Source organism: Marmota flaviventris, chromosome 8 (assembly GCF_047511675.1).
Source record: "Marmota flaviventris isolate mMarFla1 chromosome 8, mMarFla1.hap1, whole genome shotgun sequence".
NCBI lineage: Eukaryota > Metazoa > Chordata > Mammalia > Rodentia > Sciuridae > Marmota > Marmota flaviventris.
Genome location: NC_092505.1, coordinates 66,343,997 through 66,416,085, shown reverse-complemented (window position 1 = coordinate 66,416,085; position 72,089 = coordinate 66,343,997). Strand labels below are relative to the sequence as shown.

The window sequence follows — 72,089 nt, the reverse complement described above, 5'->3', positions numbered from 1 at the left end:
CCTAAGGCTCATTTTATCTACCTTCCTAAGTTTAGAAATGGAGAAACTGAGCTCTGAGTATGAATTTGAAAACCCAAGTTTAAATAAGTACCAAAGCAGAACCAGCACTGGGACCAAGGTTCTGAGCAGTGGAATTACAAAGGAAATGTTTACTCAACTGAAAGAAGGTTAGAGTGCCCTCGTGTGTCCCTATATAGAAATTCTTCCAGTCTTTACAAAATTTAAATAGCTTTAGTCAATTTTCTCTGTATTGGGATGAAGGCCAGGCATTTAGCTCTAAAGAAAAACCTTGGGATGTTATCAAAAGTAGATGAGCATGTATTTGACTTACTTAATCAGCAAGGATATAGAAGAAATTATGTCATCCCTAGAGAATCTTTATGTGGATTTGAGTCTGACAGACCCAGATATCTATCCTAGGTGGCCACTTGGAATCTTTGCAACCCTGAGCTAATCCCAGACTCTGTTTCCTCATCTATAAAATGCAGGCATGTAACCACTGCCTTGCAGGATTGTGGGAGAGATCAGATGAGATGATGTAAATAAAATGCCCAGTCTGGCATGTGTTAAAAACATTCAATAAACTGAAGTCGTTTTAGTTAGTTTCAGACAAGAGCCCCTGCCAGGGGTCACCAGCAAGATAATGTAGAAATCTGGGGTACAAACATTGGGGAGGGAAACCGAGTGCCTTTTAGTTCTTAGGTGGAAAAGCTTCCATGGGCACTGGAGGCAAGGAAAAGAAGAGACCATTTTTGAAGAAATGCATGCTGAATATGTGGTTCCTCCAAAACAATTTCTCTTTCAAACAGGGAAGTTTCAGTGGTACTTGGCCATATGGTATTCCCACAGATAGAAACTCTTTCAGAGGTAACACCTAATCTCTAGCACAAAAGGTCTAGCAGTTAAAAAAAGAAAAAAAAACACCATATATGAAGGAAAATTTTTGAAAACTAGGTCCTATTTATGTCATTGTTCCAGTTCTTTTAGGAATCTTAATTTATTGTGAAGCAAACCGTATTATAATCGATAAAAATAGAGGTACAAAACAATAGCTGGATGGATTCATCCTTTAATTTTCTTCAACTCTTTATGACATAAGCTATCACAGGTAAAGCATTCGGCAAAATTGCAGTAAATCAAATCTTTTTAGCCCAGTGAACTTTCAAAGGTTTCCCCACCACCACCCCCGCCCCAGTAGCTCTCAGAGCTATCCCTTTCGTACATGTGGGAGGAAAATATCATTATTTATGATACAAGGAGACTTGACCTTTAAATGTCAGTGCAAGTGTAGAGTCTGGCCATTCCATCTGTATCTTCCACCCCCTTATTGGAGAATTGCAGGAAATAGTCCGATGGTGTATAAATGGTAGGGAGGGAGGGGTAAGAGAAACACAACAAGGGGGCCACCATCTTTTTGTTACACAACCGGGAAAAGTAAAGAAAGAAATGGGCTGGCTTCTGTTATCCAAATACATGTTCAGGTACAGCAGTCCCAGAGAGGTTTGTGTAGATTATTGTCCTTCCAGAGCAGATTTTAAAAGACTGCTCAGAGTTTGCAGGCCTCACTTCTGAGTCCCAGTAGCTCGCTCTCCCTTTCTGGTAATCTGTTACCTTGAAATAAGGCACACACAGTACATGAGATGAGGCATGCATTATTTATAAAAAGCTCCTCATCAGAGTCATCTATAGCTGTGGAGTCACAGAGCTGGAGCCCCTGGTCTTGGTGGTGCAGATCTGCCTCATTCTAGCCACCAAAGTGCTCCTCTGGGCAGAGTAAAGCTCCAGCTGGGCTCCTTTTGTGGTGGTGAATGGTGAGTCAACTAATGAAAAGACATTCCCTGCCTCATTTTTGAAGATCTCCTATATGTGCAGATTAACTGAACAATGCATTTTCTGGCCATGGCTGTAGTATTCGTGAAATGCCATTCCTGTTGTTCATCTCATTTTCTACTGTGCTCTTTTGTTCCTTTATTTTGTACATCTGATTTCTCCTTAGAATGCCCTTAACTCTGTACATCTTGCTTACCTGTGTTTATACTTCTGGACCCTGTGAGAGGGTTCTAATACCAGTACACCCAAATAAATAAACAAATAAGGGCTTTCCCTTACACTTTCCTACCTTCTTCTCCCCTTTGGGTAGCACAACCCTCTTCCCCAGCTAGATTGGCCTCTGCCTGTGGACTTTTGTCCAGGTACCAGGTGAGACAATGCCAGGAGGGAAGATCTGAGAAAGCAGAGCTCCTGGTGGGATGGGGCCTCAAAACAGAGTTGGATTGAGACACCTGCGTTCTTCAGACAGCTTAATAACAGGGCACCCTTTTAAATTGTCACTTTAAAAATATTCATCCAGGGGCTGGGGATGTGGCTCAAGCGGTAGCGCGCTCGCCTGGCATGCATGCGGCCCGGGTTCGATCCTCAGCACCACATACAAAGATGTTGTGCCCGCCGATAACTAAAAGAAAATAAATATTAAAAAATTCTCTCTTTCCTCTCTGTCTCTCACTCTCTCTTAAAAAAAAACATTCATCCATCTTTTAGTGAGAAACACAGAAGTGAAATTGCACTGCATCTATGAGAACTCTGCATTCGGTTTGTCTCCTCTTGGGACTGTTTCCTTAGTCCTACATCCCCCTATCAGACCCCCTTTCTTTGCCCCACTTCCAGTCTCAGTTTCCGCAGCCTTTACTCCTAGTGGGTGGGCTTCTCTCCCCTTCCTCCCCAGAGCTGCTTAGGTGTTTCCAAGCTTCTGTCTCCAAACTTGTGTGCACTACCCAGTTATTAATACTGGTTCAAGTGTGTCAAAAGCTCTTAATGCCAGAGATGAATATTTCGCTTGTGCTTAGCAAACAGAAGATACTACAGTTACCAGGATTCACTCTGCTTAGAGGAGAATGGGGATTAGAAATGGCTTGTTTTCTCTTATCACATATTCTTGTTCCAGATAAGGCATTTACTATGCACATTCAAGAGAGCATTTTTGTTTTTTAACATGCCCATTTTGTAAGAAGTCATGGGTAAAAATCTTCATTAACTGGCCCCAGATTTGTGGTTTGTTCCAGCAGTTTTTTTACATCCCTGCTACACTGATTCCCTCTGTCCCTGCTCTGCTTGTGTGCCCCTTCACAAGGACATATGAAAGCCCCCAGTCCAACAGAGCGGGCCCCTGTCCTGAGTCAGGAAAACCCTGGAAGGGAGGGCCTCCACTGGGGGTCAGGGCCTGACCACCAGCAACCTGGAGCCCAGCTGGACCAGTGCTCTCTGAAGGGCCTCAGATGTGGCCCCACATAGTTCTTGTCACCACCTAATCTGAGTGCACACTCATGCAGAGAGAGTGAGCTGTGCCCAAATGAGTGAGAAATGCCTGAATTGCACTTCTTCCAGAAACCTTGCCTTGCTGACTGACACATATTGAGACATTTGGAGTCATTTGTAAATTTAGTCATTTTTCAACAACGATCTCTCCAAACCTTGGGAAAATTGCCAGATTTTTTAATCACATGATTTTGAGTGGGAAGGTTTGACTGCTTTCATTTTAGTACATTTGGTTTTTGTTTTTCAACTTCTAAAAAAAATTATACATTACTAAAATGCAAGCACTTTTAGTGAGATAACGTTGAAGACTAAATCTCATTTTGCAGTCCATTTTCTAAAAAATAATGTTGAGAGATTATTTTAATAGAAAGTCTATGAAGACAGAATCTTCTGTTCTCTGTATAAATCAAAGCATAAATTCCTTTTATTCTCTCAGGAAAAAAAAAAAAAAAAAAACTTTAAAATTGCTTAATAAGCAACCAGGCCATCATCTCTGAAACTCAAAAGTTGGACTGACAATATGAGGTAGAGCCATTATCCTACCTAGCCTCTCAGTTTCTGATTCTAATTCCATTTGGGGTGTGTTCTCCTTTCTTTACCTCCTTAAGAGATAGGAGCAAATTACTCTCTTTCTTGGACTTACACACTTAATACCTTTTCTTTCTATAGCACAGTGTAGCCTTCTCTTCTGCTGTCTGCACTGATCATCTTCCAGGCCACTTGAGCCTTTGCTATTGCCCAGACACCTCCTGGTAGCCAGCATCATATGAATGACCCAGCTTTACTAAAGCGTGAGCAAGTTTTCAGTCTTTGGCCTGTTTTTGTTGTTGTTGTTGTTGTTTTTGCACTGGACAGGGTCTTTGCAACTAAAATCTTAATTTGCCCACAATATAGAATTTGTACTTACTGTGTGTATTTTACATTAATTTAGAAGAAATAAATTTAACATTCAGTGCAGTTTTGTGCAGCATCAGCTTCAGTGGGTAACTGAAAAATCTACTGTACCAAGTGATTTTTTTTTTTTCCCCAAACTGCCTGTATTACTCTGGCCTCCCATAACACATATGGTGTAGGCTAACAGCCAGGGAAAGAATATGCAAATTATAAATTAGGAAACCTAAAATTCAGACTGATAAAATAGAGAAACCCTAATGGAACTCTCTATTTCTAATAGAAAATATATACATATCAAGTACATGTTTTTAGCCCAAACTTGTAATGGAACATACCATCTTAATTTCTACAAAAATAATATGATTAAATCCTGATAAAAATATGGGGTTTATGTGGTGCTTAGGGGACCCTATCAAAAATGGTCCTAGAATAATATTTGCCTCTAAAATGTTTTTAGAGAAAAATTAATAATATCTATTAGAAGTTCTATCAAATATTTTAGAGAACTAGATTTGTTCATTTCTCTTAAAGATACTTTTTCAAATAAATAAAAAGTGGTATTTTTCCCTTAAATAATAGGGTTTTTTGGGGGTATTTCATTTCAGATGGCCCAGTTTTATACATATACATATAGACATGCACATAAATACTTTAATTGAGAGAACATTAGTTCTAACAGCTCTATAGATATCCCTGACTATCCAAACTCTACCTATCTAAACATTTGCTATAACACTTATGTTTTTCTGGGAATTCACTGTCTAAATTTTTTTTTAAAAAATCTCATTGCAGTCAGTTCACATGCATGAGCTAACTAAAACATTTAAGTTGCAGGTGCATCCAGGCCAGAAGGTGGAATAAAAAATGCGTTGCATCCTTATTCTGCTGTTTTCCCAGTAGGCTAGAGTTCTGCATTAGTGCTCTCAACTTGTCACATTATTAAGTGAAAATGTCTTCCAAAAAAAGCAAAAAGACTGTGAATAAAATGGGCAAAGTCAAGAAGCCTCAAAAACCCATACTTGCAAAGAAAAACAGGAAGTGATAAAGCATGTTGAGAAAATACAGAAAAGTTGTTCAAAATAAATCCAGAAGAGATGTTTGAGTGTTTTAATGATATTTGTGAAAACTGTTAGGGTGCTTTTTTCCTCCCATAAGCTGGAAAGACATTACTGGGTTTTTTTGTTTGTTTGTTTCCATTTTAAATAATGGATTATGTAGACTTTTACTCTCCAAAAATCTTCTATCCAACATGTTTTTTTAATAGGTTAGATTTGTTTTTCTATTTTTTAAAATATTTAAATCCCTTGCAGATGTCTGATTCTATCGTTAAAAAAAAAAAAAAGGTTCAAGAACATTCTTGGAACTCTTTTTCCTACACTCTCAAATCATGATTATTTCCAATTATGGACCTAGGAACAGACTGGACATCATTTATAAGTTTTGTTTTAGTGCTAATAGAAACTTTAATTGTATAATACTGTGATCTGAAGTTGCTTCCTTTGATATTGATTTTAACCTAAAATAAATCACTTAAACTTCAGACTTCTTTTTCCCAGCTGTAAATGTTAATTGTCATGGCAGTATCTAAATATAAATATTTACTGAAGTTTCAATTATTTATTTCTCTGATAGTATCATCCAGGTAGAAGATGACAAATTCTTTAATAATAGGTTATGTTTGAGCCCATTCTGTTGGCCAGGGAATCTTCCAAGTGCTTTCCTGACTTGATTCATTTAGTCTTCACAATAAACCAATGAAGTTAGTACTGATGTTATCCCTATTTCGCAGATGAGGAAACAAAACACAGTATTTCAGTTATGTAGCTAGTCAATAGGTTAGGAATTCAAGCAGCCTGGTACCAGACCCTATGCTCTTAACCACTGTGAGAACTCTCCACTTAGCTTCTTCTGAGCTGAGGTAGTTCACTAAATTAGTCTCAGGGCTCATCATTTGTAAATTTCTGCTTCCTAAGCTGATATATATAGACTGCTAGTCTGGGTCCTTTGGGGCTGAGAAATGACTTCTTGGTCCCAGAGATGACAACTGGGAATACCTTAGAGATAACTAGAAAAGGGAAGAACTGAAAGGTTCCCAGCCTACTAGTGTTCTGGGGCAGGAAATGAGAATAGAACTTCTTGGTAATTGGTCACCTATGGATGGAGGTCCAGCGGGAAACAGTTGCTGGAGGGATTTGAGAAACATGCCAATAAGGACAAAAAGAGGCACAGTCTCAGAGGTGAGGCCAGACAAGCCAGGGGCTCAGTCTAGGGAACTGTTTCTCAGCCTTTTGTTTATTATCACTCTGCTCAGCAGTCTTTTTAAACATCCCTATCCTGATGGCAACCCCCAAGTGAAATTTTAATACTGCAGATGTACTATGTATCTATTTATGTACCTTATGCATATCTGGGCATCAGAGTAAGATATTTTTTCTCCCCACAAGAACTAATTTTTGTGATGTCAATGTTAATAAGCCAGATACCCTGAATGGTGAGAGGCACCCAGTCAAGGAAGGGGTCAGTGAGCCAGCCTGGAAAGGTGAATGGACTTCGAAGTTGAAGGCTCAGCAAAGCAGAGCAGTACTAGAGGAAGATGGAGACAGAGAGATGCTTAAACATGTCATGTGATGAGTTCTTTGACATGGGATCACCACCCCCACCTCCCTGGATGCCTCCCAAAGATGTGGTAAAGAAGTTTCCCTGAACTCCCGCCCCAGTCCTCCCTTCATGGCTTTGAGTATGATTACCACATGTTCTGATGTGCCACTGTGTTGTAATGCAGTGGATCATTTTAGGTACAGAGTGTGTGATTTGAATTCTTTTCATTTTATTTAGAAATCAGGTTCCCAAGAAGCGTACCTTAAGTTCTTTCTAATTGCATTCAGAAAATGGCTACTCTTCCAATTTGTGAGAAATGGGTAATGAAAGTGTTTTAACTAAAAACTGCTATATGCTCAATTGAGATTTCTAATCCCCAAATAACAAACCTGAGAAAGAATTAAGCAGCAATGTGTGCTCCAGATAAAGAGCAAACTGATTGTCCCTGCAACTCACAGGGCCACCTTCTTTCTTGCTGTTGACCTCTTAGATTTTCTTGTGCCCCAGTGGTGTCCAGGAAGAAATAATTGTAGCTCCAAACAAAGATCCTGGAGCCTCTTTCCACAATAACTCTCTTTCCTCAGGGCTTTGCTGCCCCAGTGACTTTCTTCTGAACTCTCCAACCAAACACACATCCCAAAGGCCCCTATTAATCTCAAGCAACCTCTTCTAATCACTTCCTAGAAGATACAGTAAGGAAAGCCAGGTCTCCCAATATCTTTTTTCTGCATTTAAAAGCTGTGATTATTCATTGAATGTGGCATTCCTAGGCAAAGGGATGGCGAAGAGAGCATCTATCTCAATATAGGAAAAGCAATCTTGTTATTTGGAGAATTGAAATCACTAGATAAGCAACCTAAGAAAGCCATATACAGAAGCCAATGAACTTGTTAGGAAAGATAAGCTTGTATTATGGCCATGGATGTCAAGCCTGGGAATGCAAGAGAATCATCTGGGGAGCTCCCACTCCAGAGAGATTCCAGATGGGATCGTGGTGGGGTTGTGTTTTTTGAAAACTCCCTCTGGATGATTCTAACATCTAAGGTTATGGATCACTGCTTTCTTTTACAAAGTGTCTTTACATACATTATCCAGAGGTTGGTATGCATAGAGAGGAAGAAGAAAATTTATTAATGGCTATTGATGGTCCAAGAAAATAGGAAGGAAAAAGAATAATAACTGTGTAAATAAAAAGACAGAAAACTAAATTTCCAGAAAATGGAGGGGAGAAAAAGAAACCTTTACTTTTCTATAGCTAAAAGTGGTCCTAGGATTATAGAGTATTAAGGAAGGACTTATGTCCATATATCTTACTACTTATACAATTAGTCTTCAGATGACAGCAAAAATCCCTGAGGAGAAAAGTCTGAATGAAAATAGTGATCTAATAATATCTGATGCTTATTGTTTCCTAAAACTTACAGAAGAGGAGAAAAACATTTGCTGCTAATCAAAAAATTTGTTAGGGGCTGGGGCTGTAGCTCAGTGGTAGAGCGCTTGCCTTGCACGCGTGAGGCACTGGGTTCGATCCTCAGCACCACATAAAAATAAACAAACAAAAATAAAGTTTCTTTAAAAAAGACCCTTCTCCTTTCCCTTCCTTCTTTAAAAAAATGTTGTTAGAAAATGTCATGTTAATATTTCCATGTGCATCTTAGGGCTGTGCACATGATTTATGTGAAGATAATAACGTGATTTAGCAGTGATCCTAACGGCTTTCAGATAGTTATAATTACTAACCCTGCAGGTGACAATGGCAACTGAATGGCCTCAGAAAAAGCTGAAGGATGAAGAAAATCCAGTACTGGGCTCTGGGATTGGTGGGAAATGTAAAATTGCAGTTGCAATGAGGCAGAGGAAAAGTAATTGTGATCAGAAAGTAGAAAAATCGAATGATAAGATTTTAGAAGTGGGTGGTGACTAGAGCTTAGTCTGTGACTAGAGAATGTTAGCTGTGTTCAATAAAATGCAGGCTAATCTGTCCTCTGCATATCAACCAATAAGACGGTGAGGAACAATGAGTCAAGCACAGAAAAAAAGACCACCTTCCAGAACTTCAGTATTGAGGATAAGGAGCTTCAGTTTATAAGTCCTTTGCCCTCTAGTTTCTAACAAATAAAGACTGGTTGATAATGCACATCATGATAGTCCAGCACTTCCTGCGTGTCAGTGTGTACCTAAGAACTTGGCATGTATTAGAATATTCACAATTCTATGACAACAGGTACTGTTGTGCCCATTTTACAGATCAGAAAAGAGATATGGAGTAAGCAATTTAATATGGGCTGTAAATTCTGGGGAGGAGATATGGACAGATTTGGGATGAGAGAATATTTTACAAAGGGTGGCAGCAAATGAGAGTAAACAGAGTCCAGAAAGAGATCTGTCTTTCTAGGTATACTGCACTCCAAGGATGCCAGGCTACATAGCGAGGTCTGGGGAAGGATGAGGCCATGAGGCACTGGAGCCATATTGGAGAAAGTCCTAACTCCCAGTTTCAGATTTTTGAACCTGATTTGGGAGACAGGAAGAAAGTGTCATAATCATAGCTGTGCCTTAAAATCACTACCTTTTGATATGAACAAATTAAGAGAGCTGCTGGAGTAAAAGGATTAGGGTCCTTTTAGTCCTGATTATTCGACAGGGAATGAGTCTATTAATGAGGAGCAGCAGTCAAAGGTTGCGGGAAGAGACACGTTTGATATTTGTTGCAAAGGTCAAGTGTAAAATTTCGATAACTAGTTGGAAGAAGAGAGCTGGGGTGTGAGAAGAATTCAAATAGAATCCAAGACCTCAAGTGTGACTGGGTGATTTATTGGCCAAAATTCAGGAAAGGCACTTTGCAGGGGTGACAAGAACAGTGTGAATTGCTGACTTAAGAAATATGTAATTTGTCTTGTGTGCAAGCTGCCAGGTGGAGGACCACACTTACAGGAGTCTGAGCTAGAAAGGAAGCTTCTGGTGTCACCTACTTACAGGTGCTGTGGTCAACTGGGAGGTGTGTAATCTCTGAAGTGGGAAAAGGGAGAAAATAGAGAACATATCCTTGGAAAACATTTAAATTTGGAAATAAGAGAGAGGAAGAGGAGCAAGCAAAAGATATAGGACAGAGATGAAGGAAGAATAAGAAGCCCAGAAATATTCAGCCCTATCACTGAGTTCAAGGCAATGGAAGGCTCCAGAAAAGAGCTAGGTTGGCAAGACCTCAAAGAAGCCAAGAAGAATAAAACTATTTGGTTGATTAGAAGTTGTCAGGATCAACAATAAAAGGGTGGAAGGAAGACTTAGATGGTGAGGAGTGAATAATAGGTCAGAGCAGGAAAAGGCAGCAAGCCTGGTTGGCAGGGTTAATAAGATTTTTGACCACAAGAGGGAAAGGGAAGACAGCAGTGTTGAGGGCAAGCCAGAAGAGGGAAAGTGCTTTGTGTTAATTAAAAGAGCACCATTTAAGTCTATTTTAGACAGAGATAAGCAGACATAGAGGGTCGAGTAAAGATGACAGTCAGTGTGCTGGGTAGTAGCAGTGGAAAAGCTTTCATCAGCAGGAATTCACAGAGGATGATCCCCTAAACTGTTTTCTGGCCTTGTCATTAAACAAACCAGAATGCATGGAACTGCTGTCCGTAGCAATGCCCATGCAGCCATTCTCTTAAAGAAGAAGTCAAGGACTAATGAGCAGAGTCATATTTCTCCTTTTCTGGGGAGTACATGAATTTGATTCATGTATCCCAGGGCAAGTGGGGGAATCGCTCTTGTTGTAGACTGTTTTTAAAGAGTAAAATAACTTCCTTGGAAAGAGAAGAAGGGAAGAAATTTTGATAATGAATTTGGAATGTAATGAATTTACACTGTAAAATGTAAGGATTTTTATAAGTACTGTTTGCAGATTGCTTTACATTGTAAATACTGTCTGCACAACACGGAGGTCATTTTGAGCCTGTTTTTTCACAAAGTAGTTAAGTGCATGACATTGCTGGAATGTTATGTAACTCACTCTGTAATAGGCAAAAGCTGTCTAGAAAAAAAAATAAATAGAAAGACAAAAATATTGATGGTAGCTATTGAGTGATGGTTGCTTTTGACTGCTGTCAGCCTAGGTAGGGCAGCCACTATAAAACATTCAGCAAACAACCTGTCCATCATCTTATCCTATCAGGGTGGGGAGTAGGTACCAAGCACAGGATGTCAGAAAGTATGAGATGAACCAGAGAAATGATAAAGGAACAGAGTTAAGAGAGACTCAGTGTTCAAGGGGACTGTGCCTGTTCTCTCTTCTGTGGGATGAGCTGGGTACCCTGCATGTTCAGAAACGGCCCCTAGGGTCCCTTCGTTGTCACATTTCTGCACAGTCCTCAGACATGGAGAAGAGTGTTGGAGGTTGTTAGCACATCTCCCTCTGGAGTTGAAACTGGGCTCAGCATCAACAAACGAACCCCAGCGGGGATGTGTCTCTCCTCCGTGCTTGGATAATGGCTATTCCCAGATGCCCAGGGAAGAATTAAGTTCAATATGTGCCTTGTGCTGTATTACACACTGCATCCTGAACAGCTGGGCTTTTAATACAATTTAGAAAGAAGAGAACTGGCTGTTCACCACCCATATATAAGGTGTTTGTAATAAATCTCTCAATGAGGAGATATAAAAATTTCTTGTTTCTGTATAGCCAAAGGAAGCAGAGCATTAGGCAAGTATCCAGTGAGTCTTATTAACAGTGATAACCAATGCGGAAGATCCAAAGGGACTTGCTCCACATTTCTATCAGTAATGGTAATTTTTTTATCTGAAATATGCTGGTAATTTTCTCACTTGCAAAATTCAATTTGCTTAAGGATTAATAAATATGATTTTTCTTAATACTTATTGAATCCCCTCCATGTTCTAGATGCTGCATAAAAATAGAGCATCTTCTGTCACCTGATTTTCTTTTGTTCACTTTATCTCTGAGATGATAAAATAGTAAAGCCAATGTGAAATGATTTCTATTCAAGAGAATGCAAATAATATAAAACAGTGGAATTTTATTTAAAAAATTCATATTATATATGAAGTTCCTACTCTAAAATTTAGTAAAATGGAAAGCATATGACAATGAACAAGAATTTTGGTTCTCATGTGAGTGGTTTTGGTAGGGACATGGTTAGTAATGTCAGAACGAGGACGTTTTCCTCCTAGATTTGCACACAGCTACTTCTGTGTTGTCCCCAGCCTCAAAGCCAGGAACAGCCCTAAACAAATTAGCCTGCCACATGAGTTAATAGATAATAAATAGCATCAAGACTGACAATGGATAAAAAGGAATGACAAATTAAAAATAATTGTTAAAGAAAATTTCACCTAAAATATTTACTAGTAAAATAATTTCTCACCATAGTCAAAAGTACACAGATCACAGTCACTTATACTTTATACCAAAATAATTTCAGTGTTCAAGAGGATTCCTACCCTCTTGTTCTTAAGGCAGAGGAATATAATATGTAGTGGAACCATTGAATAGCAATTTCAACTATCAAGATATCAGTTTTTAAAAAAGAGTACAAGATCACTAATTTGTGTTCAGTGCATCAGATTATTTGATCTGTCAAGAAATCATCCCTACTGACTCAGATTTTTACAATAGTAAAATGGCACATATACATAAAATTAAAATTTATTTATTTTTATATTCTAAAAGCACAAAAAGGGGACCAATTCTTTAAATTCTACATTTCCTAAAATTAAAATGCCTGTCCCAGCGTTATTTAGAGACAGTGTTTTCCTGCCGTTGGTTTCAGTGACAGTGTAAATAAAGTGTATGTGCCACCATGAAGCATTTTTCTCTGAGGGGCACTTAAGCAACCTCCAGTTTCTGTGTTTGGATATTCTTTAGCAACCATCTTTGTATTTCCTAATATTTGAGTTTCTTCCCTCCACACAGCTTTCCTGAAATGAAATTACTGGATTAGGGAAATGAATATTTTAAAGCTACTGTTTCTCAACATATTTCTAAATGGCTTTCCAGTAGAGTATTTATTAATTTACCTCACACTAGCAATATGTGAGAATTATAGTGTTACCCTGGACTTAACAAGCTGCTAATAAGACTGCATTGCTTTTATTTGCGTTTATTTCATCCTCAGCAAGCTTGGAGAATCTTGCAAGTATCCATTTACAATGTTTTCATACAATGCGTTCTTCATTTTTGTTGCGGTCGTTTTCTTATCGGTCGGCTCCATGCTCCCAGCTCCCACCTCATGTCTTCTTCCCTTTTATTGCCTTGTCCAGGTTCCCATGATTCATTCAGCTACTGGGTGGATGAAAAGTCCCCTGTGGGGCCTGACCAAACTCAGGCTATCAAACGCCTCGCCAGGATCTCCTTGGTGAAGAAGCTCATGAAGAAGTGGTCTGTGACTCAGAACCTGACCTTCCGGGAACAGCTGGAAGCTGGGATCCGCTACTTTGACCTGCGTGTGTCTTCCAAGCCAGGGGACACTGACCAGGAGATCTACTTCATCCATGGGCTTTTTGGCATCAAGGTCTGGGATGGGCTGATGGAGATTGACTCCTTCCTTACACAACACCCCCAAGAGATTGTCTTCCTCGATTTTAACCACTTCTATGCCATGGATGAGGCGCATCACAAATGCCTGGTTCTCCGGATCCAGGAGGCCTTTGAAAACAAGTTGTGTCCAGCCTGCAGTGTGGAAAGCATGACGCTGCAAACCCTGTGGGAGAAGAAGCGCCAGGTAGGAGGGAAGGAGGGACAGGAGGGACGAGCGGTCAAGGGCACGAAGGCAGCTCTTTCTGCTTTTCCTGTGTATTCATCTGTAAAACAGCTCAACCCTGGGCTCAAAGGCTGGAAAGTGTGGGATTGTTTGGTACACTGATTCCTGAGCTCTAGGATAATTGCAAAGCTTCCCTGAGCTCTATTTCACTGGGTTAACCCCTGCCAAATATTTAAAGTTTGGCAATCTGCTTGGCATGTAAATTGACAGAAAGGCCTGCTCAGAACTAGCCCGAGGCAAAATTGTGAAATGGGCCACTAGGTCCTTACCATTCTATCTTCCCAGAGGTCTGCTTTAAACCCACACTCTCAGGTCTCCGCAGATCACCCTTGCCAAGGTATTGAGTGAAAAGGAACAGTATTAGCTGACAAAGGTGTATGAAGTCATTCATCACAGGAATATGACTATTTTACAGGCCCTCCTCATAGAATTTGGGTCACAGACAGAGTTAAGAAAGGAAGACCTGTTGAACACACCTGCTGAGAGTGTGTTTCCAGAAGAGCCTCCAAACCTAGACCATGAGGGACACGATCAGGCAAAGGAAGTGGGACTCAGATACATTCCACTCTGGTTTCATGGATGGTAGCAGCAGGGAAGAGCTTCAGGGAAAGAACAATGTTTTAATGAGCTTTTTCATCACTGTGACCAAGGCCTGATAGTTAAAGAGAAGGAAAAGTTTATTTGGGGCTCCCAGTTTCAGAGATTCCGGTGCACTCTATACCTCTGGGGCCAAGATGAAACAGAGCATCATGGGAAAAAGGAGTGATAGGGGAAAAGCAGCTTAGAATATGGCAATGGGAAGCAGAGAGAGCTCCATTCACTAGGGACAAAAACTCCAAAGGTACATCCCCAGAAACCTGCCTTCAGCCCACACCCTACCTGTCTACAGTTACCACCCAGGTAATCCCTATCAATGTTTTTATCCATTGGTTAGGTTATAACTCTCACCATACAACCATTCCACCTTAAAATGGAATGGTCTCAAATAGTCTCACACATGAATTTTGGGGGGAGCACCTCATATCTAAGTCACATCAAGCAACCAATAATATAGTCTCTTAAAAAAAAAAAAAAGCAAGTACCTTAAAGCAAAGTTGCTTATTTGCCTAATAGATGCAAAAAGCAAAACATCCTTAAGAGAGGCAGATGTTTTTGAATTCAGGGAGAGACTTAGTTAAAAATAAGTTAAAGATTATGTATTTGTAAATTTTTTTGAGAGAGAGAGAGAATTTTTAATATTTTTATTTTTTAGTTTTCGGTGGACACAACATCTTTATTTTAGTTTTATGTGGTGCTGAGGATCAAACCCAGCGCCCCGTGCATGCCAGGCAAGCACGCTACCACTTGAGCCACATCCCCAGCCCCTGTATTTGTAAATATTTATTGAATACCAGTATGTACCAGGTACCATTCTTATCAGTGAGTAAGCAGACAGTGATCCTTGCCCTAGTGGAGCTTTCATTCAAGTGGGTAGAGATAGGTCGTAGAATAAAGGTAATAAATATGTGTTGGTGAAAAGTGGTAAGAACTGTGGAAAAGGAGAAGCTCAGCATGGTATTAGAACTGTGGAAAAGGAGAAGCTCAGCATGGTATCCGGGATCCAGGACTGTGTGGTGGGTTGGTTGAGTTTTGCATAGGATGAGCAGGGCAATCTATGTGAAGATTTATGGAAAAGGTTGCATTCAAAGGAGTAAAACATGAGGGTCTTTGGAGGCAGAGGAAGCAGCCAGCACAGAGGCCTCGAAGCAGGAGTGTCCCTGATATCTTTGAGGAAAAACAGGGACAGAAGCTAATAAGCAGGTAATGAAGAGCAGGAAGAGGTCAGAGAGATAGTCGGTGGTCCCACAGGGGAGAGTTCTGAGCACAGCTTTGCCCTGATGCAGGTCTTAATGGGATCCCTACGATTCTTGTGCTAGGACAACATCTGGGGCAGGGGGGAGAGGGCAGAAGTGGGGAAACCAATGAGAAGACTTGACGGCAAGTGCTAAATGTTTTGACTCCACAGAGGCTGATTGAGGTAAATCTTAGTATTTGTTAAAATATGTCTAAGTCATTTTTCCTCACTAAAACTTTTGTGATATTTTGCCAAATATTTATCACATCTCTCCCCCAAACCCAAGTTTATATATATTGAAAGTCACAGATCCAACCAACCTGGAGAGATTTTGATCCCCGGAGAGTTTCTCTTTCACATCACTAGATAATAGTAATAATAGCAGTAACACCTAAGCCTTTATTATGTGCTAGGCAGATGGATTAACTCACATGATCCTCCTAACAACACTATGAGATAGGTATTTTATTAGTATTCTATTTTACAGATGAGGAAACTGAGGCATAGGGATATTGAGCAACTTGCTGGAGGAAACATTGTGGGTGAGTGAAGAGCCAGGATTCCATCACAGGTTCTTTCTGCTCCAGACTTCCCATGGCTTCTGCTGCTCTCTGAGGGCTGTTCATGCTCCCTGATCATTTCACAACTGCTCTCATCTGTTTTGCTAATAAAATGCTTTTTCTTTATCAATAAGCCCCTAATTTCAGAGGGTCCCAGAGTAGAATAGAAAAAAGGAAAGGTTTTGATATGGGGTTTCAGGTAAGGTTAATTTGAGTTCAAATAAAAGTTCATGATTTTGTACCCTGCTCATATTCTGAATGGCTGATGTATTGCAAACTAAATTGACTACAAACCTGCAGGAGTTAGAAGTATCTTCAGGAATAACAAATAGTGTGAACAGTGAATTTCTAGCAGCAGAAGGAAAGTCCATCGTGGTTTTTAAGAATGGGATAAATTAACTGTGTCATCCAACCTCAAATACCCCTAAAGTTATGCAGAGTCTATGATGACATATCAGAAAGGGGGAGAGTGTCACCAGTCTAAATCCCAGGATCCCCCTATGCTCCTTCCTTCCCCATGTGACCGGTGCCGAGTCTTTAAAAGTTAAAACAATAAGTCTCAAGGAGGATTACCAGTCTTTTCCCTGTGCTGGGTTGGGCTCCCACTTTAAATATGGTCAGACTCTAAATATTCATTATGTAATGACCTACCTTGTGTTTAACCCTGAGTATTTTATTATGCAATTTAATATCAAAAAGTGTACTACGATCTAGTCAAATTTCATACATTCAACATGCAGGTATGTCACAGCTCACAGGCATGCATATGGGGTCGGAGGGTACAATGAATCAGAAGATTGAATGTACATCTCCAAAGTATTTATGATCTCATGGAGAAGGTAGGAATAGGCAACTCTAGTAAATACAAAACAATTAATATGCAAACACAAGATAAGACTACCTTGAATGCTCTGTAGCATAGGAAGGGATTTTTTAAAAATAAATCAGATGAAAAGTAGAACATAGCATAAATCTGCCTCCCAAGGCCCCCAGTAAAGAAATGCTCAGAGTAAGAGGCGGTCAATCAAGGAATAGTTCTTAAAGGAAATGAGGTTTTTAAAACTGTCTCAAGAGGAAAACCGAACATGAGCTGCTGAGCTGTAGGGTAAAGTGTTTCAGAGAAAACTGCAGCAGAATGAGGTGGGGAAGAGGATGCAAAGTACAGGCGAGAGACTCCACCCCTGAAATCTTGTAGAATGAGAGTTGATTTGCTAGGCTGGCCTCCACTGTGGGCAGAAATTCCCCTGAAACCTTCAGGGTCAGATTGTTCAACAGGGCACTTGAGGAAAAGCATGAAGCCCCCTTGCAAAATTTGTACTGTTTGTACCTTTTCAAGGCAGAACAAAGGATAGCACTGTCCTTTTGGGATGCTTAGCTCAGGGGCCAGGTGTCAAGGGGAGACCCTGTGGCAGGCCTGACACAAGCCTGCACAGCTTCCTCCCCCTCCTACAGTCCACTGCCCAGGGCAGCTCTTCTGGGAGTCCCCAGCCTTCCAAACTTGCCAATTATACCACTGCCAGGAGGAAATCCTCCACGATCTCTCAGGCAATCTGCTTACCGTGAGCCTGTGATTAACCTCATTAATGCGTGTTTACCACAGACATCATTTACAGCCAGTCAGCATTATTCAAAACCATTAAAAACAGCAAGCCATGACCCTGCTTAGTGCATGCAGCCTGGCACTCGCTGGCTCTGGGCCTCTGGGACAGTCAGTCAACACCTTAGTCACCAGCTGAATGTACACTGGAAACATGATGGACTGCAAAGCCCTTGTTCTTGGGTGCCTGGAGGATTGGGCTCCAGGCCAGCTATCTGAGGACTGCAGTCCAGGGACCCTGCATGCCCAGAACTTTCCTTTAGCAGATCATGGGAGCTCAAAATGGGAAGAAATATATTACTTCTAGAAACCTACACAGAGATCCGAATTGGGACAATTGAAATAGCAATTCCCTGTCCCACAGCTGCCTCCCAGAAACTAATTAATGCTGTGGATGTAGCTGGCTAATTATTTTCAAAATTACCACCATCGTGAGCCGTCCCACTGGAGGCCCATTGCCTCTGGGAAGTCATCCCTGTCTCGAGTGGCACATTCCCTTCCTCCACTGGGAGGCATGATTTCATTCAGAGTCAGGGCACACAGTTAAAAATCTACAGACTCACAAATCAGTTCAATGTGTTTATCGAAACTCCAAGAGCTCGGTGTCAATTTCATGAACACAGGAAACATAACTTCTAGACCACATGAGCTAACCCAACCTGAGAGTTTTCAAGCTTGAAGTCCATAGATTTCCCAAGGGGATGTGGGTGGATATAATTTAACAAGACTGAATTTGGATGGTAAAATATTACACATTTGTTTTTACTAAACTTTAACTGAAAATTCATTTATAAGTACAGGCAGTGGCCCACAATGGTGTTGGCTTTATTATTTTATCCCCATAGAAGTCCATCTCACATTTCAGTTATTACAGCTATCTTAAAACCTCACTTGTGCTCATCACTAACTCAAATTGTGAGACTTACTAGACTCACAATAAAATATTTTATTCAATGAATTTATCAGGAGGGGTATGCATTTATTTATTACAAATGTATTTAATGTATTCATAGGTCTATTTTCTTATCATTGGTTTCCTTTGTCATCTTGTCTATTTTATTTTCCTTTGTGATCTTGTTTATTTTGTTTTATATTCATTTATAATTCTGAGAAGGTGGCAGTGATTTTTACCAGACTTCCAAAGTTGTTCATGACAAAAAATAAAAGAATCTTTGAGTCAGTCATATAGAAGTGCTCAGTAAATCTTTGCTCATTGATTTTTTAAAGTATGTACATAACAATTTTTTCATTCCCACATATATTTGTCTTTCCTCCCAGTAAATCCCAGGGGTTAGTTAGCATTCGGCTTTTTCATGAGTTGCCTCTCTTGGTTTTGAACATTTCAGGTTCTTATCTTCTACCACTGTCCCTTCTACAAGCAGTACTCCTTCTTGTGGCCAGGAAAGAAGATTCCAGCACCTTGGGCAAATACCACAAGTGTGAGAAAACTAATCCTCTTCTTGGAGACCACCCTGAGTGAGCGTGCCCCCCAGGGCTCCTTCCATGTCTCCCAGGCAATTCTTACCCCTAGAGTGAAGACCATCGCCCGAGGCCTTGTGGGGGGCCTCAAGAACACCCTGGTTCATAGGTAAGAGTTTGCTTCTACCCCATGTGTTAGGTTTTTAAAGAATATTTACCTTGATTCTCTTCTGAATACATGGAAGTAAAACTTCAGAGATTAAAAAAAAATTTTTAAAACACCAAGTGTTGGAAATAAGGTGTGAATTTGAAGGGGATTGCATTAATAGTGCCCAAAAGAACCCTAAACATTTCATTAAAATGTACACATTATTCCACAAATACTCTCTACATTTTGATACTAAAGCAACCCACTTTGAGTCAACGCCACTGTCTGATCTCTTCTGACATCTGGCCTCATCATGTCCCTGCCCCTGCCCTGTTAGCCCAGGTACTCACTCATTTAAGTGGTATGAATCACAAACCACTCTGCTGAGTGCTAGGAATTCAGGTGTGGCCCATCAAGAATTTGTTCTTCTCCCTCCCTTACATATAAATGTATTTTATATATATTATATAATATATATAAAATACATTTATATTTATAATAATATTATTTATAATAATATAATAATATTATTTATAATATATATAATTATTTATATATATATATAAATAATACATATGTAATATGTAAATAATACATTTGAACAATAGGGTATCCCTCACAATTCCAGCTAATATGTTTGGGTAACAAAAGATATTCACAAGAATCAGTTTGGTTCCTGAGTTCCGTATGGTGAGTTCAGATTTCAAATAGAGAAATATTCATTCAACACTTGTCCCTATTTGTTTGTTTCTGAGCTTGGAGAGCATGAGTTCAGATAACAGTAAATCAGGAATTTAGAGAGTAAGAAGTACCTGCAGTTTTCTTTCTTGGTGAAAGCTCCTGATTTTGTAGACTATGGACAGAACCAGAAACCCCTTTCGGTGTGACTATAACTCTTAACTTAGAATTTATGTACTTGGCTCGAACCAAACAATCCAGTGTGATATCTCTTTGGAGGATTCAGAATTATAAATTTTAAAAAATAACATATATCATGAACTTGCACCATTTTCCTCATATCTTTAGTAAACTTGTAGATTAACATTATTTACTTATTCATACAACAAACTGAGTACCTAAGAGGAAGTAGGTGTGAATGTACAAGATGAATAACAGTCTCTGCCTTGTGGAATTAATTCTCAGTCTCACAGAAAACACTAGTATGAACATTTCTACTTAGAAATGTGAAAAATCAGTATAATAAAAATCTGTACAGAAAGCTGTACTAGTAAGAGAGGAAGGACTATTTAAAAATCAGCGTAAGTTAGATCTTTTTACTGTTTCCTGAGTATGAAATGCCTTTTTTGCATGTGACTTCATTTGGTTTTTAAACCCAAGCCAGGCTCCAGAGGACACATTCTCTAAAGCACTTCATCATCCCCACTTAAGGTGGAATCCAGTGGCTCTAGGTGACCCACACATCTTGTACTCTGGTCATTGCACCACCACCCTCTCCAGTGTGCCACACTGCCATGGATATAGCACATTTTATTGCCCTGTTCTTTTCTGATCCACAGGCTTTTTGTCTTCTTAGTACCTGAATCTGGTCAGATCTCCTTGTTTACAACCGTTAACCCTCAATTTCACCATGATTTTTATATTTGTTAATTCTTAGCACTTTAGTATGCCTGCAAATGAATCCCAAGCTCCTTGTTTGGTGGTAATGATAGTGGCATGTGCCCAAGGCCAAGATCTTTCAGTGTGCCAGAGCTCTTGTCCAACTGGTAGCAGGCTGAGATCCCTGATCTTGGAAAGATACTTTGGCATCTTAATCCCTGTTCATCACAAGAATATCATGGGTGTGATCATGCATTCCTATGCCTGCTCATCAACCAAAGGAAGAAATGCAGGTCTGGTCAGGAATGTGTTCCCAGATGCCAGCACAGCATGTGGTTGTCATCTCCTCTAAATTACTGAGCAAACATCTGTCCCTCCCCTGAGCATCAGCACTCAGAGTGTCTATCCTAAGGTATAAAAGAATAGGGGTGCTTCAGCTGACCCTAAGCACGGGTTATCATCTCAAACCAGGGGGAAGAAGACAAGCTGCATTATTCTACACATGCAGAGGTGGTTTTCTTGGCAGGGAGATAACCCCCACCCATGGGACCCCAATAAAGCCTTCAGCAAGCTTTGGACATGAGATCTTATACACCTTGGTTCATCACCCTAGAAGGAATCCACAAAAACTGAATTTTTATGGTACTTTCCACCAGACTCATAGAAATCTAAAATTCAGATTCCTAGCACTCCCCCTGAAATCAGAAAAAAAAATGAGTTTTGCCTAAGCTTGAAGATAGAGCAGCCATGGAACTCAAGAAGGTGACATGGACTGAAATCAGAGGGCCTGAGACTGGAGCCTACATTGGTCCCTGCTGTGGGCTGAATTATGCCCTTAACCCCCAAATTTATATATTGAAGCTGTCACCATGCTTCCTTAGAATGTGACTATATTGGGAGAAGGGCCTTTTATAGAGATAATTAGGACAGGCCCTAATCCAATCTCACTGTTGTCATTAAAGGAAGAGAAAATGTAGACACCAGGGATGTGTTCAGGCATAGGAAATGTGAAAAGGTGGTCATCTACAAACCAAGCAGAGAGGCCTCAGAAGAGACCAGACCTGCTGGCTCCTTGATCTTGGACTTCCAACTTCTGGAATAAAAGAAAATATGCTCTAGTTGTTGAAGCCACCTAGCATAGATTTTATTAGGGAAACCTTAGCAAACTCATGCCGTCCCTTGGCAATAATAGTGTGGCCTTGTACAAGTTCTCTGGGCTGTGGTTTATCTCACCATTTAAAAGGGATTAATAGAACCCCACAAGATTATTATCCTAACCTGGAAATGCCTACCACAGTGCCTGGCATAGAATAGGTATGCCATCCCTGGTTGTAAAGAAACCCAGGAAGGCAGTGTGAACCAGCCTTGTCCTAGAGTGAGCCCCAAAGCCAAGGGCAAGTTTTAAGCTTACTGTTTTGCACCTTGAGGGGATTGTAGCCTGAGGGGCTGTCAGCAATATCTGTCAGCCTTGTTCATGGCCCTCTCATCCTGGGAAGTGCCAGGAGTTAAGAAAATAAAGTGGCTCCTCTTTCCAGTGGATTCTACATGTCCTTTTCTCTACACATAATCCCAATTATTTTATCGGTGCCTTAGGGAAGACTGACCCGCAATGGACGCAGAGCTCTTTTTTCCTGGAGACCAGATTCACACCCTCCCCACATTTCTCTGCTCAGACTAACAGGGATCCCTCAAGGTTTGGCTCTGGCTGCTATTGGCTGGGGTTGCATCCAGGCCTTCAATTCTGTTCATTCCCAAGACAGCCAGCAGATGGCACTTGCACCTCATACTTTAACAGACTAGGGGTTTTTGTTTTGTTTTGTTTTGTTCTTTTGTTTTGAAAAGAAGTCTGAATGCCTCTTACCATGAGTACTAGCAGGTTTTTCACGTGGGCCACTAGATATTTGTGAACTCTGTCTCCAAAAGAGGTCAGTATTTGCAGCCCCTAACACTCAGATCATAACATTTTGTTGCCTAAACAACAAAAGATGACTTTTTGAAGGCTTTTTTTTTATTTCCAGCTCCCAAATATCTCTACCTTATACTCTTATTCATGATTCTTTTTCTTTTGCCAGTTGCTTACATGCTACTTAATGTATCCCAGGTACTGCACTAAACACTTTATATGTATTATTTTACTTAATCTCTATCCCCAAATCTGTCTGAGAGCATTATTACCACTGCTTTACAAGGAAGAGGCTGAAGGACAGCAAAATTCAACAAGTTAAGGTCATATTGAGATTATGAAGTTCTCAAGAATCCCAGCTAAAACTGGGAGCATTCTTGGGAGGGTAGTCTATTAAGTCATAATCTGCTACAAAATATAAAATGTAAATTGATTTGAGTTGATAGTAGAGTCCACTGATTAAGAGAAGAGATCCAGGACTGATTATAGGCATTATGGTAAGAGGAAAAGCAAGAGGGGAAGGGGAAAAAAAATCTACCAAGGCTGTAATAACATTGTCTTTCTAGAAGACTGAGAAGTTAGATGTATTCCTAAAGGAGGGAGGGTGGCTTTAGATGTATTCTGAAAGAAATGGAAGGGAAAAATTGACAACCAAAGAGTGTGACCAAAAGAAGAGAAAGAGATGAGTTAATATAATACTTCACTTATTCTCAATTTTTGACCTAAAGCAAATCTTCCTAAAAAATTTCTGGTCCCTTCACCAAAGGTACACACCAGTTTCTATCTCCCTCTAGTCATTTTCAACCCATTGAGGATTTAGTGGAGCTGTTTTTATCATGATGAAAAATTACGAGTGCACTCTACGGCTTTCTCCTCTATAGTGCCCATGGTAGTTCACATTTACTACTAATGTAGAAACCATCACACTGAATTTTGTTTTAAATGTCACTAAATTGAGCTCTGGGCAAAACTTCAGGGTGTAATATAGGAAGCCTTCGGTCTCGAAAATGGCACCAGCAGACTGTTCATGAGGCAACTGATTAGATATCAGTCTATCAGGAAGCCACATGTAGTGACAGGATAACTGTCTATCTGTGTGGAAAAAGTGAACTTTGACTCCTACTTTATGCTATACACAAAAATTAACCTGAGATGGACCTTAGACCTGAACTCATAAAGCTTTTAGAAGAAAACATAGGATATCTTTTTGAATGAGGAGTAAGTGAAGATTTCTTAGATCTCAGAAATTATAAAAGAACAAATTGGTAAGTTTGATTCTATCAAAATTAAGGAATTCCACTCATCCGAATGTGTCATTGAGACAAAAGCAAGCTACAGGATGGGAGAAAATAAACAAATATATGAAATAATGTTTATCATCTCTAGCAATTAGAGAAATGCAAATAAAAACTACTCTAAGATTTCATCTCACTCCAGTCAGAATGGCAGTTATTATGAAGACAAGCAACATTTTTTTATTATCAACATTTTTTATTATGTTGGTGAGGATGTAGGGAAAAAGGTACACTCATACGTTGCTGGTAAGACTGAAAACTGGTGCAGCCAATATGGAAAGCATGGAGATTTCTTGGAAAATTGGGAATGGAATCACCATTTGACCCAGCTATCCCTCTCCTCAGTCTATACCCAAAAGGCTTAAAAACAGCATACTACAGAGACACAGTCACATCCTCTCTTCTCACAGCACTTTCCTCTGAAAACTGGAAACACATGGAGACTCCTATTTATAGCAGCACAATTCACAATAGCTAAACTGTGGAACCAACCTAGATGCCCTTCAATAGATGAATGGATAAAAAAAAAAAAAGTGGCAATGGAATATTACTCAACAATAAAAGAGAATAAAGTCATGGCATGTGCAGGCAAATGGATGGAGTTAGAGAAGATAATGCTAAGTGAAATTAGCCAATCCCCCCAAAACAAATGCCAAATGTTTTCTTTGATACAAGGAGGCTGATTCATAGTGGGATAGGGAGAGGGAGCATGGGAGGAATAGACAAACTCTAGATAGGGCAGAGGGGTTGGAGGAGAAGGCGGTGGGGCATGGGGTTATAAATGATGGTGGAATGTGATTTACATTATTATCCAAAGTACATGTATGAAGACACGAATTGGTGTGAATATACTGTGTATACAACTAGAGATATGAAAAGTTGTGCTCTATATGTGTAATAAGAATTATAATGCATTCCGCTGTCATATATAAATTTTTTTAAAAAGCAAAAAAAAAAAAGAATGAAATATAATAGAGATTGGTTGAAAGCATTTTAAGATATTTTGTTGATAATAAAAAAAAAATCTAACAGACTAGAACCTAGGACATATAAGTAATTTCAGTAGCTGAACATGTTCAAAAAGTGAAAAATGTTAGTAAAAGAATCGAATAGCTACTTCATGAATGGTCAATAAGCACATGACAAACTGCTCAATACCATTATTCATCAGAAAGATGCAAATTATAACACTGTGAGATGTCACTACATATTCACTAGAATGACTAAAATTAAAAGATAGCACCAAATTTGAGGAAGGATATGAGGCAGCATCCACATGCACAATCTCTTAGGAACAAGTCTTATAGTTTCTCATAATGCTAAATGTAAACAAGCCTTATAATACAGTAATCCCATGCCTTGGTATTTAACTGAGAGAAATGAAAACAAATGTCCATAAAAAGCCTTATAGAAGAATTCCCATAACAGTTTTATTCATAACAACTAAAAATTGGAAACAGCTCGTGTATTCATCAATAGAAAAATGGACAAACTGTGTTATGTTCATTATGTGAAATAGTATGCAGTATTTAAGAAATAAAAAATACAGATCCCTCCACGCATGGTGGCGCATGCCTGTAATCCCAGCAGCTCAGGAGGCTGAGGCAGGAGGATCGTGGGTTCAAAGTCAGCCTCAGCAACAGTGAGGTGCTAAGCAACTTAGTGAGACCCTGTCTCTGAATAAAATACAGAATAGGGCTTGGGATGTGGATGTGGCTCAGTGGTTGAGTGCCCTGAGTTCAATCCCTGGTGAAAAAAAAAAAAAACCCACAAAATAAAAAAAAATAGAGATCCATGCAATGCCATGGATGAGTTTGAATACCATTATGCTGAATAAAAGAAGCTCATACAAAAGAATACACATTGTATGGTTAACATGAAGTTTAGAATAGGTAAATATCATCTATCATGGAAAAAAATCAATACAAGTTGTTGCCTCTGAGGGAATGAAGCAGGAATTGACTGGGAAAGGGCATGTGAGAACTTTCTGGAGTGTTGGTAATGCTCTATAGAGTTATGAGTTTGGGTCATTTATATATGGTTGTCAAAACTCAGCAAGTGCACACTTAAGATGTGCACATTTTATTGGATGTAATCTTTATTTCAAGAAAACTAGAAACACATGGAGACTCCTATTTAATCATATTTTTGCTGAAACATTTAGGGGATGTGTATAAATGTTTGCATTCAATTATGTGAAAAACAGCTGGATTGATGGAAGGATAGTGTTGGTTGATGAATAGATAGGTGGCAGGCAAGTATAGAAAAATTTTAGTGGTAAATTATGGGTGGTGGATATATTTACTTACTGTAAAATTCTTTCAATGTTGCATATGTTTGAAATTTTTGTTATAATAAAAAATCAAAGAACCCAGCAATAATTAGACTCTTGAGCTTAATGTTTCAAGGTCCTATTGACATGGGTATCCCTTTGATGCTTGGGACAAATAATCTCCTCTTCTATCAAAGAAACCCTGGAAAATTTAATTTTCTGATGGATTAGAGACAGCTTCATCCTTGCTGGAGATATAAGCTTAAATGGACTTAGCCCTGGGGGCTTGTGCTTTATTAACATACTTTTGTTATATTGATGGAAATGTTGTGTTTCCTTTTCTAGAGAAGTCCTTCTAAACTCTCGGGTCTTTCCTCTCTTCTCCCAACACTTTCCTCTATGTAGGAATCTTCCTGCCATCCTGGACTGGGTGAAAACTCAGAAGCCTGGTGCCATGGGTGTCAACATCATCACGTCTGACTTCGTGGACCTGGTGGACTTTGCCACAACCGTCATTGAGTTGAATGACCTTCTGCAGGAGGACAGAGCTTTGGCTAAATGCTGATTTGTTTATTTAACCTAGGGTTGAAGTTGTTGATCCAGGGTAGAATTCTTTGAAGAATTTCCTGTTGGGATGGCCCCTGGGCAGTGGTAGTGAAGAGAGTAAGAGGAGGAGGGCTTCTTTTTTTCTTTTCCTTCCTCACAGGGCCATTGGGATAACATTACAGGGCCTTCAGTTGCATTTTTCCCAAATGAGACTTTTAAAAAGCTTAAGTCCAAGGGAAGAAAGCATGTTTCATGTGCTTAAGGTCAGAATCTCCCCAGTGACTTGTGGTAGTGAATGGAATATGGAAATAGGGTCTCCAGTCCATTGGAATATGGAGTATCCCTCAATTGATCCAGTTCTCTATTGGTTTCCAGGGTCTTGTGTTTGAGCCAGTGAGAAGGCTAAGCCAGAAAGGTATTCCTGGTCCAAAGGATGACTCATTGCAGGTTTGGACTGCCCTGTGGCTGGCTCTAACTTCAACTTGAGGTTCTGTTCTGGGAGGACAGGAAGCCAAGCATCAGTTCTCTCCAGGGTTGTCGAATGTCTCTACTACTTCCCTGGGGGAATAAGACCTGTTTGTCACCAAGGTGTCTCATCTACATGCTGTTTATGCATACCTTGTGTTGGTAACTGGTCACCTGAATTCTTCAGTTAAACAGTGCATACTGCCCTTGATATCAGAAATGTTTTCTAGTTTCAAAGCATTGATTCCTTTCTATTAGGTGGGGGGGGGGGCTTCTTAAAAGGGAAGGAACAACAATGGGAGATCTTTTCGGTACAGGGCCCACCAAGAGATAGACATGCATGTTTGCTGCATGCCATCTTTCTTTGATTTAATTCTCTAGTAGTTTTCTAAAATAACTGCCGAGTGAACACCTGCATCATTTTGGCAAAGTCCTCTTTGGATTGGGGTCTTCAAGCCAGACCTTGGAATTGCATTTCATTGTTGTCTGCTTATGACTGAGACCTGCACAGTGGCATACAGTGCCAAGTAGAAGGCACTTTGTCCATGACACCATGGAGGCTGACGCAGGATGCATGGGAGAGTGCAATGGCATTAAAGGAGGAAGCTCCAAGTGGGTTTGGAGCCATTCTAAAACTCCTGGAAAACAAGACTACCTCGGGGACCTTTAGGATGACTTGTGTGTCATCAAGTGAGAAATACCCAGTGTTGGGACTTTTCCAGTGCTTGTCTGGATTGCTCTACTTTCTGCAGGTTGTTCTGAGCCTACTTATCACTACTGCATGAGGGCTTTGAAACTCAAGAGGGGATTTTTTTTTAACTGATAAGAGGTGCTTATCTCTAAAGAGCCCTCTTGTGTTTTGGTTTGTTTATTTATTTATTTATTTATTTATTTATTTATTTATTCATTCATTATTTATTTATAGAGTAAGTATCTGCAGTGCTTCTGACCTCAAGAGCACTCACACAGGAGATAACTGACCTTTCCTTGCCCAGAACAGACGCTGCCACAGCCTTCCTCCCCTTACCAGGACTGTGCATCTCAGGTCTGTGAGTGAACTTGGATTCTGCGGCAGGTGTCCTGGCTCCTCCAAACCTGCTGAGAACAATGTGGATGTGTAGATGTGATCCAGATCCAAGAACCACTGTGGAACCACACACAGGGATAGAAGATGGAATGGGTCATGAAGAACTCTCAGTCCTTGAGTAGACCCTCCAGCAGAAAGCTGGAAAGAAAGAAGCCAGAAATAAAACTGGGCCTCAGGATGCACTCACTTTGATGTCCCTCAGCCCTGTTATATTGATGAGATCCCTAAGGAAGTGTCAGTTTTTGGATTTTTAAAGAGAAAATATAAACCTGGAATCCCGAATGGATGTGGGCATTTATAAAGATTGCTGGACTCTTCTTCCAGCAGTTTCCCATTTCTGTCCTTTGATTTCACAGACAGATTTTTTGCACATTGCCTGTATTGGGGGATAGCTTAGGTGAGCTACCAACAGCACCTACGTCCCCCCATCTATTGGTCTTCCAGCCTTCACTTTCTGTAAAGCAGCTTAAGCCCTGACCTTTTGCATCCTCAGCTCAAGAAGATCACAACAGGAATGCCTATGGGAAAATCTGGTTTAACTTTCCCTGTTCTTGTATTTGAACTCTTCCCTGAAGAGGTTTCTGGGATAGTATTGTCAAATTCTGTAGGGCCTAAGAAGGTGGGTGTCCTCACTTTCTAAATTTTCCCTCAGTTCTGCTGTTGAAGTCTAATGACTGGCTCTGAAATCCCTAGCTTAACCTCAGGGTTTTATTTTTGTTTTTATTGCTCCATTTTGGTTTGGTTTTTAATTCTTGGTCATTTGCTAAGGACCCGATCATTTTTCCTCTCTTAACCCTGTGGTACTTGACAAAGAGATAAGGAGGCAAGAGGAGAATTATTCTGCTCTGTTTTATTTGAGCCTCAGCTTTGTCCAGGTGCTTGGTGCTATGAGGCCAGGTGTTTTGACAGGTATCTGCACAGGAGGTGAGCAACACCCAATGGCTGCTGACTGTCCAGTAAAATGTTTACTTGATGTTCTTTCTTCATTTTTAAATATATAGTTGCACTTCTCTTGAATTGTGACATTTAAATGCATCTTGGTGTTTGCATGCTAAGAGAAAAATCATGGAGCATGACACAGAAGAACAGAAAAATCCTAAGGTTTCATGTACAAAGCCTAGCTCTGCATGAGCCCCTGCTGGCTTTTGCTCCTCCATGCTGCTCTGGGTTGCCAGCCTTGCTTGAATTTTGCAACTCTGCACTAGAGTTCTGGGAGGAAGGAGGATTTTCTCTTAGTAAATACTCGAATCTCTGCCCCCAGAAAAAGGCACACTTTATTGCAAAAAAAAAAAAAAAAAAATGTGTGCATTCTGTTCCTTGATCATGAGGTTACGCAGGAGAACTCCGGCACATGGCACAGAGAGAAAGTAGACTTTAGGTCAATGACTTATTCTGCAACCATAAAAATGGTGATCCATCCCCATCACTTGTTCTCACAAGTTCTGAGTGATCAAAACAAGATCAAACAAAGACTCTCACACTTGCTCAGACTTAACTTCAAGATCAGCTAAACAGCTACTTGATTAAGCCAATGAGGAATTAATCTCACAAAATTTGGGGTCCTGTTTACTCAGAAATATAACTGTTTTTTTCATGAGCTCCATCAACCATTCCAACACCATCACATTTCCATGATTTTGTGGCAAAGGGACCATCACAGATTTCAAATCAGTGAAAATAGTGTTTTAAAGGCTTGGACTTTCAGCTTATTAGAGGTACCATGTGGTGTCATGGAAAGAGAAGATATTCTGAAGACTGGAGAGAGAGGTCAAGATACGATTGATGGAATAAAATGATAAGTTATTGAGGATTAAAGTTTTTTGTTAATGGCAGATGAAAGAGGGTCATGCAAGATTTTTTTATATCTGCTGCATTTGACTCAATAATAACTGTTTAGTCATTTTCCTTAGTGCTGAGTCCAGACCCCTGAATTTTTGAGGTTAAGCCACAGTTCAAATCCAAGTTTTAAATAAATGCAAAGAAAAGCACAAGATCTGAGCCCAGGTGATGATATATCTTAACTATTTTATAGTTTCTTCTTGCATGACCTCATATTCACATAAAAAATTACGTTTCTGTCCAAGAGGACAATGTACTAGAGCACCTTTCTTAGGAAGAAAAAGGGCTTACACAAAATCAGGCTATTGCAGATTGCATTCCTGCCAGAGAGGAAGTTTTGTAGTGTTCTTCATTGTCTGTTAGGTTCTGGGAAACAGAAGTGGCTAATGAATGGGACACTGCCATAAGACTCCACTCCCTTAGCTGAGCAAGCAACCCTGTGCAAAATTGTCCCTAGTTCTTTCATCTGTAATAAAGATGCAGTCTGCTACCTAGTGATGAGTGTTTGGAAAACCTTGGTTACTGGTTCTTGAAAATATAAGATCCCTATGTTTAGATCAAATGCCTTATACTCAGGGGATGTACAGTTGTTGTAATTCTTTTTTCTATGCATGTGTATAAAGAATCCAACGTGGGCTCACTTCCTAAAAAAAAGTGTGGTGTAGGTTGACAGAACTTGATCAGGAATGGCACCTTCTGTATTAGGTGTAATGAAATATGTAGGGCTCAAAAAACCTTCCAACATGCTTATGGGTTTCCGAGAGGTGGACTTTCTCAATATATTTCTATTTCTCTAAATAGTCTTGTTAGGCCAAGAGGAAATTTGATATGGCAGAGAAGAATATGGTTACCCATTGAAATTCCACTCACTTTCCAGTATATTTTGATTCTCTGTTGCAGGCTGGATCCTATTTGCCACCATAGCTTTGTCACTCAAAAATGTTGCCCTGGGAAACACAGGAGTGAAATGATTAAATGATAAGAGGTTTACCTGGAAACTTTACCCTTAATTCCAGAGGATTCTGATCAGCTCTTTACTGCCCCCAAGAGACACCTTACCTCCTTAACCTTTGGATTCCAGCTTCCTGCTAGAAACAGCACACCAACAGCACTGTATTTCTGAACTAGCCCTAGCTTGGAAGTACACACTACAAAATGCTATTGATTTTCTTAAAATAGCACAGTCTTAGATATTGTAAAAAAATACTCTGAGATAATGCTATCCTGTTTTAGATATAGTGTTTTAGCATCTTCAACAAAACTTGTTCTACTTAGGACTTTTCAAACTCATTTCTAAATCAAATGATTTAGATAAAATATTTCCCTTCCCTTTTCTGGTAGTTCAATTCCACAGTCTGTTGAGGCAATTTCATCAGCAGGCTGGAGGCACTTTTCTGTGTGATACCTTCCTCTCTTCTTCATAGAATACCACTTTGTCCTCTTGTCTTCTGGGCATCCTCCATCACCTGCCAATCACTCTTCATTACAGGATGCTGGCAAAAGGCACATACATATATACAGTGATGACCAGCACACTCTATCACAGTGGGGTTTTTCTTCTTAATTATTTTCAGTGCATAATTTTGTCCCCCAGCCCTAGCCAGTCATTAGAATGATACTTGATTTCAGTCTAGAACTTGGGACCAACACTTAGTTCAAATAGCACAGGCTTGCTCACAAGCTTTAAGCTTAATAAGAAGCACAGCACTTTGAAAAGGCAAATATAGATCTTTGGTAGTTCTGTACATTTGAAATTTTACATTGTTATTAGTTTATAGCACTAATAACACTTCAGTTATGAATCTGTAGTACCAACATGACAAATCTTAGAACCTATTCTAGAAAGATTCCTTGCTGCTATTATACTTACTAATTTACACCCCAATATTAGTGTTAAACACAGATTGTGTATGCATTATTTGTATTGTGTATATGCCAACTATAATACTTAACCTCACTGAATCAGCAATTAAAAAATACAGAAATTGTCAAGGTGAAAATAAGTCTTGATCAATTCAGATAATTTATGGATCTGATAAATGCTCTAATAGATATTATATTTTCTCCTCTATTGTTTTACACTACAGTGCATGTTAAGTTAAAAATAATAATAAATTGTACCAATTTTAAGGCTTTAGGATTAAAAATTTTGCATATATGCTCCTTGATACTCTGAAATGTGTTTTATGGCTTAATTATCTTATTCGTACACATTCACTTGGCTTTTTTCCCTCTAGGAAATAATTGTTCAAATATATCTCTTCTTGTTACCTTGATTAAACTGTGTAATTCAACCTAGAACATTGTAAAGCCAAAATACCTCATTTTAACTGTGAAAAAAAAAATGTCAAGGCGTATTATGACATGATGTGTTTCCTTGTACTTGGTTTGAATGACATAAATAGGCTTATAACTAATAATAAATATTAAAACATCGAAACTTTGACAGTCACGTTTCCTTTGTTTTAATGAACATTGTATTATTGGATCCACTCCTAATTTTGTTTTAAAGAACTACAGACTCAGTGTCAGTAAAATAGCTTATTATGCAAATATTAGATGAACATCCTTTCAGCTCTGCCTAGAATTTATTGGGATTAGCTAAATATGCCCACAATTCCCAAGATGAGCAGTGTGTGAAATATGTACATAACCACATCATCCATGCTTTTCCAAGCTTTGTCCTTAAAGCACTTCAGTTACTTGTACTAGTTTAGACCAGTTCTTATTGACATCCATATTATCATGCTACTGCCTTCTCTGTTGCACATTAAACTGAGTGATTCCTGGATGCCCAGAAGTAGAGCAATTCAGAGATGATTTGTGCACACGATGAGTAAATAAAAGTGGACCTTCAATTTATGTTGCAATGTCCCACAGTTTTCTCATTCCTAATTACTTTTTACAGAATATCTAAATGCACTAAATTTCAGTGATTTTTTTTTATTTTGCCTTATCTCTTACAAAAAATACTGGATTATTGTGAATGTCCTTTCTATGGATTTAACAGAGATTCAATTAATTCTAAGTAATCATTTATTTGATATGGTTGAATGTTGGAACAGGTAATTAGGAGTAATGATACATGTGTTTAAGTTCATAGCAATTTAGAACATAGTCACAGTCAGAATTTTCTGCCTGTATTTATTGTTTAGTAACTCTACCTCAATGTCCTCTGGTTGGTTTTAATAAGCACCACATTCAGTGATTCCAATTTAGTTTTTAGTAGTAAGCCACTAAAATAGTATATATTTTGATGTAGATATGGTTGGGTCCAAACATAAGCAAAGTAGGTATAACCTGTGTGGTGTAATTGCAGAGATATTGCTGTCCTACCTCAATTTCTCAACATACACTGTGATTGATACATTGCTGCTATGATAATGGAGCTCTTGCATTATGTAGGAAGTCTTCAATATCTAATCACAGATTGATTTATCAGATTACTACAAAGTTATAAACATGCACCAGACCCAGATTCCTATTCCAACTGTATCACATTCTAACCTTTGTGTTCATTGAATGATTTAGCAGGAACTAATCAATGAGAGATAAAGTAGCTAGATTTGGATGGTGGAAGAGAAATGTATTGAAAATTCTTTGTGTGGCATATTTACAGGGGCTGTGTAGCAGAAGGTCAAGGCAACTAGAGGATGCTAGGTGCTTAGACTGGGTCATATTCTCTCTCTCTCTCTCTCTCTCTCTCTCTCTCTCTGTCTATCTATCTCTCAATAGGTGAGAAAGGGTGGTAGTCAGGGGCAAAAAGCTGGACCATATATAAGGAAGTCTCTGGAGACAATGTCTTATGATGTATCTATTGGGGGTTCCCACTTCTGGAAGCTTCCTAATCTGAAATGCTCATAATAGACAAGTCTAGACCCAATCCCTAGAGTTCTAATTTCTTAGGATATTATCTCAGGAGGAGTCAATGAAAAAAATATACTTTGGTTTTCAGTTAGGCAGGACATTTCTGGACTAAATACGCATTGCTCAGAAAGTGGAATTCATGCCACTGGTGATATTTATGAGGTGGAAATGGCCACATCTTTAACATTAGGCATCAAGATCACTAATCATTTAATCAATCCTGATTAGTTAGGAAGGAAGTCTTAATTTAGTGATGAAACTTGTCTATCCTACTTATCATTCCACAGAGAAAGGTAATAATACCTAACATTTAGTATTATTTGTTTATATTGTATTTATTTTGTGGTTATCTTCTCTTTGTAGCAAGTGGTCCTGGGTTTTCAGTAGTGATATAAAATTCCCTTTCAAAATGAATTTAAGATTTTTAATGAGTGCACTATGAAGAAGCTATAGGAATGGCCTAAATTTGTGATCCTTCTCATTTTGCGGGGGAGGGGTACCCTTGGTTCAGCCACACATTTTTGCCTACAACTGGGTTTGGTTGTTGTCTTTCTAAACATCTGTACTCACTAAATATACAAATAGGCTAGTACTTGAGATAGAAAGTCATCTCTGTCTTTCATAAGGGAACTTTCTTCATGTTTTTGGCAGAAGTCCATGCTCAGATAATCTCCATGTCCTATGGAGGAATTTAAACTAGAGAAATCAAGTTCTTGGAGACTATCCACAGACGGCTATTCTGGGTAAACATGGAATACCAGAGAGCAAACTCCAGTTCTTCAGCTTAGAAAGTGATTCCTTTTCTGTGAATCCCTGATGTTAGGATGCCTGAATGTCCTAGATTTTGTTGTGGTTTTTTTTTCCTCCAAAGGAATTCTTCCTGATCAGCAGTATGTTTTTGTTTACCCCTCTGCAAATCTGCTCACTATGACCAAAGGAGTGTTATTATTTTTAAGACATGAAGCCTTTCATTTTCAGAGAGGGTGGGAGGTTGCAAGGGAGGGACAGTGGACAAAGATCATGTGCCTCAAACCTCACCCAGGAAGGCTTGGACAAGTGTCAAAAAACAAAAGCACAAGTCAGACCAGGGTGTTTTCACAGCTGGGCAGTGTTTGGGGATAGCATGGGGTGGTTGGGAGGACACAGAAGTGTCAGCCTCTGTCCAGTAGCATCATGTGATTGAGAGAAGTCTTAGGCAGTCAGACGGCTTTAATCTAAGGGGCCAAGCATCTAAAGAACAGGATTTATCCTGCAGAGAAAGGTCCTAAGAAGCAAAGCTCTTAGTGTAGAAGGAGGCCACTGAAAGCTGTTCTTTGTTTAACCTAAGAACTTAGCTGCTTTTTGGCCTAAAGACGTTCCTGCCCTGATTCTTACTGGGAGTTCATTCAATCCAGGCCCAGTAAGTCTCGTTTTTAGGACCTCCATGAAGTGTAAGAAGAAAGTGTTAGACTGATTTTTGAAAAGCTTCCACTAAGCAACAACCTTGTGAGTGTAGAATGCACAGAGTAGTGCTTCAGGTCAGCTAGCATGCCTTGAAATGACGCAGAAAATCTTATATAGTGTACACTCAAAAAACGTGTGTATAGCTTTCTATAGTTTTCATTGAATTTCTTAGAGAAATTTGTGATCCTAAATTGTTTTAAACCACTCTCTTTCATGTGTCTATGAATTATCATTTAAGCAAGAAACAATGGTTAATTTAAGGTATGCTGGATAGACTTGGTCCTCCCGACTTAAAAAAAAAAATTAAGACATATGGATTTGTTCACTATAGGTGCTCTCTTTTAAGAGGTAAGTCCAGGCAAGACAAGATAAGAAGAAAAGACTAAGCCAAATCCAAATACTCCCAAGGAATAGTTAGGTGGAATCTTATAAGAGAGTGTGTGCAAAGAGCAAAGGAAGCAAGAATGGCTCAGGAATGACATCAAAAGCAGATCTGAGCACCAAATTTCGAAGTGAAATGGAGCTTTCCCAGAGGAGAGCAACTGAGGGAGGTAAGGGTCCAGAGGTCATGTTACATGAGAAATGGGGGGTGTTGGAACAGGAAAATGTGGGAGAAAAGTGACAAGAATATCTTCAAATATATTCAAATTGTTACATGACTACAATTTTAAAGTTTTATGACTTTAGATGTAGAGAGGATCAAAGAACATTTGTGCTAGGCACTACCATTAAAGGAGAAAAATCTGAAAGCCCATAAAGAACTGACTGGCTAAGTGTTGTGATGGGCAAAAGGTGCCACTTACGCAGTTGAGGGGGGAGAAATAAAAATGTCCACACGCTTCTGCCCTTTTCAATGCTTTATTCACTCAAATCACTCAATACAATTTCACTCTATAGGTTCTTAATCAATAAAATGACAATCCTTAATGCTAGGCACTGCAATAGACATAATCAATTCACAGCAAACGATTCTAGATTAATTCTAAACACGGTAAACACACTTAATCACGACAGGTTCATGACAGACATTTCCTCTGCATGATAAGCTCAAAGGTCAGATCAAAATTCTCAAGCCTTAGGCTCTAAATCTAGCAGATGCACACTCACTCAGACCATGGGGATCAGGTCAGGAACCAAGGCAGGCTTCTCCTGGGGTGGAGCTGACAGCTGACTGAGAACAGGGTCATAGGGAGAAGTCCTTTTCTCACCAGAGTCAAGAGGCTGCTGTAGAGTTTGAGAGCCTGAGAACAACACAGAGGATTGGGCAGATGAGAAGAGTTGGGATGTCATTCTGGGTCCTCATCAGGCTCTCAGGCTTGTGTGCATCAGTGTCGGCTGGCTGAATATCTGTTCATTTGCTCTAACATTTATACTAACTTTTGGGGCTTCTGACCACCCTTTCAATCACTATCAGCTGCCACTGGATTTCTCAGTGATGTCATTTGCCCTGGGGTTAAAACATAAGGTCTGATGGTTCCTAACCTGATTTCCTTGCCTTTCCCCCTTATTGGGCAAGGACAACATGACAGAGACTTTACTGTGAGCTTGTCAGGATGGGGAGAAGTGACTTGTTTGTGCCTAAGGGCCATACTGGAGGGCTCTGTAGGTGTGCCTGGTGAGACTTCAGGTTTCAAACTAGAGTTTTAAAATGGAGTTGCTTAGGCTAAGGCATAAGGCCATCCTACACTAAGGCAGAGCTGAGACTAGAATCTAGAATCTAGACTCTGAGTTCCTGTTCAGTGTCATTCCCCACCATTTCCAACTGCCTCCCTAAGTGCATTATGTGCAGTGAAGAAGTAGGGCAACAAGTTGCCATTTCAGTAATGTGGAGCTTGGCTTAATATGAGCATCTTTATGTGGAATGAATACTAAGTGAGATAGTGTGTTTACCACCATGAAGACTATTTCTGAGAGAGTGTGTATTAGTTACCTATTGTTGCTGTAACAAACCACTACAAACTTGATAACTCACAACAGCAGAAATCAATTACCTTGCAGTCTGGAGTCAGAAATCTAAAATGAGTCATCAGAGCTTGCTCCTTCTGAAAGTCCTAGACAATCCATTTCCTTGATTTTTCAGCATCTAGAGTCTATTGGCATTCTTTGTCTTGTGGTCTTATGGTCCCTTCTTCCATCTTCCAAGCTAGCACTGAAGCATTTTCAATCTCTGACTCAGCTTTTGTCACCACATTGTCTCTGATTCTTACCCTCTTATAAGGACAAAACTGAATAATCCAGGATAATCTCCCATCTCAAAATCCTTAACTTAATCACATCTACAAAGTCACTTCTACCATGTAAAGTAACATTCACAGGTTCTGGAAGTCATCTTGATCATGCTCATCTTTGGGTAGCTATTATTCAACCTACCACTGAACATGCTCGAAAGTTCACTGTTGCAGGCACTGGTGTTAAAGCAGCCCTGAGTTCTAGCCCACTGTCAGTATCTAGTAGTTGTATGACCATCACCCCTTTGAGTCCCTGTTCCCTCAATCAAAAAATAAGAATAAAAGCCCAAGGTTATCCTGAGGATTTGTGGTCCTATATATGAAATATGTAATATATAATCTACTCAATAAATGCAACCGTATTTAGTCAAAGAACTGCTAAGTGGTTCTCATCAGATATGAATTAAACCAAAGAAACTTTATTATTAAATGGGAGATTTGATAAAGTGACCTCCAAATTCCCTTCTGAGACTGCTAAAATATAAGGGAATAAAATTTTCATCTCTTGTGTAAATTATTGTTAGGGCTTCTTGTCCAGTTGACAGATCTAGTTTCAAGGCAACCACTTTGCTGGATAGTCAGTCAGTAGCTATCAGTCTCTGCTTCCTGCCCTGATTAGTCCTGCTCTCTGATTGTGACTCTCAGCTTTCTGGTCAGATTTGAGCAGGACTAGGAACTTGGCTGGTGTGTAATGATTGGCTGGGCCGGCAGCTGAAACCAGCGCAGACTCCCTCCTTCACATCTGTCAACATACCTGACTGCAAGCAAGCTGCTGCCTGTGGCCACTGCCTGCAGGAGCCAGACAGAGCGAGAAGTAAGTGGTGGTGAGCGCCTTGCTTGGGGAAGAGTCCAAGGCTGTGTTGATGTTTCTTCCTAAGGTCCCATACTCTCCAGGTTGGAATAGCTGTGGATCACCACTGCTGAGTCAAGAGGAAAGCTAGAGGAGAATCTGGATTGAAAAGCAGCAACCAAGGTAGGTGATTTGTCTGCTCATTTACAAAAGAAGTACCTTGTTTAGCCTTGTAACTGGAGAGTCTCTGACAATGATCTACTGAAGGAGATAGGCTGGCTGAGCTTGTGTATCAGGAGAATTTAATCATCTGTCTGTCAGCAGATTCTGGAAATTAGGCTATATTTCTTTCCATCTTCTCTCTCCCCTGAATGTGGTTGGTGTTCTACAAATTTCAAAAAGTTGGGAGGTTACTTTTTATCTTTCGATATACAAAATCATATTTAGGATATATTGAAATTTTTCCATGGATGGTGGATCCACAGAAATGGCTCTCTTCCAGAATTCTGATTGCATGAATTCTTTCTACTTACAAGATATACCAGTGAGGACAGTGTGCATGTATTTCTGAGGAACATACTGTCTGTTCAGAAGTCTGTTGGACTCAAGTGATAAAATCTCCAGGAAAGCCATGTGCATTTTTCTGCTTTGGAACCTAGGGAGTTAAAAGTCCTGAAATTACTGGAGCAGAATCAAGCCTGTTTACCTAAGCTTATCACATGCAGGCAGCCACGTCAATGATTTACTGACACAAAGCTATTTCCTACCTTTAGTGGAGGACCACTGAGGTCCTTGTCCAAGTCCCTAAACAGACTAGACATATGTAGCAGAAGACAGCTTTCTTCAAACATGTGATCCATATTCTCTTCTGACCAGGTAAGTTTTTATCCTACCTAGAGTAGTAAGCACCACAAAGACCCTCCCAGCTCAATGATTAATAAACATGAGCAAGGTTCATGCACAAATCTGATACCTGATATCACCTCAAGCACAAGAGCTTGTGGCTTTGGAGAGAGCATCCCCCCATTACTGGAGGTCTGTACTACATGGAACAGGGTAGTAAGTGATTCTTGAGGGAGAAGAAGGTTATGAAGTAATCATAAAAAATGGAAATTTCCCTTTCAACCCTATACATTCTGGAAATAGTGTTTTTAATGAACACAAAAATAATATTCTTCAGGTCTGAATATAACTCCTCTAATTGCAGAAATGTGGTCATATTGTCACCACATTGACTTGTCAGGTCCGTGGAATGGTTTTCTGGTTCTTATTACTTAGGAGCCCAGTGATAGGAGGCCCTATTTTTCTAAACTCCTTTTAGGGAATGGGGTGGGCCATGAATGAGACAAGGTATCGTTTGACAGCAGTTTGGTCAATCATTTGTGGAACTGAAGTGAATTCACTTGGGAGAGGTTCCTAGAAATTTTAGTGGTTGTAGCAGTTACATTAGATTCAGGAACTGAAGCCATTGCAGACACAAACCTCACATGCGATCTGGGGTACATCCGGACTATCTCCCAGGAATGTTGTAGAGAATTTTGGAAAACTGTGAATTCCATGAAAATATTAAGCCCTGTAAAATGTTAAATGTGTGTGTGTGGGTGTTACCTAGCACGTGCTCCACGATAACAGAATTGATGGAGGCAGATTTAAAGAAGGTGAAGGGTCTCAGAACATTTGAATGCTTTGGGCAGATTTTCTCCTGGTGCTGTAGGTTGCCTCAGGGACAGACACACAGTACTGACCTCTCCTTTCTATGCAGCATCTGGCTCATAGCCAAAAATACCTTGGAAGACCCTGAGAATATATCCAACTTTTCTTTCCACTTAATATGTGTTGGATATTAGAAAGAGGGAGATTATTCTTGAGACTGACTGGATCTGATAGACATTGTTATTCCTTTTATATGTTGGGAAGTTAGAACACAGAAGTCAATTAATTTGCTCAAGATCGTGCAGTTAGCTGGGCACGGTGGTGCACACCTGTAATCCAAGCAGCTTGGGAGGCTGAGGCAGATGGATCAAATGTTTGACATCAGCCTCAGCTACTTAGCCAGGCTGTAAAGCAACCCATTGAGACCCGGTCTCAAAATAAAAAATAAAAAAGTCTGGGGAGGTGGTTCAGTGGTTAAGCGCCCTTAGGTTCAATCACTGGTACAACAAAAAATAAATAAATAAATAAACATTGTGCAGTTAGAGGCTTAACCAGAATTCTACTCAGCTCTGCCTTGTTTCCAACAGATTGCCTGTCCTATAGGGTCATAGAATTTAACACATGGAGGAGCAAAAATGGGAGGGTCACTAAGGTAAACAAAGCTGATTAACAGGTTCTGCACTGGGCCTTGCCTGAGGATACCATGCCTGAGGCCAGTTTGCTGCCACTATAACCAAAAGGCCAGGGTTAAACTAGACTGGACCTTCCATGAGGGGAGGTACCAGGAGGTACAGGTAGAGAGAAAAAGGAAGTGTTTCTAACAGCTGCAGTCACTATAGTCTTCCCGATCCTGGATATTTCCTAAATAAATCCAGCTAATATTCAGGCTAGACCTCTGTTCCTTTCTATTGCATGGACTCAAACCCATAAGCCCCCACTGAAGTACAACACCAGAAACATTTCCAGAGAAATAAATGAACCCATCCCAGTCCTTCTCTGGTAACTCAAGAATTTACTATCTCATGCACCTCAACTAAGATCCACTAATCTAAATACAACAGATTTGACTTAAAAGCAAGAGGAACCATCAATAGTCCATCATATCAAGTCTCTAGGTATCTGCAACACAAACAGACCCACATTGTTTGGGAGTTCAATGTGTCGGTATCATTTAAGCTGTAAATGGGTAATCTGCGGCAACAGGCCCTTCCCACCCCCATCCTCAGGCTCCTTTGTGTTCAGATATAGCCTAAAAATTTCAATAGCCACCTGGTAGAAATTCCAAAGTAGCTACAATCCCTAGGCATTTACAAGAGCAAGATAAAGAAATGCCACAGTGAGATATGGTCGGCTGAACATCTTTGAACAGAGTTTTTTTCTTTTTACTGACCTGCTTCACACATACCTCAGCAATGTGATAGCAAAGGCCTTCCAAATGGGAATTGCATCACCACATTCACCAGTACCCTTCCTAATCAACTGACCCTACATGAACTGTACTCATGTGCCGTCATTCTATCACTAAACCCCCAGGAGAAGAGAAAGTGCTGAAGCTGGAACTTAAGGACCCATATCAACATTCCGCCTTGATCATGGGCTTATTATAACCCGGAACTGATCTGCTGCCTGTGTATCTACACATTTTTATTTGAGTCCCATTTTTAAAAAACTATATAATTTATCCAGGTCACAGAGTTAGTAAGGTAAGGTGAAATCTGAGTTGGTATCTGGCTCATGAGACAGCCCACGTTCTTTAGTGCTCTGCTCTGGAAAATATGCTCAATCCAGTGTTTACACTGTCTGCATTCTGAGTATAAAACATAAGGAGTCCTTCCTAAAGTATTTGCTTAGATACTCAGAGTATACGTTTCCTTCTCCTTTCCATCTCCACCAGATGTTCCTGACCCTGTACAGTTATAAAACTTAGTACCATGGTGTTTTCCTCTCCTCTAGGAAAGTAACCACAAAACACCCACACATGTGCACACCCCCGCACCCCATAACAATTGCCCATGGGTCCACGTTTTCATCCCTTTCTGAAGCTCTAGAGATAATTGTTCTTATCTCCTGGTTCATAAACATTGTTGGATTGATTGTAATATAAAGGAAACATTTTTTTTCATTTATTTCACAATATTTTTAAAAGTTGATTTCAGTAGTGAAATTTGCCTGGGAGAAAGCCAAATCTTTCGAAACTTTCTAGTACATTCATTGCTTTATTTAATCTTCTTGACAGCGCTGTGAGATGAGTACATTTCTAAGTGATATCCTTTCAGATAAGAAACCTGAGACAACAGCTCTGAGAGCCTCTCTGTTTCACTCAGCTTACAAATTCTGTAGGTCTAGGGCACTTGTAATTCTTTGCTCTTTTTTTCTAATACACAAGAAGTTCTCTGGATTCTTAAGGCCTACAAATGGCAAAAATGGAGCCCAGAAGCTGTTTGCATAAATTAAAAATACCAAATGACTACACAGCCTGTTCTCAGGCTTTAGAGACCTACTCAAACAGCAATTTCTTTGCTTTTGGCTAGAATTCTATCAGGTCAGGGTGGTAATGCTGTTACTCTCAATTAGATTTTCTCAGAGTAATAAAAATGAAGACGTTCATTGTTACTTAATAAAATCTGCCTTAAAGGCCAAAATCCTTGAAGCCCATGTACCCATGGGCAAAATATCAAAGGAGTTCATGTTAGGAGAAAGGTAAGAAGCCACTGTCCTCTGATCTGTTGTGTGCATATAGGATAGTATTCATGGGAAGGGGTCAGAGCCTCCCCGTGCACATACATGCTCTGTTTGGTTAACACAATAATCAGATGAATGTCTCATGGGTCAAACAGTTGGGAACCTAAGAAAGTCTTGCACCAAGTAAGAATCTGTTATGAGGTGGAGAACCAGCTATAGTTAAGGAGGGATTCCTGTGCCCTATAAATTCTATTTAGGTCCTAAGATGTTCTGAGGCTCTTGGGAGTCCTGTGTCACCTGTGCATCTGGAGATCAAGTGTTTCCTTATTCCTAAAACTTCATGAGGAATTGTTCCTGACCGTCTGCCTGAGTCTCCATCCCGTGTTTTCTTGTCCATGCCCTTGCTTGGGATTAACGTGTATCTTTATTATATATTTTGCCCTCATTTCTGGGACCTTGGTGGTTCTATAGATTGTGGTATAGGAGAACCCAGATTTGGGGGGAATGAACAAACAGAGAACGAAACTTCTGCCCTACATCCACTTAAACAGGGTTTCCTCCTCTCCACAGTCCCAAGGTCAATTTTCCTATGGGAGCAGTAAAGGGGACTGGAGGTCACAGAAAGCTGGCAATTCACCATGCTTTGGAGGGGTTCCCAGAAAGGAAAATGAAAATGAGATTGTTTTCACATTAGACCTCTGTATTTGGAGAATAGGACTCAAATCTTTTGAATTACAGTTTCACTATGCACTGAGGTAACCCCCACATAGTCCATTTTTTTCCCCTTGCAAAGCCAAAACATTATCAAATATATTTCCTGCAGAGAACTCTAACGAGGCAGAATTCTTTTTTGTCATCACCAGGCTGATGTTTTCAAGGATGCATTTCTCTAAAATAAACCTTGTAGTGTGCATTTGGCCAGGGCTCATGTGTACTTCTGTGGGTGACAGCCCATTTTTATGGTGATCTCATTAGGATTCCCAAGGTAAGCTGCTGAAAACTTGTGATCAGTACATAAGCAGGCTTTAAGAGGAGAGAAAACCCAGAGGCCAATGAGAAAATTTTGCAATAAATAAGTACATGGCAGGTTTCTTTATGGCCCAAAGACAACCAGCACCCCAATCTGATTATACCAATTCCAAGGAGAAGCATCCTCAATTTCAAATATGTATTTTACAAAATTTAACTCTACTTCCTAGCTAGGAATTCTGAACATAGGCAGACCAGTCCCCACACTTTCCAGAATCTAACCTTTCTCTACCAAAATTCATCTTATCTTGCTTCTCCATGAGAGTCTATTGTTATAGAATATGCTTGTGTTGGTAACTTGCTGTCCAACCAAAAGAATATAAAGCAGCTCAACAGAGGCATCTTCATGCCAACTCTACAATTGTCTTTCTCTGTGGGTTTGTGCCAATGTTTTGGGTTTGTGCCAATGTTTAGGCTTTATGCCAACGGCTGACTTTCAGTTGTGTACTCATCTGCATCCTCAAAGTGAATAATCACACTTTATGGAAGGGTCATTCTCAATTTGGTAACAATATCCTATACACATTCTACAGATGTGTGAGAGACACTGTGAAAACAGTGCTAAATAATATATCCACTCATCAGAGATAACATTTTTCACTTACAAAACAGGCCAAACCCCAATCTTCTTAAGTCTTATGTGTGTGCAAGAGGGTATGTGTGTGAGCTTGTAACCATGAATACAGTACCCTGGATATTATGGAGTCCCGCTAAATATTTATAGGTAGTAATGGATTGATAATCAACTGTGAATTTAGCAGAGAAAATGATTTTTATAAAATACTTTGGACTGGATGTATTAGCCAGAGGTGTGGAGGGAACATTAAGAGTCTGTCTGCTCTTCTGCTCTCCTGCAACAGAATAGCTCCATAGTTGGAGACCTTGGGGTTTTTGTTGTTGTTGTTTGTTTGTTTTTGTTTTTGTTTGATTCTGCCACTACTACAGGTTAATCACAAAACAACAAGCAAGTCAATTCCATTCTATCAACCTCTATTTTTCTCATTTTCAATACTGAGGCAAGGAGTTGGGAGTATACCATCTATAAGGTCTCCTCCAGTTTTGATATTTGGTATTCCATGAAAAACTAGGGAAACGGAGGTCAGAAAGTGCTTTTTAATATGCTTAGACAATTAACCCTATCTTCTAGTTAAGGGCAGAGGGAAATGAAAAATTACTCAAGAAATCCCAGGTATTTAACCTTGAGATATCCTACATTGGAGAGGCTAGGAAACATCTATCTTTGTAGAGAAGGAGCCACTCAGCCAGGAGAATGCAGGACCACATCTGGCTTCCTTTGTCCAGCTGCAACCTGGCATCGGTACTCAGCTTTGCCACACGTGTGTGCCACTAACAAGAGCTCCAGCAAGCAGGCAGTCATGAGTGTTATCCTGCTTTTATAAATAAACAGAAGCTCTTAGAGGTGATGTGGCTTGCCCAAGGTTATAGAAACATGGCAGTGAGTCAGATGGAACTGTGTGTGTTTGGGGAAGGGAGAGCAGATGACATTATAAGCAGAAGGCAGAAGAATGAGAGACAGATCCATGCTTTCCCTAAGTACAAAACAGTGGACAAGCACTGTGGAAGAGCTTTAAGTCAGCTCTGGATCCTGAGGCTATCCCTGCCCACCTGCCCCTCCCTGAGCCAGCTGCCCTGCCCAGGGTTACTCACTGGGCTGTTGTTAACTGGGTGCCTGTGCTCTTGCCTTTTCTTGTAAGCTCCTTGAAAGACTATTTATAATGACACAAAGACACATCAAGGAAGTGAGACAGCATCAAAGATCTTCCCTGAGGCTCTGAACTGAAAGGGCAGTTTTCTTTGGAAAGACTGAATTCTCTCTTACAATCTGCAGAAATTAATGGTCATCAGAATGATGGGCAGAATTATAACATTCCATTCCAAGCACTGATACTTTTTTATTTTTATTTTTACCTCTGGGGCTAGTTACCTCCTCTCTGCTCTACTTCCCCACATAAAAAAGAAAGAATTATGCTTGCTCACTGTGACATTGTGTAGAAGAAGGCAGCCCAGGGCAGTACTGTTCAAAGAAAATTGTTAATTGCACTGAACACCAAAGCAGGCTAGAAACTTTGATGAAGACAATGAATTAGCATCCAGGCCCACACTGGTTCACTTTTTCACCCCAAACCTATGACCAGGGAGCTGTAAGATGCTGAGGATCCACACTCCCAAGTGATGGCAAAGGACCTCCATTCAAGAAAGCACTGAAAGAAGCCAGGCATGAGTGGTCTTTTGTCTCATTTCCAGGTTATTTACCTCACAGTTTACTTTGGTCCCTTTTTGAAGAATAAAACAAGAAGAACATTAATTGTTGGCATTGGGAGATATCTGATAATTTTCTGGGGAAGGGACATAATGTGAATTCAGTAAGAATTGACTGGTTTCCTCAAGTGAGTTTCTGTAGTGCTCACCAGCAATCTTACTAAATCTTCCCACTCTTCAGCTTTCATTCTACTCCTCATATCTAATTGACTTCTTCTTAGGTCTCTCTTGGGGGAGGGAATGCAGTAAACAATGCTCAGTTGACACAGTCCATAACCATCTTGATTATAGTCACATTTTAGAAACCACAAAATCGACAAGTGATCATCAAAAGTTACCCATATATTGCCAATTAAAGCTGGATAGGAGGAGGATAGGCTTGAGATTTAACCATGTACTATCTCTTAATGAGGCCAGAGAATCAGAATGGCTCATAATTCCAACAATCGTCATCAATGTCAAATGAGCTCAAATGCAGACCTCAGTGCTTCCATGCATTACCATTATGTTAGCCAGGTCTGCATCACTGTGACCCAAATACCTGGACAAGAACAACTTAGAGGATGGAAAGTTTATTTTGGCACACAGCTTCAGAGATTCAGTCCATGATGGGCTGACTCCATTCCTCTGGCCCAAGGTGAAGCAGCACAACATGGAAAAACACAGCAGAGGGAAGCTGCTCATGGCAGCCAGGAAGCAGAGAGATAAAGGAGAAGATTGGAAGGGGCCACAGGGAAGATGAGCTCTTCCAGGGCATACCCCCAGTGACCTCCAGCCAAGCCCCACTAGCCCACAGCTAGCACCCATTAGTCCATTCAAACTTGGGTGGACTGAATAGATTACAGCTCTCATAATCCAGTATTTCACCTCCAAACACTCCTACATTAACACAGGAACTTTGGAGGGACACCATGCATTCAAAACATACACCCATCAAATAAAATAAACAAAAGCAACAACAAAATAAGCAAGGCGCTGAAATATGGGACAATTCCATTCATTCTCTTGGCTGGTAACTATCAGTTGGTCTTCTTGTAACTTCTTCTGCAGTATCAGTGAGCACATTGCTTCTTTTATTATTATTATTATTAATACCTTTATTTTGTTTATTTACTTATTTGTTTTTATGTGGTGCTGGAGGTTGAAACCAGTGCCTCACATGTGCTAGACAAGCACATGAAGTAAAGTTGAACTCTATTTTCTTACTTTTTAAAAATACTATCTGACTGCTCCTACGGTTATTTATAACCTTCCCTCAGCCCCTTGATGGTCGAGGAAGTCAGACTCCATGGATCTCCCATCTGAGCCCTTGCCTGTCTGACAGTTAAGGAAAGGGCAGCTTATCCAGGAGAGGCTTTCCAGAAGATGCAGGACTATTCCCCATAGTCCAGTTTTTCACAGCCCACTGGGCCAAAGTGGAGGAAGGCAGCATTTTAACCAGAGGAGGGTTTCATGTTATAAATCTTCAAGTACATGGGGACTCCAAGTGTCTGGCTGTGATTGAGGTGGAAATAAAATAATTTACAAGTAGTGTGAGTGTATTCCATGGAAAGAATCCTAGTGTGACATGGGCATTAGATGAATTTTGCAATAAGAAAAATCTTGTCTGGACTATTCCTGGATGTGGGTTACACAAACTCTAAATACTTCTATAATTTCTGGAATTAATTAGCAAGTGTTTGTTTAAAAGACTGGCCTTAAAGATTTCTATTGATAGCCTACCCTACAACATATTTTGATCATTTTTAGAAAAGGCACAATACAAGAACCTTCGGCATGTAAAAAATTCTTTTGTAATGTCTAAATAAATCTCGGGATTGGTTAATTATATGAACTTCAGATGTCTCCAAGTAACTCTTGGCATGTTGGGTTGTATATCCCATTACTATCCATCTTGTTTTAGGTGGTATTATAAGAAAGATTAACTAAAGGAATTCAGATAAACTGGCCAATGGATACAGTGACCTGAGCATCACTTGTTAGAATTGTGTGCATAGCCTACCCTCCAAACATATTTTTTTCTTCTGTTCTGCAGACACACATACTAACCATGTCTGGTTTTGCTTACTCTTTGGCTATTCCCCTAAAGAGATTATCAGAGGGTCACCATATTTCCTCTTGTAAGCACTATCTGATAAACCTCCAGCTGTGATACTATTCTTCACATGCATTTATATCAAAAGCTATTAACTCCCACTTCCCCTAAGCCAAGGTCATAACAGCATGTTGGAATCAAATATTTTCCTTTGTTCTAACACAGATTCAATAAGAAGTGCTATAGATTTAGAGATGAATAGTTTACAGTTCTACCCAAAAGGGAGATAACTATCTCACCAAGCAGATGAACCAATGAAGAGGCAGCACAGCATCATGGAGGCCATAGGAGCAGCAATAATTGAACACAACATGGTGAAGTTCCAAATAGAAGTTCAGGAAGACTACCAGGAGAACTGAAGTCCAAGTAGTATTCTAAAGAAGAAAGAGATTAGGATTTGCATTCTTTCTTTTTAATAATTCAGACTTTGAAGAAAAAGCTGCTTTCTTTTAGGGATTTACCAAATATCCTAAGGAAGAGAAATTACAAGAGTTGTAGTAGTCATGGGTAAGAAAATTTTGATCCTTGGAAGGAGAAAGAAAAGAGGAGAATACAAAAAGGTCTTTCTAATTAAAATGTAGGCAAAAGATGAACTTTGCCCTGAATTAGTCCATTCCTAATTCCCATCTCTTGAACCTGGAGACTTGATTTAGAAATATGTTCTGTGGCCCAGGCCTCACATGCTACCCCTACTATCCCCATACCATAGGGACCTTTGTCTGGTGGACAGTCCTATTACAAATCTGATCTCTACTCAGTTATGACTTAAATTAAATTGATTTTGGAGCAACTTTAAACACAAAAGATGAACAAAGTGCAAAACTGGAGAAGTGACAGCCAAGTCTTTGGATGTCAGTAGCTGACCAGGTGGGAAATTGGAGATTAAACAACAAAGACAACACACCCAGCACCCAAAGCGTCAGCATTTAACATCCAAACCCAACCTGGACTTTAATGCTGCACATTTAAAGCAGAATATAAGTCAGGAGGGTAAGCTTGTAGCTTTCAACCTATCCTGCCTAGAAATCCTTCTTAGGTTGATTTAGGTAAACATTTAGACTGTAAGTGGAATTTTCATCATCTTAAACAATTTTGATATTTCCTAAGGTAGGGGCCAAACAGATTGTTGAATTGTATGATTCCTTTAGAGACTCAGATCATAAATCAGACTCCTAATGGATCAACTTTTATGTGTTTCTTTCTTCTATCCACTGAAAGAAAGAATATATGCAAATTATTAGGGTAGATTTGACTGCATAAATATTTAAAACTCCTTTTACAAATTCTATAAACAGATAAAAATAGAAAGTGAACTGGAAAACTACACTTGCAACATAAATAACTGGTAAAAGCTTACTGTCCCTAAAGTATTTATAAATCTATGCCAGCTAGAGCAAAAATCCCAGTAGAAAGTTGGGCAGAAAATGAAATGACAATTCACAAAGAAGAAAGGATGTGACCTACAACATACGAACAGATGTTCAGCCACATTAACAGTGAGATAAAGGCAGATTTAAACAATAAGGCAATATTTTCTTTTTATGAGACTGGCAAAAATCGGGGACTAGAGGCCATTGGTAAGATGTGGGCAACAGGCATTTTGACACATTGCCACTGGTGGAGTGCCACTTGCCAAGGCTTTGTTATTATGGGCAGTTTATAAAAAAATATAAAAATGTTTTACTGAGGTAACTCTTGATTTAGTAAACTCACACCTAGAACATATTTTTAGAAAATATTAAGAGTGCAGTGCATAAAGTGTTTTCCATAATACACAGATATTTAAGCGAGGTTTATTTATACTAAAAATTTTTTTTGACAAATCTAAGAATTCATCAGAGAGGGAGTGGATATGAACACACATACAGATACTATGCAGCCACATCAAATGATAAGATTCATGCAGCAGTGTTAGTTAAGAGCTTGAACTGTGGAGTCAACAGATCTGGGTTTACATTTCAGCTCTGCCATTTATCAACTGTGTGAAATTGGGTAAGTCACCTGACCTCTGGAAGCCTCGGGAATCTCATTTTAAAGAATTGGTGATAATACTGGTACCTATTTCCTTGGACTGAGATGAATTTATAAAGCCCTTAGCATGCTACCTGACACACAATAAGGCAGAGAAACTGTGAACTATTGTTAGTAGGAGTTTATTAATTCAGTACTGCTAAATGAAGGAAATTAGGATAAAAACAGCTCTGTTGGCTTCTTCACAGGGTAGCAAACTAACCTTATGGCTTCACCGTGTGATCCTCCCAAGATCTTATTGAAATTAAAGTTTTAAGGTAAAAAAGAATATTTTTATAATAGAAAAGAAAGAGGAAAGCAGATATCAACAAGTTGCTGGAAGATTTTTAAAAAAACACTAAGCAAGAAGAATTGCATATGTAAAACAATGAAACCACTAAATAAAAAGAAGAATCTTAAAATTACTTAAATGAATAAAATTATGTTATAAAAAATCAATAAGCAGACTAGGAAAGAATGTTCAATAAGTTTTTCAAAATTTAAAGAAAAATAACATGGGTGAAAATATGAAAAAAGATAATTTAATAGTAATAATAAAATTAGAACAGCCATATACTAAAAGCACTTACATATGCGCCAGACACTGATTTACAAGCCCAGCGTGAACTGTTTCACTCAGTCTTCCCAGCAACCTACAAGGTAGCTAACAATACTATTCCCTCTTTACAGCCAGAGAAATTGAGGCATTAAGAAATTAAGAAAGTCACAAGCCTAGTATGGGAAAGATTGGTGCACAAAATCTATATGGCTCTGTACTGGTTTGTCTCTGTCACTTGGCATCTCCAAACCCTTCTAAGGCTCCACATTGCTGAGAAGCAGGAACTTGATTTCCAGCCATCTCCACATAGTTCCAGATTAGAGCCTGGAGCAAGGATCAGTGACTAGGAAGGAAGAAGAAAAGAGGCCAGTGTTCTCCAGAGGGAGATATAGGCAGATGCATGGGCAAAGATCAGATGTGAGGTTTCAAGCAGCTTCAAGTTGAGCATCTAGAGAATCATGCACATTAGGGTTGGCCGACTGAGCCAGGCAGTAACAGTTCAAGAAACTGCACTCTTCCAGACCTTCAGTGCTGGAAAACATGGAAAGACTTTTGTCTTACTGACTGGCTCTGACTGACACAGGCTCCCAACACTGAGATCCAGCATTGACTCCATTCCGATTGTACTTCTCTACTTCATCCCGAATAACATAGGAAACCTGATAAATACATCAACAGATGCTTTTTATGATGTTATAAGCCATGCAATAAAAAGATGTAGTCTATAAGTCTTGGAAGTCTTATATTTAACTAAGGTGTTTCAGACATAGCATAGGAATTTGAAGGGAAAAAATATCAAAAAGTTCAATCAGTGCTCAAAAGACACAAAACGTCGATGGAAGCTTTAGAATCTGGCACAACAACAAAACTCTAGCAAAACCCTAATTCAAAGCTTAAAATGGGATGAACACGTCTTTTTTTTTTTTTTTTAACTAGTAAAGACTCCAAAAATTTATGCACAATGCTTTAAATAAGAACAAAATCACAGCTCACTTAAACTTGCCCTGGAATGCAAGATAATGATATATAATCATTTTAATACTATGGATTTATTTCCACGAGTATTAAAAAATATGTAGCACAGCAAGCTTCCACATTTAGGTATATTATTTAGAACAAAGGCATTAGAGGCATTGAGGTATAAAGAAGAACTTTAATAGAATAGGTAGAAGGGGAATATGGAAAAATTGTGAGGACAGTACACAAATGACTGAAATTTGGGGGAAAAGTTGACGAAGTAAATTAATTTATCAAGTTTGTTTACTTACATAATTAATGTATGGTCTCTTCCAAATATATTTACATTTTAAAAGAAGAAACTTAAAGGACACTGCAGAACCAAAATTAGGAACTCAGCTCCTGCAGACTGACAGAGGAGTCCAGGGACTGTTCCTTGCTGACCCTACCCCTCCAAAGTTGGCCCCATTTCCTTTGCTTTGAGGGCATTCATCATTCACTCCCCAGAAGCCTGTGACTGTGTTTTGGCTTCCTAGGAAGCCCCTCCCACAGGGAAGAGAATGTGAGGACCAGTAGAGCCATGTGTTCTCATTTGCCTGCAAGTTCTATTGCTCATTACAAAATAATAGATTTAACAATCTGACTCGTGCTTCAATACCTTTATTTTTACTTCCTCCTCTTTCCCTCTCTTATTGTTTATTTATTTATCTTGCTGGGTTGTGTTTTTCTGTGTAAGTGATCCCAAATATTATTTGGAACAAAGAAGAGTTTAAATAAATAACACTAGTGCTAGTGTTAGGAGTGGTAGTGCACCTCTATAATCCCAGCAGCTGGGGAAGCTGAGGCGAGAGGATCCTGAGTTCAAAGCCAGCCTCAGCAACTTAGTGAGACCCTAAGAAACTGAGCAAGACCCTGTCTCTAAATAAAATACAAATAAAGACTGGGGAAGTGGCTCAGTGTTTAAGCGCCCTGGGTTCAATCCCTAGTACCAAACAAATAAATACATAATAAAACTATAATTGAGTAACGTGATATTAACCTCACTGTCTTGAGAAGTGCAGCAGCCCCCAGAACCTAACCAGAACCTGATTACTTGGGGTCCCATGGACACACTATATTTTCTGTTCCTAAAGAGTTGGATTAAACCCCAATATTGCAGTTAGGGTTCTTGGTTCCATGGACACACTAACTCTGGTAATTCTGGAGCTGTAAAGAAAAACAAATTAATCAAAAGAATGACTGGGAAATGGATATGGTTCATGGAAAGACTGGGAAGGCTGGAGATGGAGGCTGGTGCACAGAAGGAAGCAACGGAAGCAAAATGAAACAAAGATGGCGCACCAGGAAGAATGTGTCCAAGATGCTATTGGGGGCATTATCACTATGAATACCAACTGCAGTTCCACCAGCCACACCTGACTTACCTCTGTCGGAGTCACCAAGTATCATCTCTAAACACCCCCTTATACACATACTAAGTATCTTGGACAGATACACCTGGTGGCCTGAGCTGCCAAAGAAGCATCTAACACTTTTGGCTTGGGCTTCCTTCTGGGTTTCCCCCAAAGAGAAAAACAGGGAAAGCAAAAATGACAAAATCCTTCTCACTTGGTATTCCTGTGAAGCCCTTCCAGATCAGCCAACTAATGTCCCAATGTCCCTTTTTATCATCACCCATTTTATTTTGGTTAAATTCAGCAGTTTGCAAATGAAGATATTTGGTTATATTAATTACATTTCCTTAATACTGTATACTGGTTTTCTATTCCTTTCAAAGCCATACTTTGAACATGAGTTTCTCATTTTAGTTTTCATAGTCTTTTCATTTGTACTTCTAAACAAACTGGGACAAGGTTGAGAAGACTTTCCTACTAAATTCTGTTGGGACATGAGTTTCAGATTATCTGTAAAACTTTTTTATTAAAAAAATAAAAATCCATTTTGAGGATTAAACTCAAGGAAACCAAATTCTCTTAACACAATTAACCACCAACAACATATGAGTTTTTAAAAAATGAATTCTTAAAAGGGATCTCAAACTGTGGTAATATAAACACCAGTGAACTGCCTCACTCAAGAACCAAATAAATGCCTCTGGTAAATTCTTACTCCAAAAATCATCTGTGCAGAAACCGAGACATCCATTTTAGTAGTGTATAAAAGACAATGTAGATATATGATTTAAAAATAATCAACACCAACAGTTGGCAGATATTCTTTATACTAAATCATACTTATAAACAAGATATTCATTTTTTATTGAACCTGACTTCACACTGCCCCATTAGAATAACATTCCCATTTTGTTTTTGTCTCCTTCACATTTACAATGTCCTGGAGGGTGGTGGTGTTAAATTTAATTTGTCAACCTATGTTTAATTTTACAGGAATCCAGACCAAACTGCTGAATAAACAAGACCTGCCTTACACAGGCTTCTTGGTGATTAGGTTGGAGAAGTCACAGCTGAACAAAAAAATAAAGCTGTAAGGAGAATTTCTTTTTTCATTTTCCTCCCTATAGTTTTAATGGCTCAAATGAAAAAACTGGGTTTTTTTTTTCTTTAACAATAGTATCCTTGTTCAAAGTACTTTAAGAAACTGTTCAGCTACACTGAAGCAGTCTTATTAGTCCATTAGTATAACAAAGATGCCAGCATTCCTAAATTCAAAGAATATCTTACATCCCATGTTAGGTCTTAAAGGTGATTTTTTTTTGTTTTGTTTTTTCAGCATGTAGCTTCATTTCCATTTTGGTAACTCCTGTCCATTAGCTATTTCCTTGCAGAGAAACATCATTAATCTGTGAAACTTACTACAATAGCATATTATTTTCCTCAACAGAGGCTATCATTGAAACTCATATTATCAAGGCAGCTGCCCGATTAAGTTTTTACAAAGGATTAGGGGGTTATATGAGTACCTAACAGCTGCAGCACAAGGATAAAATAAGGGTTCCCAAATCTCATGCCTCTTGGCATATGGAATGAAATGATATATTCTTTGCCCTCACAGCAAGATATCGATATTTAAAGAGAAAATTAAATTAGAAACAAAACCTCATTCAAGGAGAGCAAAGCATTACATGAGCCAAAAGAAGAATTTTTAAAAGTATAAAATATTACCTCTCAAGGTGTCTGCCAGAGCCTCATGAGCATTACAAGAAATCCAAAATATCAAAAAAAAAAAAAAAAATGAAGATTTAAATAAATGTTTGAAGCACAGTAGAAATTTTACAAGTTAGTTTTATGAATAACTGCTGAATAATGTAGATGGCTGCTATGGAAATTCAGGGAATAGGAACACTTCAGGGCCAGGGGTCAAAGAAGTTTGATTTAATTTATTAATTAATACCTTAAAGAATATTCACCAAGAATGTCTGAGAGCTGGACACGATGGTGTATGCCTGTAATCCCAGTGGCTCTGAAGGCTGAGGCAGGAGGATAGCAAGTTCAAAGCCAGCCTCAGCAAAGTAGTGAGGCCCTAAGCAGCTCAGTGAAACCCTGTCTCTAAATAAAATACAAAAAATGGCTGGGGATGTAGCTCAGTGGTTGAGTGCTCCGGGGTTCAAACCTCAGTACCAGAGTATACAAAGAACTCACAAAATTAAACAATAAGAAAACAAATAACCCAATCAACAAGTGGGCCAAAGACCTGAACAGACACTTCTCAGAGGAGGACATACAATCAATCAACAAGTACATGAAAAAATGCTCACCATCTCTAGCAGTCAGAGAAATGCAAATCAAAACCACCCTAAGATACCATCTCACTCCAGTAAGATTGGCAGCCATTATGAAGTCAAACAACAACAAGTGCTGGAGAGGATGTGGGGAAAAGGGTACTCTTGTACATTGCTGGTGGGACTGCAAACTGGTGCGGCCAATCTGGAAAGCAGTATGGAGATTCCTGGGAAAGCTGGGAATGGAACCACCATTTGACCCAGCTATTGCCCTTCTTGGACTATTCCCTGAAGACCTTAAAAGAGCGTACTACAGGGATACTGCTACATCGATGTTCATAGCAGCACAACTCACAATTGCTAGACTGTGGAACCAACCCAGATGCCCTTCAATAGATGAATGGATAAAAAAAATGTGGCATTTATACACCATGGAGTATTACGCAGCACTAAAAAATGACAAAATCATAGAATTTGCAGGGAAATGGATGGCACTAGAGCAGATTATGCTTAGTGAAGCTAGCCAATCCCTAAAAAACAAATACCAAATGTCTTCTTTGATATAATGAGAGCAACTAAGAACAGAGCAGGGAGGAAGAGCAGGAAGAAAAGATTAACATTAAACAGATACATGAGGTGGGATGGAAAGGGAGAGAAAAGGGAAATTGCATGGTAATGGAGGGAGACCCTCATTGTTATACAAAATTACATATAAGAGGTTGTGAGGGGAATGGGAAAATAAACAAGGAGAGAAATGAATTACAGTGGATGGGGTAGAGAGAGAAGATGGGAGGGGAGGGAGGGGGGATAGTAGAGGATAGGAAAGGTAGCAGAATACAACAGTTACTAATAGGGCATTATGTATAAATGTGGATGTGTAACCGATGTGATTCTGCAATCTGTATTTGGGGTAAAATTGGGAGTTCATAACCAACTTGAATCTAATGTATGAAATATGATATGTCAAGAGCTTTGTAATGTTTTGAACAACCAATAAAAAAAAAATAAATTAAAAAAAAAAAAAGAATGTCAGAAGTGCACCAGTGAACATTGTAAATGACCTGAGAGATGATCTTCTACTTCAGTGCTTGCTTCCTACACTTATCTGTTGAAAAGACTCAGGAGAACTCTTCTAAAAACAAAATTCTCTGGTTTTCCTCAGTTCCACTGAATCATATATGCCAGGGATGGAATCCCCGAAAACTATTGTTTTTTTTTTAAATGCCACAGGTAACATTTTTCATCTAGGAAATTTGGGGGAAACTATTCTAAATTGGCCTGTGATCTCAGCGAATAAAACATTAAACAAGTACCAAATATTTAACATAAGATTTGAGGCTTGCCCCATGTGCTCTGGTTGGAGCAGCGCTGCGAGGTGGGGTGCATTTAGTCGGAGAGCATGGGACTGCCTTAAACCTGCTTGCTTTTCCCCTGCAGCCGCCCAAGGATGACAAGAAGAAGAAAGACGCCGGAAAGTCGGCTAAGAAAGACAAGGACCCAGTGAACAAATCTGGGGGCAAAGCCAAAAAGAAGAAGTGGTCCAAAGGCAAAGTTCGGGACAAGCTCAACAATCTAGTCTTATTTGACAAAGCTACTTATGACAAACTCTGTAAGGAAGTTCCCAACTATAAGCTTATTACCCCAGCTGTGGTCTCTGAGAGACTGAAGATTCGAGGTTCCCTGGCCAGGGCAGCCCTTCAGGAGCTCCTCAGTAAAGGACTTATCAAACTGGTTTCAAAGCATAGAGCTCAAGTAATTTATACCAGAAATACCAAGGGTGGAGATGCCCCAGCTGCTGGTGAAGATGCATGAACAGGTCCAATCAACTGTACATTTGAAAAAATAAAACTTTATTAAAACAAAAAAAACAAAAAAAAAAAAAAAAAAAAAAAGATTTGAAAAGGCCATAGTGCGTGTGTGCAGATGGGTAGTCACGTAATGATCACACAAAGGAGACCAGAAAGGAAAACTTGTGCAGGGTCCAAAACCCAAGAACTATGGCCCAGTGCTTTTCACGTGGTGAACACTCAAGATACCTTGTATGGCGTCAATCAAAGATGAAGGAAAGAACAAAACAAGCTGTAACTCCGAGGCATCTGATGGACTATGCACTACTTATTACCACCTCATATTCCATTCGTTTTGTAAAACCTCAGTCTGGAAACACAAACCAGAGTCTTAAAGAGTCTCTTGTGAATTATGGAGTAAGACCTAGTCAAAACACTCCGTGTCTGGGGAAAAACTTAAACCCCAAGGAGGTAAAAAGGTATTGCTGCAATGAGGTAGAGAGTTGAAATTCAAGAGAAGGAAACTCTTAAGCTGCATCTCAGAGCACATATCCATATGCTTATCAGACTGTGGTAGATTTCACCAAACCATGTGATAGAATTAACAGTTCACAAAATAATTGTAAAGTGGCGTGGAGGACCTTGAAGAAAATTACTGAAAACTAGCCCAAGCCCAGAGCAAACCACAGAAACGTAAACTACCACATGGGGGATAATCTCACTGTGACAGGGTGGAGCCGATGACCTCATGCATTTTTCCACCATCCCCCACCATCAAAGCTTGGGTTCTTAATGCCTCTCTCGGCATTCCTCTAGTCTGTGGGAGTTTCTAAATTTTAGTGTGTGTGTGTGTGTGTGTGTGTGTGCGCGCGTGCGCACACGTGCGCACGTGAGCACATGCACACACTTTTAAAGAAAGAAATGCTTTCACTCGTATCCTACAAAGTACTAACATTCTGCCATCCTTTTTTTCTAATTCTCTACTTTTTAAATATTGAAATGTATAAAGCACTTTAATGGAGTTCATTTATAAAACTTAAGAAGACATAATCCTTGACATTGATAGTTTCTTTCTTGAATTATTAAGCACACTATTTTAAAGATAAGAATCAAGGTTTCTTAGAAATATCAAGTTTTCATTAGATGATTTCCCAATAAAACTTTCAGGTGCTTTTCTTTGTTTTTCTGTGGTTGGTATAGCTTGAAGTATCCATGACTTGACATGTTCCATAGGATCAAATTCATTAAAGTGTGAGTCAACAACCATAATAAAATCATGAAAGTGTTTTTAGATGGATACACAGGTGCAACAAGCTATATTTTGCTAGGTAACAGATTCTACCCATGTGGGCCTGGCCATCCATGGCCTGTGAGCATCATCCAGGATGCCAGGAATCATTAAATTCATTGTGATGTTTCATGGAAAGAAAGGAGAAAATTTGCTGCTCCTCAGAGCTGATTAGAACTAAACTATTATATATATATATATATCCCCATAATATATGTGCTTCTCAGTGATTAATTTTCTTTATTTGCTCAGGCTGCTGTAACAAAACACCATGAACTTGGTAGCTTATAAACAACATAATTTCTTTCACATTTTTTATTGTTTCTTTTTTGCTTCTATATAACAATAGGATTCATTTTAACATAACTAAAAACTCATGGAATATGTTTGCTCAAATTCAGTCCCCAGTACTTTCCCTTTTCCTCCCCTCCTCCCTCTTCCTGTTCCCTTCCCTCTACTCTACTGATCAACTTACTTTTAGATTTTTTTTCTTTTTTGTTAGTGTCTTGTGGATATACATGATGGTGAGATGCACTGCAGTATATTCATGTATGTACATAGGAAAGATTCATTTCTTTGTTCTTCCCTTATCCCATCTCATCTCCATCACCCTCAGACTTCTTCATCTAGCCTATGGGTCTCCCTTCTTTTTTGATGGAATCTCCTATCCCATTTTCCCTTTCTCTCTCTCTTTTTTTTCCTCCTTATTTTGGACTAGCTTCCACATATCAGAGAAAACATTCGACCTTTGGCTTTCTGATTCTGGCTCATATCACTTAGGATGATGATAGTCTCTGGTTCCATCCATTTGCCAGCAAATACCATAATTTCTTTCTTCTTTATGGCTGATTAATATTCCATTGTGTATATATACCACATTTTCTTTATCCATTCATCTGTTGAAAGGGACCCAAGTTGTCTCCATAGCTTGGCTATTGTGAATTATACTGCTATAAACATTGATGTGGCTATAAACAACAGAATTTTTATCTCTCAGTGTTCTGGAAGTTGAAAGGCCTATAACCAAGAAACTGACAGATTTGGTATCTGGGAGGGCTCACTTTCTGGTTTATAGATGGTATCTCTCACTTGTCCTTATATGGTGGAAGGGCAAGCTTGCTATCTGAGCTCTGTTTATAATGACATTGATTCTATCCATGTGGGCTCCACCCTCATGACCAAATCAGCTACCAAAGCCCCACTTCCAAATATTTTCACATTGGGGATTAGGTTCCAACATATGAGTACTGGGGGGAGGGTGGATATTAGACTCTAGCACTGAGATTATTGTGCAATACATATATTAACATTTTGTGTATCTGTGTGTGTGTGAGATAGAGAATATACATGTAATGTGGATGTATTCTTTGCACTAACAGAGTTTAAGATTACAAAATATAATATTGTCTACTAAATCTACTGTATCATATCCAAATTTATCTTCATGCAAATCCATGAGGTGAAAATTTTTATCCCAAATTTATAGGTGAGGAAATAAGTCTGACTGGTTAAATAACTCTTCCAATGACACGCATAAAAGATAAAGCCAGATTTTTGGATTTGAGTTTATCTGTCTCCAAAATTTTAATTTTGAACTAGTGGACTGTAATTGAGTGAGTATTAAGAGTTTTCCTTTTAGATATTTTTAGAAATTGTTGGTTTATAATAGCAAGAACATCAATTTATAGGACAAGGGTGTTTAGGGGCAGAGAACTTAGTGCATCTGTCAAATAGGGAAGGCCATGTGAAGTCTGTTTCTTCATTCTTCCTCATTGGATGTGGGCTGCTGACTCTTCCACAGAGTCATCACAGGGCAGGCATTGCCAGCAGTCTCCACTTCCATTAGTCCAGATTTTATTGCACATAATACATCTTGCCTTCATTTGCATGTCGCTAACCCAGGCTCATGACTTACATTCTTTGGTGTGTCTGCAGTGAATTAAAATAAGACCAGATAGCAACAGAGAATGCTGCAGAAAGCTCTTTTGAAACTTAAAAACTTTCTGTCAGCAGAAACTACTTTTACGTTTTAAACATTTTTATTTTACCTTATTTGGAGATGTAAGATGGAATCCAGAGGCCTCTCAAACCCAAATTTAATATTAGTGAACCTTCACTGAGATAAAAGAAAAATATCCTTCTACTCCAAAGTAGCTAAGTGCACATCAAATCAATAACCATAATTTTCCACTTTCTGGCAAAGCTGAGTAAAGTTTTCTACTATTTTTCAATTAGGAAAAGCAGCATCTCAGATACAAAGGCAAGGCTTTGGTCACAAACCAGCAAAGCTGGAGTCATTTTTATTCAGTTATGTTTGCACAGTTATTAAAAGGATGATTTGTGTTGAGCTGTGGGACCAATCTCACACCAGCCCCCGGAAAATGAATTAAAAGACAGAAAACTTTCCTGATCTTGCGCACACAGTTTTGGTTTTCCTACAGGGAGCACGCGGGACTGGTGAGGCTGAGAATCAGACAAGCTTGAGCCATAGCTCACATTTAAAAATGGACTTTCCTCATTTTCAGTATAGTTGTTTTACCCCTTGTGATAAATTGTAGGTATGAAGTTGCGGCGAAGGGACCAGGATGCTGCTTGACTCCTTCATAGCACTGCTTGGAACTTTTAAAATCAAGACTATTTAGATATTCGTGCCACTTTTGCAAGTGTCCCATTCAACTTAGAACTATAGTTTTTTTCAACCTTTTTTTTTTCCTATTATGAATGGTAACTTAAAGCTAAAGCATGAAGGGTAACTTAAAGCTAATCATGCACACTGGGAAATTAACAAGTGGTTCCTAAAAGTGGGTAATGGATACACATAGTGATGGATAAAGCTCAGTCTCCTCATGCACAGCATTGATTCAGAAAAGAATGGACACTGCTGATGAAATTTATCACACAAGACGGGACACGAGCAAATCCTTCATCCTAAAAAGGACAGAAATTCAGAAGGGAATGACTGGGGAGAATGAGTCACTAGCAGCTGTTAAGAATCATAGTTGAACCTCTATTCCTGACTTAACTCTCTCCTTTATCCCAGAGGCCAGTGGTTGTCAAACTTTAGCTGCATCAGAATCACTTTGGGGACTTGCTCAGATACAGATTGCTGGGTCCCATGCCCAGAGTTGTTGATTCAGTAGATCTACTTGGGGCTAAAGAATTTGTATCCCTAACAAGTTCCCAGGTGATGTTGGTCAAGATACCACAGTGTAAGAACCACCGCATCGGCAATACTAGCTTCAGATTTGAGCCAAAAAGACCAATACCGATTTGTTTATCTGGAAAACCAGCATATTTCTTAAAAATAGGTGGTTCCATGTCACCATGAAAGGGGTACTGCTAAAAGATAGGATGAGATGTCAGAGGAACACATTTTAATTAACAAAAGATGGTTCCCTGTCTCATCCACTGGATTCAGCCCAGGTCCTATCTTTAGGGTATTGGGTCATTGTGTGAGTTTTGGTGTCAGAACTCCCAATCTATACTTGAGGTAATAAACTTCTTTAAGTCAGTCACTTCCTTTTCTAAATTGCTTTTTCCTCCTTATAAAATTGGAATTAATAGTATGTCTGATCTCATCAGGTTGTTGTGAAGAGAAAATGAGGTATTTAGAAAGCTGTAACACATTGGTTTATGCATAGTAAGGCCTCCATACATGTGAGCTATAAGTATTGCTTAATAATTATCTAGCAAGTATCACCATCTCATTATTATATAATCAATGTGTACGTTTTTAGCACTCTCAAAGAACTTTAAGGTTTTATCCCATTTTCATATATTAGAAACTGATGCACCAAGGGTTAGTACCTTCCCCAAGGGCATCCTAAATTATGCCCTGTGAAATCTATCATTATCATCATCCTACACTCAGGCACCTAAGAGTGATCAAATCCAGATCTTGTGGACAACCCTCTCAAGAACCTGGCCACACTCCCTAGGATTAAAGACAGAGGTATTATTTCTTCAGGCCCTCCTGGAGTCTCTCTCAGCCTTTTTTGGCCCATGTACTGCTGTATATTTTGTGTCTAAAATGGAAAATTTCTGTAACACAATACTCAGCTCTGATCCCCACAGATTCTCAAATAGTCTTTTTTTTTTTTTTTTGGTTTCGGTCAAAATATGACTTCATGTGCAAAAAAGAAGCCTAATTTACCAGCACTCACATAGCAAATTTATAAACATTACAGATTCAAAACCCTCTGGTTCCTAAGAATTCCAAAGAATTTCACTTCTGAAAAACAAAGCAATGACTAACAAATGAGAAGAGAAATGGAAAGATGAAAGCTAGCTCCCTGTCTGATGCAGGAGCCCTAGCTCGAGCTCTGAGAGCCATCTGTTTCAGCACCTTGGCCCAGCAGTGTGTGACACCAGTACTCACACAGGTACCCCTTAAGGAAAGGCAGGGAGCTGGCTGCCCTTAGCTTTTGGATCTTGCCCAGAATTCCGCCTGTCAGGCAATTGTTCAAGGATTTTAGAAGTTCAGTTCACTGAATCCCCAGCACTTTCCTACATAATCATCAAATCTTCACGAACTTTGTCCCGGACCAGTCTGAACAGTACAGAGGGTCTCCTCTGAGTGACTTGTTTCTACGACAAGATGCTCTAGCCTAGAAGTGAACTGCATGGCATGAGGAGCCTCTGTCTCTGGCTTCGATTCCCAGCTCTGCCACTCAGAAGCTGGGTGATCTTAGACAAGTTTCTAAACCTAAGTCCTTGTTTCCTCATTTGTGAACAGGAATTGTCATTGTCTACATATTGTGAGATTTTAGAAGGAATAAGTTACTTAATAACTTATAAAATATTAGGGTGGTCACTGCCACAGAGTTGGGCCATGTGTATTGGTATTATTATTACTCTACTACTGCCCTTTGGAAAGTAAAAGAGTAGGGATGATATAAATGTTTGCATTCCCCGCCCCCCCCCCAATTCCTGTGTTGAAATTCTAAGCCCCATGGTGATGGTATTAGGAGGGGACAATGTCTTCCCTCATGACTGGGATTAATGCTCTCATAAAAGAGACCTTAGAGATCTAGCTTGCCCCTTTCACCTTGTGAGGACAAAGTGAGAAGTTACCATCTAGGAACCGGGAAACTGGCTCTTACCAGACACCAATTTTTCCAGTGCATCAATCTTAGACTTTCCAACCTCAGAACTGAGAAATAATTTGTTTCTAACTTACCAATTTATGATATGTCATTATGGCAGCCCCAACAGATGAACACAGCATCTATGGTTGTATTTGTTCAAGAAGATAAAATGCTAATGTAAGAAGGAAACATTTTGGTGCTCTGGTAATGGCACAATTTTGAAGCCAGATAGACCTGAGCTTGACCTTTGACCCCGCTACTTAAGTTCTGTGACCTTGGGCAAGTTACAAACCTCTTTGAAATCCAGCATTCTGTTTATACAATCAAGATAACAGCACCTAGCTCATAGGATTACAGGCAGGATCTAATGGAGCGATGTTTGAGAAGCACTTGACTGTTGGTGGGCAGCCCAGGAATGGTAGTTATTATGCAGCAAACTGGTTATGTAACAGAAACCCATTAACTCCTGAAAGCACTTACAACCACCATACTTGATATAAATGACTAAAATAATTCCGATATCTGAGATTCTTATAAAAAAAATGTTCTTTTCAAAGACAAAGTGCAAGGTAAAATAGCACAGTTCTTCATGTATTCTTTTGTCTCTTGCATTAAACTTGGTTTGTTGTATGATTTATAAATTGCCCTTTACCCCATCCCCAACCTGGCCTTCATTAGCAATCAATTTTTGTTTTAACATATGCATATTGAGATAGAGTTTTGCCACATTTCATAAAATAGGAGAAAGTACCCACAGACTTTCACATTTCAATTTCCAGTTAAATGAAATTTTGTGTGATGAAAGGAAAGTATTGAGGCAGGGCAGCAGCATTGTTCCATTCCAGGGGTATCTGTTTCTGCCATAATGTCTTAAAACTGAGCTCCAAGGGCTGAGGATACAACAAGAAGGTACCTTCTGGTGTTGGACCACAAAACTGCCCTGATCTTGTTGTGCAGGAAGCAAGGTTCACTTACTCAGACTTGAGCCTTGATGTCCCTTCAAACTATCTTTCATGCCTCATGTTACATGCTAATTCCCCAGTGATGTCACCAGGAGGAGGAATTGCAGAATCATAGTTTCTGAAAGATTAAAGATCTCCATGGGTCATCAAGTCCACCCTCTCCAGAGCCCCAGGGGTTTATGTCAACAAAGCTCTGATTTGCTTCTTGTCAATAGGAAGTGAGGTTTGGCTTACAAGGAGTATTGAAATTCAACAAATTCTCAACTTAAGTGAGAATTTGCTTACTCCATCACACCTGTGTTTGAAGCTTCTTAGTTCTGACAAATGCATTTCCTGAAGAGGTGAGAGAAACTAGTAAAGATAGTACTTAAGGTGTTTGGGGGGATGGGGAAGACGGTGACCAGCCACTAGTGGGAAGTAATGACTCTGGAACTCCATCCACATGGCCATTTACTATGGTTTGGATATGATGTGTCTCTCAAAACCTTCTGTGTTAAATAAGGAATGTTCAAAGGTAAAATTATTGGATTGTAAGAACTGTAACCTAATCTGAACTGTGTGGTAACCACAGGCAAGTGGGGTGTGGTTAGAGGAGACAGGTCACTAGAGGTGTGCGCCGCCCCACCCCACCCCCGCCCAGCCTTCCTAGCCACATTGAATGGAGTAGTACCCCTCCACCATGTCCTTCTGCCACAACATTCTGCCTCACCTTGGGCCCAGTGCAATAGACTCAGCCAACATGGATTGAACCTCTGAAACCATGAACGAATATAAATTTTCTCCCCTCTATGTTATTCTTGTCAGGCATTTGGTCACAGCAATGAAAAGCTGACAACTCGCTGTTCTCTTTGCTTTTATACTTTCTCTTTCCCCTGCCCCATTGGCTTCTTTCACAACAGTATCATAGAAAGAGTACTTTAGAGATAAAAAAAAAAAGGCATCCATAAAATTATTCTGTTCTGAAGTACTCAGTTTTCAGAAGAGAAAATGAGTCTCAGTCGTCAAGTAGAACAAAGCATCCAGAAGAGATGATGGATTCAGAAGTCAGTTATGTTTTTAGGTGCCTTTAAAAAGGCAGAAAAAAGTATGTGTAGGACAGAGTAAATGGTATTTTAACCCCATTACATAGATGCTAAGGCTCAAAAGCAAATGGGGATGTATCTTCTTTCATAGTTAGACAATCTATGGAGGTATCAGAACTTCAAGTGAAGGAAGAATTAGCCCACATTCTGCAGCTTTCTGAGAACTGAAGCTAAGTGGATAGGAAGCAATTGTCCCATTCTCTAAACTTCAGGAGGGGAAAAAAAGTCACCCTAGAGTCAATTATGTAGAATCCACATTAACCTTTGATTGTTACCAGTTCTTCCTCTACACAAACATACATGTGCACATATGCCCACTGACATATGTGCTTGTGTGTGTGCACACACCATGCAAATATAGGAAGAACAGAAGTCTGGAGTCAGAACACTGCCATCCTTCTCAGTCTTGTTGCCATCTTCTGCAAACTAAGGATCATTATAATAGCTTTCTCAGCATTTGGTGTAAGGTCAAACAAAATAATGAAGTGTAACCTCTTTGTAAATCATGAAGCAGTGATTCTTAAACAATCTGGTTTGAGAAACTTCTTGAGAATATGATGAAAGCTAAGGACCTCACCAAAACTCCCACATGTACACAGAAACATTTGTGTGTGATTTCAGAAGATTTGTAGAACTTTAAAGACTGCAATTTAACACTTGGTCTAAAAGTGTTTACCAAATGTGGAATATTCCAGCCTAAATAAATTAGGAAAAGAGTTTTATTTATTTGATAAACTTTACTGAATCCTTTCAAGTACTGGAAGGCTAAGGGGAATAGGTATTCTTATCTGTTAGGAGTTATCAGGCCCAGTAGGAGCACTGGAGCAAAGGAATCTCTCGCCTTGTATCAATTAAGATGATCACCTTACTATATTCACCTCCCTATGACAACTGGCCTCAGAGCCCTGCGTCTGGCTATGGAGTGTGTTTACAGAGAAGTCCAAGGGCTTTCCTTAGGTCTACAAAGGTGTTCTTTTCTCCAGGACTTGACACTTCTGGACACACACGAGGATATGTTTATAAGAAACAGAGGGAAGCTGAGTTCAGCATTGTGTACTCGCCATTTCCTGCCCTGGACCCCTCATGTCAATGAAAAGACATCTATAAACATCTGCAGTTCTTCCACATTCCACTAAGTACACCTCTTGTAGATTGTTGCCACTAAACTAGCAAATTCAATAACTTGTGACATAGCACAGAATTAGAAAAAAGCATTTTCATTTTGAACAGAAGTTTTAAAACCTTCTTGAAACCCAGGCTTCAATAAGACTACCACTTCCTAGTTTGAAAGGACAAAATATGCTATTGTTATCTGAAAACTAGAATGATAATCAAGAATCATACATTTAGTTGTTGTGAAATTAAATAGGAAAATCATATGAAGTACTTAAAACTCTGCTTGGTGAAATCTCAACAAATTATGATTGTCATTGACCCCATCTCAACAGCTCTATCCTTAGCCATTGTGGGAAGCCATTGGTTTTACTCGTAATGAGAAATGTTTTATTATATTTATTATAGCTTCTATTTCCTAAAGTATCATTTTATTTTGGTGGGGTGGGGTGGGTACTGGGTATTGAACTCAGGTACGTTCAACCGCTGAGCCACATCCCCAGCCTTTGTTGTATTTTATTTAGAGACAGGGTCTCACTGAGTTGCTTAGCATTTCACGTTACCAAGGCTGACTTTGAACTCACCATCCTCCTGCCTCAGCCTCCCGAGCCACTGGGATTATAGGCGTGTGCCCCTGCACCTAGCCTTATTATTATTACTATTATTTTTAAAGAGAGAGAGAGAGAGAGAGAGAGAGAGATTTTAATATTTATTTTTTAGTTTTTGGTGGACACAACATCTTTATTTTATTTTTATGTGGTGCTAAGGATCCAACCCAGTGCCCCGCGCATGCCAAGCGAGCGCGCTACCGCTTGAGCCATATCCCCAGCCCAAGCCTTATTATTTTTTATAGGCCTACTACATATTTTATGAATATGTTAATTTTTGTAATGACTTAGGCTTATTTTTCAAGTTCCTGATTAGGTCACATATGAATCGGGTTGTATAGGAGAAATAAGTAGAAATTGGGAAAAATTATCAGGACATGATAAAAAATCAAAATTTACAAGCTAACCTGGGAAGAAGAGAATGAGTGGAAAGATAATTAATCCGGATTTCCTGATTGGGATTGTCCAGAAGGAAATGAAGAAAAGGTAAAAGTAGATATAATAAGTGGGGCACTTTCCCCTTTTAGAAAGAGCCTAATGAAGCCATTAGTAGCCCAAGTAATATCAAGGCAAACTACCCAATTTAGTTTCAGTGATTTTGACAGAAACTGGATTCTAGGAAGAAAATAGAATTTCTGCATGAACATGAATTAGGAAGTGGTGATATACACAGAGAGGAGCTAAGGGATTAAACACAAAATCCTGTTTCATCATCCTGGATTCAGTGGCTGGCTTACCTAACTACAGTTGCAACAAATGTTTTTACATCAGAGTCAGGAGATTATTCTCTGCAAACAGCACAGTAGTGTTTTCACAGGCCTGTAGGGGAGAAAAGTTTTAAGAGAGCCACTGGTCAGAAAATTTGTCCTCTCCATGTTCCCTTGCTAATCAGTAGAACTGTGAGGAGGACAGGGGAAGCCTATCCAAATTATGGTGCTAAACCAGGGCCTAGAGGATGCCTTTTGTCCACACAGAACTAGCCCCAGCCCACTACTGGTAACTTCAGACATGATCATCAGTAAGAATCATGGCGTTCGGGGGAGATCTGGAGAGTTGTATGCATCAGCCAGCCCGTCAGTTCCTCACCTACACCCTCTGAACCTGCCATAAGTATTGGAGTGACTGCATGGCTGCATGAATGCACCCAGGCTGAATAAACCTCCATGTGACTGCCTGGGACTTAAATGTCTCCCTGCGCAATCTCATCACCCAGAGCCACCCGCATTCTTCGAGTTTCCTCTGCCTTGCCAGCTTCTTTAGCATTGCCTCGCTGGACCTACGCACAGTCCACAGACACAATGTCAGGATTCATGCCTGGAATGCTTCAGCATACCACTTAACCCACTCCCACTTCTGTCTGTGCCTGAAGAAGACATTCACAAGGGCTCTTGGGGCCCTCTGGCCATCAATGGGCAGTTTCTTGAGCCTTTCATTATGGGCCAATGAAAACAATGCCTTTAGTGAACTGCTGCCTCCCTTTCACCTCCGACCCGTGGTCGGACACGTGGCTGTGAGTCTTGCCAGCTGGAAATTGGTCCTGGAGATCCACACTCAGCAGGACTTTATTTATGACCTGAGGCAGCACTCATCAGTCATCCTCCAGGCTTCAGTTGTGCTGAATATGTAAGTGACCTCGGTGCCATACCAGAAATGTTTGTATTTGGATGAGGCTTAGTATGTGAAAGAGAAAATTTGTCCCCTCCATGTTCCCTTGCTAAGCAGTAGAACTGTGAGGAGAACAGGGGAAGCCTTTCCAAAATATTAGGTAATAATGGCCTGGGAGAGATCCCAAAACCCAAATAAACAGTTTCATTTGGGTCCAAACCCTTGCTCAGCAACTCTTTCAGACACCATCCTCTCCCCATTTTCCACCATTCCAGAGATTATAAAGACAAACTCTTTGTATCTCACAGGGCACTGTCAAACAAATATTCAACATCTGTCTTTCCCAATCTGAACAACTTGTAACTCCAAATCAAGCATTTGTTGGAGTCTTGTCAATCAATTCCTAAGTAACAGAGCATAGGACTGAAGTTATGGTCACGTGTTAAAAATTTTCAACCTCAGGGAAGAAGGAATGTTAAAGAATTGGAATTTCTCCTCTTCAAAGTTTCCCAGGATGAAAGGTGCACATCTAAAGAAATGTGCACTTGAAAAAATTCTTCACTCTCTGGATGGTGCAATATCATCTATAACCCACAGCTTTAGAAACTTTTTCTTTTAACTCACTGTGTTTGCTTCTATCTTTAAACTGTATGCTTTTGAGCTGTCATGTTCAGTAAGTATTTGGGCAGATGACTGAAAATTGATGAAACACATATGGTTTAGACAGAGATTAAGAACCTTGCTGGGTAGGACATATCTGTATGGTGATTGCCATAAGTATTCAGGCTATTCAGACAATATAAATATATTAACCTGCAGAATCAATTGTTGAACTATAATTACTTTACTTTTTTAGCTTCTCATATAATTTTACAAAATTGGCTTCGCTTTCAAGTGTTCTTATAGTGGAATTTTAGAGAAAGTCCAGGATCTTCAAATCATATGTGGAAAACTTAGGTAATGAGAAAGACCAGCCAGAGCCACACAGCTGGAAGTCATTGGCTGCTTTCAGAGGCCCACGTTTCCCTGAGTGGAAGGTGCTTCCTCTGGGAAGGGTTCTCATTACATCATCAATGGATTTTTCCAGATATCAGGCTCCCTCGGGATGTAGGAATTCTTCCTGGGGAAACATTTGTCATCCCTAAGATCTCGGTAGAAGGGCTTATCATATATTTTGTGTGTGTGTGTGTGTGTGTGTCCCCTTCCTTAGAGATCACCAATTAGTAAGACTTTGCAAATTTAGCTGGATAATTTATTTGTTACTATTTTTAACACCAATGTCAAGTGGCTATTCTTTGAGAATCTGTGATTTTCATGCTATTTTTCCCCCCAAACGATTCTCTTGTTTAAGTTAGTGCACATACACAAACACATACACACAATATACCAGATTATAAAACTATAGAAACACACTTGGAAAAATGCTATGTAGTGTACAAAGCACTTTACCATGTTATTGAAGGAACACTATGATATCACTGGACTTTTTAAATAATGGGTATTCAGAGAAAATGACTTCTCCAATATCACAATGTTACATCAAAGAGGGAACCAGAAACCCAAGGTGGAAATCTCACTTATCCACCCAAGATATTACCAGAATATGCCATCTTAGAAGATGAGCAAAGGGAGGCAAGAGTCAAAATCTTAGTCCCAGCGAGTGGTCAAAGATCTGACCATCTACAGATAGGAGTGCCTCAGAACAGAACAGTGTTTGGTACAAAATCAGGGACCCCCCCCAATAAAACAGCCAGGTTGATGACACAGCTATAAAGAGGGGTGAAAAAATACAGGCAGCCCAACAAGTGCATGGCACCTGGGCTTCCTCTCCAAGATTCTTCACTCACCAGGGCACAGTGGTCCCTTTCATTGATGTCAGTTCTGGTGAAACAAGGGGCATCTCAGCATTCACAGGTTTTGAGAAAAAAGATGCTGTGCCTAGGTAAGTGTATTAGTTTCCTAGGGTTGCTGTAGTCAAGTTCCATAAATTGGGTGGCATACACAATAAAAATGTATTGTCATATACTTCCAGAGGCTAGAATTTTAAGATTGAAGTGTCCACAGGGTTAGTCTGAGGGAGAATCAGTCCCATGCCTCTCTCTTTGGCTTCTGGGGGTTTGCTGGTGAATTTTGGCATCCCTTGACTTGTAAGTGCATCACCCATCACCACCACCATCCCCTCTTCACATGCTGTTCTTCCTATATGCATAATGCCTTGTGCCCAAATTCCCCCTTTTTATAAGGACATCAGTTGCAATGGATTAGGGACCACCCTCCTGTCCTCATTTTAACTTGATCATCTGCAATGATCCTATTCCCAAATAATAGGATCAGTCACAGTCACAAGTACTGGGGGTTAGAACTTCAACATCCTTTGGGAGAACACAGTTCAACCAGTAACAGAAAAGATTATCTTCTTTAAAAGCATCTCCAAATCTTAAAATAGTCACCTTTGACATAGCTATTTTAGTGCCATATATTTCAAATATAATTATTAACTGTCATTTTATAATAAAGTCCAAATTCTTTTCTTGTTAGGTTTTTATGTTTTTTTTTTTTTTTTTTTTTACTTTTTGTATTTTGATAAATGACCCTTTGAATTTGGTACGGAATGCCCTGCATCACTGCCAAAAAATGATAAATGCTATACTGAAATGGAAGGCTGTAATCATTATGAAAATTTATTACCTCTCTCTTACTTGAACTATGAACTTCTATCCATTCACATTACTGAAGACAAGTAATTTGCTTAAAATGGCTCAGAACCTATAATCTTTTTTATTATTCAAAAGGAAACCCTGTTCAGAGAAAAGGTTTTTTTTTTTTTTCAATTTAATGTGGGGAAAGTTCTCCAAGTTGCAGTTTCAAAAGTACTTGTTTTCATATTTCTGGTTTCTTTTAAAATAAATTAATTTTTTATACTTTTTTATATTTATTTAGTCGTAGATGAACACACAGTATCTTTATTTATTTTTATGTGATACTGAGGATCAAACCCAGTACCTCACACATGCGAGGCAAGCACTTTACCACTGAGCTACAGCCCCAGCCCCTAAATTTTATATTTTTAACAGGAAAAGAAAAACTATATTTTTTAAAAAAAATTGAAGGCTGAGCAAGGGAAAGAGCAAGAAGGAAGAGTAGCCAACCTATGTGAGGGAACAGCCATAAACAGGGCTAGGGCTACAGGTTTCTTCT

The 72,089-nt window shown here is 39.5% G+C and overlaps 2 protein-coding genes across 2 annotated transcripts in view; both read left to right on the top strand.

Moving 5' to 3' along the window:
* Plcxd2 (phosphatidylinositol specific phospholipase C X domain containing 2) overlaps nt 1–27,419 on the top strand; it is a 41,259-nt gene extending 13,840 nt beyond the window's left edge. Inside the window, exons 2-4 of the mRNA XM_027936177.2 lie at nt 13,066–13,526; nt 18,903–19,144; nt 26,556–27,419. Of these exons, the coding sequence (XP_027791978.1) occupies nt 13,066–13,526; nt 18,903–19,144; nt 26,556–26,715 (863 nt within the window). The 3' untranslated portion in view covers nt 26,716–27,419. The remainder of the gene's footprint in view (nt 1–13,065; nt 13,527–18,902; nt 19,145–26,555) is intronic.
* Nucleotides 27,420–35,872: 8,453 nt separating this feature from the next.
* LOC139706658 (small ribosomal subunit protein eS25-like) lies at nt 35,873–57,241 on the top strand. The gene is made up of 3 exons (XM_071614908.1): nt 35,873–35,948; nt 38,293–38,439; nt 56,726–57,241. Exons 1-3 carry the CDS (start codon nt 35,873–35,875, stop codon nt 57,169–57,171), a joined length of 669 nt encoding a protein of 222 aa, XP_071471009.1. The 3' UTR covers nt 57,172–57,241.
* Nucleotides 57,242–72,089: the final 14,848 nt, after the last annotated feature.

Bases quoted from the DNA above. Each gene is read 5' to 3' on its own strand.
- LOC139706658 (XM_071614908.1), top strand. From the start codon at position 35,873: ATGACATCAAAAGCAGATCTGAGCACCAAATTTCGAAGTGAAATGGAG. The intron at 35,949-38,292 runs GTAAGGGTCCAG...AGATTTGAGCAG, and splicing joins GAGGAGAGCAACTGAGGGAG to GACTAGGAACTTGGCTGGTG. The intron at 38,440-56,725 runs GTAAGTGGTGGT...TGGTTGGAGCAG, and splicing joins GGAGCCAGACAGAGCGAGAA to CGCTGCGAGGTGGGGTGCAT.